The sequence below is a fragment of the Biomphalaria glabrata genome, chromosome 4 (assembly GCF_947242115.1).
Source record: "Biomphalaria glabrata chromosome 4, xgBioGlab47.1, whole genome shotgun sequence".
Classification (NCBI taxonomy): Eukaryota; Metazoa; Mollusca; class Gastropoda; family Planorbidae; genus Biomphalaria; species Biomphalaria glabrata.
In genome coordinates, this window is record NC_074714.1 from 6,866,471 (window position 1) to 6,938,559 (window position 72,089).

Sequence of the window (72,089 nt, forward strand, 5' to 3'; positions counted from 1 at the left end):
ATAGCTACACCACTGCCTAATATCTTTTATCCTCAGGATAGACAAGATTGGCACTGGACCTACACACTTATTTAGTCGTCTGCTACTAAGACTGAGGTTACCTAACAGTAAGATCGTTAGGAAGAGATTGGCAGAGATAGAAGTCGTATGCCTCATTCTTACTTTAAAAATGAAATTATTAAATAGAAACAACTTTTTCACACATCACATTTTGAAATCTTTAATATGATTGTTGAATATTTAAGCGCTGTTTCTCATTTTTCTTCAGATTTGAAGATTATTACATCCTAGCCCAACAGGACGACGGGGGACAGCAGCTGACAGGACTCGAACCAGAGACCATATAGGGCGACAGTCCAGAGCGCATATCAAACAAATATATTTTTATGTTCTTTTTTTTTGTTTAGCATTGTGGAATTGACATAAAACGCACCAAAAGGAAACAAAGTCCTATCGGATAATATAATATATTATTGAAGATTACTGGATCTTTTTTTTTTTGTCAACAATTTTAAGTCATTCATTGTTTTCGAGTCACACACTCACACACACAGCTCTAGTTATCGAATGACCTAGATTCTAGATCTAGGTCTAATCTGTTTCTTTATACAATGCGCAGACATAGAAAAGAAAATCTGTACATACAATCAAATATATCTATAATCTGGAAATTGATATAGGCCTTCAACTCTTAAATTTGTATATTTCATTTTTTTTTTATTTTGCGAGCCTTCTTCTGAACTCTTTGGGTCGTTTGCATTATACGAAGTGCGTTTCTTTTTTCGATTATACTTTTTACTTTTCAAAGCAAATTATAATAAAATCACAGACCTAGATATGTGGAAAAATAATGAAGACAATGATTTTCTCCAAATAAAAATAAAAATTAGAAATATATTATCTAGATCTATATTATTGTTGTAAACTAAAAATCATACAAAGAATCTTTTTTAAAGTTATCTATAGACATATAATGTGTATAAATGTATTAACTGATTATTTAAGAAATTTATAAACCCTGTAAGAGCCTCAAAATAAAATTCTATAAATAGATGCATCCATTGTTTTTAACTCGATCGTAACCATCTGTAGAATTAAATATCACAAATATTTATTTATGACTGTTAAAATTCAAATGAATTTTGTTTCAAATGAAAAGAAATTAAAAAAACAAGCATTTTAAGACCAAATAAGCCATGTGTTTGATAAAGTCAGGATATAAGCTTATATTTCACGTTTGTAGTCGCCGGGAATGGTGGCGCATTCCTGTAATCCAGCTACTTGGAGGCTTGGGTTGTTGGACGGTTTGAGGACGGGAGCTCTGCTCTCGGATGTACTGTGTCGATCGGGTGTCCGCACTAAGCCTGGCATCAATATGGCGTTCTCGTGGGAGCATGAGACCTCCAGGTTGACTAAGGAGGGAAGCACCGGCTCAGGGGGGAAACCCAGCAGGCAAAATTCCCCGTGTCACGCAGTAGTGGGATCGCACCTGTGAATGGACGTTCGTTGGTAGCCCGTCCGATACAACTGAACATAGCCCTTATTTTTTTTTTAAATTTTAATTTTTTACTTTATATTAAATTTCCAGAACCAAAAAATTGACCGTTTGTTGTAAATAGCATTCATTATTTAAAATAATATAATCTATAGCATACATATGTGGAATTTTGTTTCTATAAGATCAGCTGAATCAGTTTATCAACAATATTTTTCTATTGTGTCAATATTTTGATTCAGTTTAATTCAAGAAACAGATATAGACCTCTATTTGGCTCTTACGATTAAAAAAAAAAACAATAAAAAAACACGAATATTTGAGTTTTACCGAATATTTCGACTAAGATGAACTAGCAATGTATAACTTCGCCTATCCCTTAGTCTTTCTCCATTCCTCTTTTTTGCCTTGATCAGAATGTCTATCAATGCCATCTACTTCTTTTCTCTTGTCTGTTTACCCTGTGTAATTACCGTACATAAACAAAGGTAGAATGGTCTACACCACCCTTTCACTTACATAGCTAATTCTTCAAAAGGGAGGTCCGGTGGCTTCCAAACCAGGGTCTGTGGTTCAAATCCTGAGATTTTTAATATTGGGATCTTCGGATGCCTCTGAGTCCACCCAACTCTAATGGGTACCTGACATTAGTTGGGGAAAAGTAAAGGCTGTTGGCCACATGATACCCTCGTTAACTGTAGGCAACAGAAACAGATGACCTTAACATTAACTGCCCTATAGACCACAAGGTCTGAAAGCGGTACCTTATTTTATTTCTTCCAAGTCTAAGCTCTTAGATGTCTATCTCATTTTAATAAGCTTATATTAATTCACTCTGGTGCACATTTTGTACACCTTATTTCTCCCATAACCAATCTCTAGAGGTAAAAAGTAAAGTTCCCTTTTCAGACCTTGCAATCTATAGGGCAAATGATCTTAAGGTCATCTTTTTCTATTAGGGTGTCATGTGGCCAGCACAACGACCAACCACTTTTACTTTCCCCAACTAATGTCAGATACCCATTAGAGATGGGTGGACAGAAAGGCACCCAAAGATCCCGAAATTAAAAGTCCCAGTCTTCACCAGGATTCGAACCCGTGACCCCAATTTGGCAGCCAAGCACTTTAATGCCCAGCCACTGAGCCTCCACCCAAACTCTGATCAAGCTGAAATTCTTCACAATAGTTCCCTATACCTGACAAACGAGAATCAACAAAAAAAAAAAATCAAGTAGTTAATCAATTAATTTTTTTTTGGTATCGAAAAAGCGAAAGAAATTGTACTCGACAGATGTGGTGGTATAAGTTGAATTAGTCTTCTTTAGCCCTGACCGAACAAGTTTCTTTTTATGCATTTAAAAAGCAATCATGGTAACATTCACACAGATACCCCTTTATTTCCCAAATGGTCCAGACAAGTTATAGGATCATAGTGCATTCAGAAATCGAGAAATTAGGCTTAAAAAAAAAAAGTAAAAATTATTTCTAATTGCACAGATTTACTAATGTTAGTCTAGATCTATTACAAATTTAAACACCTGACTGATCCAAACAAAAATTGATAGAATTACACGTAATATAAGCTTTTTTTTAAAAATAATAAAAAAATTGTTTTCTTGTTATAATCAATCTTCAACGACTTAACTTTCAGTGAGCTGTTCTATACCATTAAGCCCACATCTAATTAGTGAACGTAATGGTTGTTTGGGCACATTAGCCCATTTTACGCCCTGCCCTGCCCAATACTTCTTCAAAGATTATCTTCCTGTACTTGGCAAACTACTATTCAAGTGTTCAAACCCAGCCTTATTTGTTTTTCAAATATTAAAAATTCCTCTAACACATCACTTTCAAATGCTTGGTCAATATATCACCTCTAAATATATAGTTAAGCATTTTATTTTTCTTGAATGTTATTTTGTAGATTTGTGAAATGTGTGATTCTTAAGAAATTAATTTCTGGATAAAAAAGCTTTTTGCAGCATAGATCATAACTTAGTGTAAATTGTAAATAGAAATATATTTTCATTAAAAACAAACTTTTGTGGGGGTTTTTGGGGAGAGTGTTTAGATTATGAAGATATTTGGAATTAGATAATAAATAACAACTTTTTCCTATTTTTGTGTGTGTGCTACAGATCCTTATCTCACTGTAATATAACCAACTAAAGGAGAACACAAGAGAATTTCGTAATATTTTTATACAATCTATACTTTACAAGAAAATCATGTGTAACATTCATTATGATTAAAAAATCAATGATAAAATATAAATTAATACAAAAATAAAAACATATATTAAAAATAATCAACAGCCTTAAAAAAAAAGAATGAATGCATCACTAATATATTGCTTATTAGCAGAAAAAGCAAAGTGTTAATTTAAAAAAAATATTAAAAAAACAACAACATATTTCTAAAAATAAAGTATAATAAAAAATCTTTAAAAAAGTGGAATGTCTGTTTAACTAGTCTTACAAATATTACAACAATGGGATACATAATAGTAGTTAAAACACTTCGCCTTTACTGAATGCCAGTCAATGTTTTGTTTGAAAGTTTCCGTTATATAATTAATAATTTTATTAGTATGAAAGTCCCATTCAGATTTTAGATTTGTTTGGATACAACTATTTATTACAATGGAATTTAAGGTGCAGCTAAGCCACATTGTCTTCTTGTCGCTCTTGAAACACTGGTCTATTATTTGTTAACTACAACTGTTCTAGATGAGCTTTATGCCAAATAATAATTTTGTGACTTACCAAAAGTATTCACAATGAAAAGGTAAAATGTAATAGTAAAGCGGCGTATCTCAAACTGTGGGGCTCGGTGGGTGTAACAGTGGGATGTGGAGTTGAAATATTCACCAACTCAAATGATAAAAGTTAAAAAAAATAAATTAAATTAGAGATGTTTCATCTTTTAAATAGGACCCTTTAAAATATACATTATCTTCGTAAGAGGCTTCTGCAACAATAATGAAATACAAACTTTTTGAAGAAGACATTTCAAAATGTCTCTGCTAATGCCATTCTTTTCAACTTTCTTATATCAGAACTGTCAAATTTCTTCATCTTACATTGTTATGTTGAACATGCTTGCATTAAAAAAAAAGGATCCACAACAAAATTAAGACATGAAGATAATCTTACAATCATGCCAATTACAAACGTTTGCGTACTATATGTACATCTGAAATATCCTTAGCATAATAGTATTGACCAGTGCTGTCTCCTTCATTATTAGATTCCATTTGACATGTGTATTAACCCTTCTTACCTACCTACTATGAGAAAAACTGTTTTTCAGACACGAGGGGAATGAATTTTTGACTCTCTGAAGAAACAGTGCTCTCTCATAACCCATTTGCTAGATCGAGGGGGAATTTTTCTTATACAAGCAACTTGAAAACTTTTTCGAAAAAAAAACAAAAAACTTGTTTCAATGATTTAACATCACTTGAAAATTAAATTCCAAAAATATGTAAATAGATATGCAAAGAAAAAAAGAAGAAGAATATTGTGTTATATAATTAGAAGTCTTTAAATTTCTTTTTCATTTTTTTTCTTAATACCCTCTCAAGACTCCCCTGTGGGAGCTTATAGTCTTACCCTGGACACCAAGTGACCTGAGCTATTGTTTTTTCGGTAGGAGTAAACACTGTTGCCGAGTTAGTTTAAGTTTATTTTAGTTATAGGATATGTCACATAAAAATCCTGCTGTAAATGTTCATTTAGCAGAATTTAAAAAAAACAAAAATCAACATGTAGCTTCTATTCAACTAGTTTCACAACATACAGAGAACATTTTTGAAATATTGAGCTAATGAATTGTATCAGTGTTCCAAATGCATTAATGAAAAAACCTAACATCGCTTGCTAATGTAATCATAATGCTGTTTACAAAAGTCACATGGAGTGTTATCAGGGTTTGTAGTCGATTATTGATACTAGTAAGTACAATCATCTGTATTGTTGAGACCAAGACAAAGAAAGACAAAGTTCAATAAATGCATGACATATGTATACAGCATCATATACTATTTCAAATCAATGAGCAATCAATGATCAACAAACAAAATATGTAATATAATAATATATCTTTTTTTTTACTACGATCAACCGTTATGGTCATTATACACATTATTTCAAGGAAACAGCAGCAGCACTTTTTAGAATTGAACAATCTACTTGCTGCTATCATAAAACTGATTTTCTAATGACTTTCAACAACTAAAAAAAAAACATTATTAAAAAATGATTGTAAAGTTTTTTTTTTTTACTTTTCAGCAACTTCATGAATAAAGAAAAAGACTTTTGGCTTTATTATCAACATGCTATCAAGGATTGGTCACTTTAGTCACAAGTAAAGTTGGAAAGGAAAAAGATTGACTCTTCAGATGTAAAATGCCACAGACTGATATAGACAGATGGGCCATCACATGATCGCAACATTGCTGTCCTTTATTTTTATTTTAAAATGTATGAACCATTAGATGCAGCATTTAGTATAATGACATTCTGGCAACTAGACCAAAAAAAAAAAAAAGACAATCAAAACCCAACAAAAGAACTAGATGGGAAAATACAGCACACGAAATGTTTTCTGCCAGAAGTTGGCAAGCAAACAAAATCTACAGAAAGTCTGAAAAAATGTCAATAAATAGTATGCTTATGTTTGTTTGTTGTAAAATGTTTGACATGTTTCGGATGTTCCTTCAGTTGAAGATAGTTTACTTCCTAGTCCAAACCTCCCGCAGGACGACGGGGGATGGGAGCAGGCTGGGTTTGAACTCTCGACCATCGAGAAATACGAACGACAGTCCAGCGATAAAACCGCACGACCAGGCAGCCATTATGCAGTGAAAGTAATAATATGTTTATGTATTCCTGCAGTGAAAGTAATAATATGTTTATGTATGGCTGCTTTGAAAAGAAATGTTTTATAAACTAGTGTAATACTGCAAAGGATGACGTTGTAACAACAAAACAAAAATGGAAAGTCAAGCAGCTGGTAATTTATGGCAGAGCTCCATTTACAATTCTAATAGATAGCAGTTTTTGGAAAAAAAAAGTACTGTAGACAAACAAGAAATGACTAAAGAGGTCACTAGGCAGAGTGTGAATAAACTCATAGATTTTACCATTGAATTGAACATTCCACTTTCAGTTCTTATATTATCTTGTTAGAGACGTATTAGACAACATGGAAGGATTCTCACACTAATTAAGTACAATACAAACTCTATATGATAAAATGAAATAAATAATCATGGTGAGTTGATTTGTTGAATTGAATTATAAGTGCAGTTTTATCTTAGATGATGTGACTTCTTCAGGCCACTGTTTCAAGGTTACTTAAATTAGTTGATTCTCCATCAATCATTTTATAATGATTATATTTCTTTACATTTTTAATTGACAAAATATTCTTTTTATTCAAACAATAAAATAAAAATAAATTAATTAATTAAGGTAGGCACTTTTTGCCCAAACACTAAAATTAAAAATAGTTTGAAAAGGTAGGCACTTTTTGCCCCTGTCCAATACAGACAACATAATCACTGAGAGAAAAGCAAACCTTTTTGTTTTCTCCCATACAAAACAAATAGTGTGATCTGACGGCTTAAACAACTAATAACAAACATATATTAAAAGCATTTGATACATAAAACACAATGTATTGCAAATATGTCCGTAGCTATAAAATATCTTTCAATATGCTGAGTGGGTCCTAATAATAAACAATAATAAATGTGCATAATATTGTGAAATTTACTGACCTGGCATTAAAAGCATGATTAATGACAATGAGGAGGGGCTTGAAGTTTGTCACTAAATACACACAGGCTATACAAATACCTAGGCTGTAAAAATACACATACACACAGGCTGAACAAATACACTGAAAATAATGTGCATATATATATATATACATATATATATATACATATATATATATATATATATATATAAATACATAATTTAAAAAAATCTCTTTGAATCTCAAAACACCATGTACAACGAATTGTTCATTAAACTCATTAGACTTTTATAAATAAAAATTTCAATGCCATGCATCAAAAGATGCTAGCAAAATGTCGAAAAAATACATTGAAGGTATGTATAACCTATGATGTTAGCATGCACTTTTTCCCCGTTATCTATAGGTCGTGGTGACCTTCATGAGTAGATACTAAATCAGCACGGTCAGCATTTCTCATCAAGTGGTAGAAAAAGTTGATTGCCTGTTCGTAGTTTTTAATGGACAAACGCTCATTGATGCCATGGAACCGAGCGGCGTCTCCAGGATACATGTAGGTTGGTGAGAAGCGATACACATTTTTGGTAAAGTTGAGATAGAAGCGAGTGTCAGTGTTGCCTAGCATTATAGCTGTTAAGAGAAAGTCATGTCAGTTTAGAAAGTGAAAAATAATGAGCAATAATTATATGAATTTTTTTTTCTGACACTAACTAGCATTTGACATAAAAAATAGATGTTAAAACATTTTACAATAACCTATTGAGAGATAAAAAAAAAAAGAATAAAAAGTTAGACAACAATGAATATATATAATTACATCATGGCAGCACACAAAAAGTGTAGATATCAAATGAAAAAAACAAATTTGTTAAAATTTCAAATGTAATTAAGTCACAAGGATTATTACCCTTTCATTAGATTAGGTAACTGATGTTAAATATAGATGAAAAAAAATAATGTAGGTTTATTATTCAAAGCTGGGTGAGAGTACTTAGCTTTGAGGCCTGGGGAGCTAAACTGATTCAGAATTTCTGAGTGTGGGGGGAAGGCGATTATGAAAAGCTAACCCATACCAAAAATAGATTTGCATTGGCTCACTTTTGATTTAATTAAAACAATTCCAAACAACAGTGAATGGCTAAATGAGAAGTTGTTACTAAAATTGACAGGTGGAAGGAGGGGGGGGGGAATGCCTCCTTTAAATTAAAAAAAAAAAGGTTTCTTAAATGTAATAATTTGTGAATCTTCAGTAATATGACTAAGGATATTGATTAGTTGAATTAGTGTGCTTGATACTTCATTTTGATTAGACCATAGAAGTTGTGCAAAGCTGTTTCTTATTTAAAGTACATAAGGAAAGCTCTTTCAGACTCCGCAATCTACAGGCCAGATGATATAAAGGTCATTTGTTTCTATGGCATGTTAGTGATCATAAGGCTAGCACAATGACCAACCACCTTTGCTTCCCTAATTAATGTGAGGCACCCATCAGAGTTGGGTGGACTGAAGGGTGTTCTACAAATCCTGAAATTCAAAATCCCAGCATACCAAGACTCAAACCTTAGACACCTTGGTTCGGAGGCCATGGGCCTAACCACTCAGCCACCATTCTTCCCATTTTAAAGTACATTGGACAGTAGAATAGCTGAGGAGTCCATGGAGCAATTTTAACTGAAATATCAAACTTACTATTTTCAAAACTGATTTAGCAGCTAATTATTGTAATAAAAATATAAGACACAGAAGCATCAAGCATTGGTAAGAAAAATGTAACTTCAATTTTCCTTTTTGATTGTAAATTATTAAATTATAGCTTTTATACAGCACTGCTTTCATGCTTATAGCATGCTGAGAGCGTTAGGTCCAATCCAGTGTGTGGGCCGGTAGGGGGAGGGGGTATCAGGAAGAAGGCTTTTCGGTGCTGCCTTTAGACACTCAATAAACACAACTCTGCTTGAGTCGGATGTTGAACATCGAGCCTCCCTCATAGGTAGCCATGTTCAAGCGAACTTAGCCTCTTGACCAAGTATTTCTTTAGGTTAAATATGACTAATAGATGTCAAAATAAAAAAAAAGCAAAAACAAATTTATAATCTGCCAAATTACGCAAACACAAACAAAAATGTTGTCATTTTCTATAACAGCCCTTTTTTATAGGCATTCTCCTGGGGTCTCTATATTTTTTCATAAACTGGCGTAAAGATGTAGCAACAGAGCAATACTGAAAGATGAGAGATATTTGAGGCACAAGTCAGTCTGGTATGCGTTTGATCATTGTAAAAATCACTTTGTGTTTAACAAGATGGGATGTGAGGCTGAGAGGCAATAACTACTTGGATACCTAACAGGGGGGCTCAAGTTTGAAACCTTACCCAAGCTTAGTTGGAATTCTCATTCAGCTAAAAATAGCTCATGCTTCCCTAGTGCTAATAGAGTTTGGAATGGGTTGCCTGAACTAGCCAGGCCAACGACCTAGCATAGTCTAGACTCCAGCTAAGTTGGAATTATCATTTAGCTAAAAATAGCTAGTTCTTCTCTGCCATTAGATCCTGGAATGGGTGTCTGTAATTTATAAGTTAAGATAAGAGCTGCTATACAAAAGTAATTTTAATAAAATATTCAAGTTTCAATGAGTTCCAGTGTTTTATTTCTTACTGACTAGTATCAATCTCATGTGGGAATAGAGAAATCACAAGCTCTTAAAGTCACTGTAAAATGACAGTCTCCCAACCAACTTAACATTAAATGTTTCTTGTTAAAATTAACGTTGTTTTCTTTGTTAAAGATAATGCCTACCAGGAACAACAAGTGCTTTCGGCCAGATTTGATTTATGGTAGTTTTTAAAACCTGCAGGAGAAATTAAACAATAACTTAGAAAATATTTACAATTATTATATATAACAACACAATAATTCTATTTCCAAGGTATTGTAATTCATATAAACTGACAAAAATAACTCTTAGCTTTTCAGCTCATGGGAACTTAGAAAATTCATACAGTGTTAAAAATTTGGGTTTTAAACCAAGAAGACACTGTGATTTTTAGTTTGAGTTTTAAAGAGACTTGTATTGGTAAGAATAAAGGTGGACTTTTGTTCAGTCAGCCCTTTAACATCTAGTTACTTATTGGTAAAAAAAAAGCAGAAAGAATGAGAACTAAACATTTCTGCGTGTCAGTTCAGTTCCCCTTTCAGACCAGGCATTCTATAAGGCAGATGATTTGTTTCTATGGCTCAAGGTTAATGACGGTGTGATGTGGCCAGCACAATGATCTAACACCTTTTATTTTTCCACAACTAATGTCAGGTACCCATTAGAGCTGGGTGGACTCAGGGGCGCCCAAAGATTTTGAAATGAAATTTCCCAGTCTTCATGAGGATTCGTATCCGGGACCTCTGGCTTGAAAGCAAAGCGCTTTAGTGCTCAGCCACTGCCCCTACGAGTTGGCATGAGCTTTGTAAAAAATAACTTTGGCTTTAAGCTCATGGGAACGTACAAGATTCATACAGTGTTAAAAATATTGGTTTTAAACCTAGAACTGTGACACTGACTTTTGTTTCGAGTTTTAAAGAGACTTGTATTGGTAAGAATAAAGGCGGACATTTGATGAGCTAGTTCTTCAACATCTAGTTAATTTTTGGTCATAAAAGCAGAAAGAATGAGAACTTAAGATCTCTAGGTGACAACAGGAACTTTTTTAAAAATTCAAGATGTAATAAAAAAAAAATCCTCTTTTGAAATTCACGAAAAGTTCTTTGCTTCGAATAAAGAAAATGGTGGCACCTGCATTAAAGCAATTATGTCTTACATCATCAAATTTAGTCAATCTCACTGTGAAGTTATAGCATTTCATTATGTGTATATGATTGGAGTTTAATCTGAAAAGTAATGGCATTTCTCTATGTGTACATGATATGTGTTTGACAAGATCTGTTAAGTAAGGGCATTTCTCTACGTGTACACAATCTGTGTTTGATTACATCTGTTAAGTTAGGGCATTTCACTATGTGTATATGATCTGTAAAGTAATATTTTACTATGCATGCATGGTCTGTAAAATATATTTTTTCCAATTAGCTTGTAAATTATAGGTCAACATCATATCACACAGAATCCTTAACTTATCACCTACAGAACAATACATTATTTTATAACTATAATTCATATAAGTTCCTTGATATCATTTATAAACTGATTTCAAATCACCTGAAAGCCAAAATCTTTCTTTCCATAGCCTGCAACTGGGTGGGGCTCCATCTTATTTAACACCTCTATGTTGACTCGATCATCAGCAATAACTGATTTGTCAAATTTGATAACCTGTGGACAGTTGAAATTACAAAGACTATAGCTACACAAAATGATTACTTTATAGCTTACTGTTAATCAAAGTGTTTTGATAGAAGAAAAGGGGAAAGAAGTAGAGTGATAACCTACATATATATAAAAAGAATACATGGGAAGCCTACTTTTGAGAAAAGAATACAAAATGTGAATACATTTGAAAACATTCAAAATTGAAAATTCTTAATTCAACATAATTAGTAGCTGTTCATCAATAAATAAATTGACAGGTGGAGCAGTTAAAGGAACTAAACATGTCTGGAACAAAGGATGGCTGCCTGGTCGGAAGACATAGGCTGTGGACTGTCATCTTGATGGTAATAATCTTTAATTCTGAAGGAACATTCAAAACATGTCAAGTGTGATATACTTTGCATGGTTCAGATCACCGAATATAAGTATCAATAACAACAAGTCTCTGAAACTAGGTCACTTTATACACATAACCAAAAAGTTCCACATCAACATTTTCCCCCCCACAAAATCCACATATCTCTTAGCTCTACCTCCAAGTATCTACTCCCTCATCCACACACACTAACACATTAACCTAATTAATCACTGGACATGTACACAAGGGTATAACTTAAGGGCGAACATAAACCCATGGTGAAGGGTGGGTTGATATTTAGAAACAAATATTTGTATTTATACTTGACTGGCCTTCCTCTATTTCATGAACCAGAGATGGTACAATGACACTATAAGGTGTTTCTATGGCCCAAATGGCAATTCAAAAATCAGCATCTGACACAAGCATTTTCAGACACAATATAGATCTATGTATTTCTAATACAAGGGAAGCTGCTAGGCCACTTTGTGGTTTGTGCTTCAGAGTGTCACTATAATAGTTGAGAGTGGAAACTGCAATCCAGCAGAATGTTTGGGCTAGGTTATAATAATCTTCATTTCTTAAGGCACATCTGAAACTTACTAACAACAACACTTGCATGTTCTGACAACACTTTCATGACCTGACAACACTTTCATGTTCCCACACAACACCTGCATGTCCTGTTACATGTACATAGATTATGCCTAGAAATGTTATGATTAAAAGCTGATATTGAGAACTGACCTCATCAACTGTCTGAGATGGATGTATTCTATGATTCACTATAGCTTCAGCGTGCGGAGGAATGATGTTATTCTAAAAAAATGTGCAGGGGAAAAATTAGTTATAATAAAACCAACTTAAAATATCAGACAGAATAGCCCTCCAGTAACAATAACATAATACTTCATAGTATGCTTTTTTAAAATGACAATTTTCAAGTATATATATACTTATATATACCTTTATAAAAAAAATAATACCAGTACTTGTAAAAAAAAAAAGGTCTATTTATTAAATGATCAACTAACTGAATCTGGTTACATGTATAAAGGAGAAGAAAAAAAAAACAGGAAAGAAATAGCAGCATATTTTACACTGATGACTAAAACAAAGCATGGATGAATGAGATTTTAGTGTGTCAAAGAAGTAGCCATGTAGGAAGTCAGTAAAGCTAGTATTTATGTAGGAGGCCAGTTAATCAATCAAGCTAGTAGCCATGTAGGAAGTCAATCAATATAGTAGCCATGTAGAAGGTCAGTCAATCAGTAAAGCTAGTAGCCATGTAGGAAGTCAATCAATCTTGTAGCCATGTAGAAGGTCAGTCAATCAGTAAAGCTAGTAGCCATGTAGGTCAGTCAATCAAGCTAGCAGGCATGTAAGAGGTCAGTCTAGCAGCCATGTAAGAGGTCAGTCAATCAGTCAAGCTAATAGCCAAGTAGGAAGTCAATCAAGCTAGCAGCCATGTAAGAGGTCAGTCAATCAGTCAAGCTAGTAGCCAAGTAGAAAGTCAATCAAGCTAGCAGCCATGTAAGAGGTCAGTCAATCAGTCAAGCTAGTAGCGAAGTAGGAAGTCAATCAAGCTAACAGCCATGTAAGAGGTCAGTCAATCAGTCAAGCTAGCAGCCATGTAGAAGGTCAGTCAATCAGTCAAGCTAGCAGCCATGTAAGAGGTCAGTCAAGCTAGTGACCATGTAGTGAAACAGTCAGCTTAAGAATGTAGTTACGATGCCACTTAAAAATGTGTTAACATTATCCAAAGAAAATTGTATACATGAATCAGTTAACATGTTCAATTCAATTCTTTCCCTTAAAAAATGTATGCAGTGTGACAAAATGATTTGTGTCATAAAAATACATTAAGTTCTGCAGTCTATATACTCTTACAGATGCCTTGTCATCGTGATGAGAGTTCAAACCCTGCCATCCTGCAGGATGCAATAATCTTCCTTTTAAGAGGGAATGTTCAAAGATTATAAAACAAATCTTACCTTGATACCAGCCTGGAATTTTGTTACAGCGGTCACTGTTCTAATGGTTGCACTAGTCAAAGGTTTCATGGACATTACCCTGGAAATATTAAAACATAGAACAAATATCACACATATAATACGACTCCTATTTTGTTCTCGCTAAAAAAACTCTAATCCTTATTTTAAATCACGTCATTGTTACTAAGTAGAAACTTCCCCTATTTCTGAAACAAATAACTAATTCCTAATCATGCCATAACAACAGACATATCTTCAATAAACAAAGGGTAAGATAAAAAAACTCTCTCACTAGTTCCATCCTTCAGATTTTTTAATATTTACATGTTTTTAACTGTTACAACTAGCAAATGTTATTGAGCAGCTAAAACAAATGTTAAAAAAATCATTTAATATTAATAATCAATTCCAGTGTCAATGAATGACATATGATCATTATTTCGAAATAAAAAACTACTCAGTCAAGTCAATTTTACTACCAAAGTATGTGTGACATCTTTATGAAAATGACCGGCAATACTAAAGAAAGCAACAGAAAAACAATTTAGGAACTACTGTATGAGTAAGAGTTTGAAAGGAAAACAAATAGGTCAAACATTTAGACCTTAAGATCAATGGTCTCTGATGATGTAAAGCTCATCTGTTTCTATGACGGGGTTAACATGGGTGACATGTGGCCAGCATAACAACCAACTGCCATTCCTCAGGAGCATCCTAAAACCACCAACTTGTCCACCATGCCCCTAAGTCCAAGCAAACAGAGCACCAGTAGATTTGACAACATGAAAATGTAAAAAACAACTTACCAAGATAAAAGAGGCTTAAAGAACCAAATATTGGCCATCAAAACTCGTTGAAAGATATTCATCTGAAATAAACAAAAAATGCTCAACATGTATATATTTATATATATATATATATATTTTTTTTTGAGGTGTAATGTGACAGAAAAAAAACAACACAGTTTGTATCTGAAAGATTTATTCTTGCTTTTATTTTTAAAAAAATTACTGGTTAATAAATTAAAAAAAAAATTTATTTATGCCTAAGCTTGAATTTGTCTAAGTCAGAGTAAAAATAATTGACATCATGTCAAACTTTTCCCTCTAAACTCCTTACCTCTGGTACAAGTTGTTCTAGCATATCAGTCTCAACTCCTTGACCTAACATACTTGGGTGCAGGTTGGTCTCAAGACTGAAAAAGCACAATTTCAAATTGTAAATAAAACAACCAGGCTGAACTTGTAGAGGAAATAAGTATTTTTGTATAAACATGAATCTTAAATTAAAAAAAACACCTTATGATCTATTTTCTATCTATATTTAACTGTTAGTACGTAAGAATTTTGGGGTATCACAGAGACTTGTTGACTAGTTTCCCTAGTTCTTTTATCTATACTGTTCATATAATTGAAACCAATGTGAGGCCTGTCCATTCCTTGCTTTCTCATGTCATCATTTCTTTGCCTGACTTTATTTTCTTTGCGGGAAGGATTGCAAAGCAGCTTCTTAAAGTATCTTGTCTCTATGGCTTGTGATTTTTTTAACAACTATGTGCATTTGAAGTCTATGAAGTTGCAGTCATAAAGAAATGTTCTGACCAAGTTCTATAGTCATCTTTGTGTTATTGACTACATTTTAAGTTAACACTTTAAGTGCCTTTTTTTAAAACCTTTTGATCTATGAGGCAGATGATGTAAAGATCTGTTTCTGTGGCCCACAGTTAATGAGGTCAAGTGGCCAGCGCAACAACCAACTTATCCCCAGCTAATGTCAGGCACCCATTAACATTGGGTGGACTCAGGAATGCCCTCAAGGTCTTGAATGTGATCTGAACCCGAGACTCCTTGGATCGGAAGCCAAGCACTATATCATTCCATGGACTACATTTTAGTCATTCTACTTTCTGCTGTGGTTTGGATTACTCTAGCAAGCAGTTTAGAACTGGACAAGATTGCTTTCAGGTATGTAAATCTTTTGACATTCTCTAGGGTTTTATCTTTTTAGAAGTTGTAAGCCTGTTAGCAATATGGATCCTCTTATCTTATAAACTACAGATATTCCTTCAGAAAAGAAGCTTATTATGTCCTGAAGCGTTAAACTATTCATGCATATTAATTAAAGACTTAAACTCTTATAAGTCATTGGTTTTCTTGGCTGTTCAGGAAACCCATTTTATATATCACAGCTATCAATTGAATTTTCTTGGCATTTTTCTGCAAATATGCTAAATGAAAAAATCTAAATGTGAAAGAATTGTGTTTAGAGACAGTTTAATCTTCTTAACACAATTCCTTTTTATAACGAGATTACCAGCTTGTTATGGTCATGCTCTTCTACATTTCTTAAACATCCAGATTTCAATATCTTTAAAAATATTGTGTCCCTTTCATCTCTTTGGGTTAGCACAAAAACATATTTGGCCTCCTTCAGTCATGGAAGGACTACAGTTCTACTGAGAAAATGAGAAGAAAGCTTAGACATTAGTTAAGGTCAGAATGGTTTGTGTCAGCCCTGTGTGCTGCCTAAGAGTCAACAGCTCTGAATTTTTCTTCTTGGTTGACTCCCCAAGTTATGGTGTAGCCGCAAGGCAGCATTGGTTTGGATTCAGTTCATAGTTTTCATTCTAACTGGGTAGCCAGCCAGGGCTAATGAGCCTCGCTTTCTTGAGGCTTACTGATTTAGGCACCAGTTGCTAACCTTTGCTCCTTCTTCTCAGTGATGACAGTTCTGCTATACCCATTATCTGAGCCACATGTGAAGGCTAGGAGTTGGACTAGTTGTCAGAGGCTATTTGAGACGCCTGCCACTGGAATCATTTTAGTGGAGTGCTTTTGTCAATTACTACTTCCAACAATTACCTTAGAATAAAATCATACAAAACACAAATCTGTAACCTAATGTCATGTTAAAGGGGCACTAACTTGTTCACAGCATTGGCAAGAATTCCAATTGTTGACTCCCTCGGCGGCATGGAGGAGTGACCTGGCTCACCATGGACAGATAACTTCATCAACAAAGAACCTTTTTCACTTACACCAATACTGGAAACAACACGTGAAATTGAATGTATAGATTTGATAACATTTCTATGTAGCAGTATTATGCGTTCACTAATTAACATTCATGTAATGTAAAAGATTAAATATTTGTTACCAGTAAAGTTGATAAACTAAAAAAAAAAAAAGAAATAAATTTTTATTTATGTCAAGAGTTCACATGTAACAAATGAATGTTGAAAGTAAAAAAAAAAAAAAAGTAAAGTTTCTCTTTCAGACCTAGCGATCTATGGGGCAGATGATGTTAAGGTCATCTGTTTCTTTGGCCAATGGTTAACGAGCAGGATGTCATGTGGCCAGCACAATGACCAACCACCTTTAATTTCGCCAACCAAGGTCAGGGTTAGGGCGTAATCAGCGGTGCCCTAAAAATGCTGAAATACAAAATCCCAGTCTTCACAGACATTTGAACCCAGGTCTCCATGTTCGGAAGCCAAGCGCTGAACCACTCAGCCACAACACCTCCTAACGAATGAAAGTATGCTTTCCAAAAAGTTCAAGGTTGGAGAGTTTAAAGACTGCTAGAGAGAAAGTCAGTCAGTTGTTATCTAGTGAGTTAATAAGTTAGTTGATGAGAAGTCACTAAGTTTTTAATAAATCAGCTTGTGAGGAAAACACTTTGTAATATTTGTAATTAATAATTTTGGGATAAGTTAGAGAGAATTAAGTTAAATGTTATTGTAATTGTATACATATTTTATTTTACATCAGTATGGACTATACTTTCATTTAGAGCTTATTCTTATAAATTATGAACTGTGCTATTTTTATTACTATCTATCCTGTAAATACATCAATAAACTTTATGTGTATATAAATCGCTGTTCATTTATAGTTGCAAGAGTTAATTACTCACTATCGGCATTCAAACAAAAGTAGAGAGAGTGCATGATTTCACAAATGAAGGCATATTGCAAATTAAAAAATTTCTAAGCTTTCTTTTACATAAATAAAATCAACAAAATGTTCAGAGTTTGAATATTTTAAAAAATTATGTTACCTAGCAACAGGTACTGAAACGCCTGGCAAAAGACCTTCAGACAAAGGCATTCCTTCATCTGAAATAAATTCCAATTCTGTGACGCCTTGTTTCACTATCTCCTGGGCCAATTTATATGCTTCACTACCATCAAAAAGCTGGATAAAAAAAGCAACAACAAAGGATTGTATAGGAACTAAATAATAGAATAATAATGGCAATGTCTTCGATTTAAAGATTAAGGATGAGTGCAAAACTAAATAATACAAATATTGTTAAACTACAATGAAAAATGACAAGATAAATTTCCAACAAAAAATTATTGTATATTGATGAGTTTGAAAAATATTATAGTTCGATTCTTCAAAAAAATTTAAAACATATGATTGAAGGACGTATTCATTTTTCGTAGTAATGTCTGTATTTTTATAAGATTGATGGGAGATTTTTAAAAATTCATTTTTCCGGCATTCTTAGGATAGTAAATTTATAATGGTTAAAACACTTAACTCTTTCTCTCCTAACTGAGGATACCAGCGTTGATTCCACCAGAATGTGGTAAATTATTACGGAGAGAAAGAGTTAATTGGATGTCAAGTGTCTCGAATTTTTTTAAAGTTGTTTTGTTCAAACTATCAATTAGACTTTTTGTCTCTCAAACTAGCGAACCATTTGCAGGTTCAGAGGTGCCTCTTTAATAAGTAATAAATTCAAGAATCACAATTTTCCTTGAGTTTAATATCTTCAAACTCAATTCAATAAAATAATTACTCAAGCAATCAAGAAATTTCCCATAAAACATAAATCACTTGTGCAAATCATAGAAGTAGAACAAAATTTGTTCTATTCAACAATTGTTCTATATGAACTATGAATACTGTTTTTGCTGGTTTCCTTAAGTCATAGAATGTCTTTCATCTCGAAGAGCACTTTTTCATGTAACTGTAGAGTGCTACTCTGGAGAGACATTTCCGTGAGCGATGAATAATTACTTATCAAGAGACTAATGACCAATGACAACCCCGGTAGCTAGCCTTCTTTTTATTTTCTAAGTCTCCCAAAAGACGTTTCTAGATAGTTATAAATTTATTTTAAAAAATCTTTTCTTGAACCTTTATAACTTTAAACGTAATATTGTCAGGGTGGCTAAATAATTTTTATTTTTAAATATACAAATGGACCACACAGCATAATGACTGATTGGGGAAGTGCTGTACTTCTTCAACAACAATCTTAAGATCAGCGACAGTAGGGATTTGTTCCCTTCAATTTTGGTTTCTCCATGAGATCATAGGACCGTTGAACTTACTTAGGTGAGAGTTATGGCTACATGAAAGCTTAACAGCTGAAATTAGAAATCAATCTCCCCCATAAGACTACAAAAGGGAAACTTGACTTTTTAAATAATATCAGCATTGTAAAATGTTTGTAAAATGTTTTACATGTTTCGGATGTTCCTTCAGAGTTGAAGATAATTACTTCCTAGTCCAAACCTCCCGCAGGACGACAGGGGATGGGAGCGGGCAGGGTTTGAACCCGGGACCATCGATAAATCTGAACGACAGTCCAGCGTGCAAACCGCACGACCAGGCAGCCATTGCTTATATGGGACCAGTTAATTTGAAGCACATATCAAATCCTGTGCGAGTGTCTATGTAGTATGTAAACAATATAGCATTGACTATAATAATTTATTATTTAAAAAAAAATTAAGATAAAAGTTTGAACCTCACAACTCTTGGCATTTGTTTTCTGATTGTAGACACTTTTGTTTTGTAAGCTTCTGGTTTATCATCGTAACATTCAGGTTTAGCATGACGTGAGATTATTATTTAATCACCACCACATAGCCGTCACATTTAACTCGTTGCTATAAATCTGTTCATCTGTCTTTATTTAATTACCTCCTCATTATGACCAAAAGCGATGTAAAAGGAGCGCTTGGGCACTATTCCCTTTATTACAAGGTATTCAGCAGCTTCTAAAATAGCCTGATAAAAAAAAAGAAAATGTCAATTATTTCTCTTTAAATTTGAATTATTTCTATAATTAAAAATTAAAACAAATAAACAGTGTTTGGGAGTCAACCCTTAGCAAACATCTAAGGCTGGCAAACATAAGGCAGCTTTCAGCAAATAGTGTTACAATCTGGCAGAGTGTGCAATGTCGCTGATCCCAAACTATAATAACACTTGCCATTCCTTTGCATAAAGTAACATACAAAAAACTAAATTACACTAACAAAATCATTAGGTATACCAAACAGGCCTTAAACTAGCTTAAGGATAAATGAAAACACACCCCACTATCAAAACTGGGAAAAATTATTTAAAACCTAATAATCTAAGATCTAAAAAAATTCAAATTCTATTAAGCACTAAAAAATAAGGGAGTGTACAACTTCTATTTGAGTTTTTTTAAACTATTAGAATGCTATATTTTATGCAAACTTGGATTATATATAAAACTAAATTACACTAACAAAATCATTAGGTATACCAAACAGGCCTTAAACTAGCTTAAGGATAAATGAGAACACACCCCACTATCAAAACTGGGAAAAATTATTTAAAACCTAATAATCTAAGATCTAAAAAAATTCAAATTCTATTAAGCACTAAAAAATAAGGGAGTGTACAACTTCTATTAGAGTTTTTTTTTAACTATTAGAATGCTATATTTTATGCAAACTTGGATTATATATAGCTGCCAGTCTAAGACCCTAAGATTTTAATTCTTTGATAGATAAAGTAAAAAAAATGTTCCCATTTCAGACCTTGCGATCTATAGAGCAGATGATAAAAAGGTCATCTGTTTCTATGGCCCATGGTTGACAAGGGTGTCTTGTGGTCAACAGAATGACAAATCACCTTTACTTTCCCAACTAAAGACAGGTACCCATTAGAGTTGGGTGAACTTGGGGGCGCCCTACAAATCATGATAGTCAAAATCCCAGTCTTCACCTAGATTTGAACCCAGGACTCCAGATTCTGAAGCTAAGTGCTTAAGCATTAAGCCTCTGCGCCTCCCCCCCCCCCCAGCCAGCAGTATAGTGCTAGTTTAATTTTTTATCATAAGTCATTTTAATTGACTAATTTGGTTAACAAGGGTGTCATGTGGTCAACACAATGACCAACCACCTTTACTTTTTCCCAACTAATACCAGGCACCCTAAGTTCCTGAAATTAAAAATTCCAGTCTTCAATAAGATTGAAACCCAGGAACCCTGGTTCAGAAGCCAAGCACTTTATTACTCAGCCACAGCACCTCCTTTTATAGATTTTAGGGTTTCATAGTACACTCTTGGTATAGGATAGAGAGAGTAAATATGTGGTCCCAAAGTTAAGTGTGACACACAAACAGAAAGTTCCAATTGCTTGAAGCAACTCCTTTATTTGACTTTACTTGCTCTGCAACCAGATAAACTAATGTATGAGTAAAAAAAAACCCAACTAGATTCCTGTTAACTACTGTCATCAATGACATTTAAAAGCAAAAAAAAAAAAAAAAACCCAACTAGATTCCTATTAACTACTGTCATCAATGACATTTAAAAACAAATAAAAAATAAACCCACCATAACAGAATGTTTCATATCTATGGCACCCCTGCCATATATAAAGCCGTTCAGAATTTGACCCGAGAATGGTGGAGCATCCCATGCTTTGAGATTTGAGGCTGGCACTACATCAAGGTGGCCCATGAGGAGGTAAGGTTTTAGGCTCGAGTCACTTCCTTTCACAGTGAAAAGTAAACTGTAATTGTTCACTACCTCCCATTGAACAAAAGTACAATTCATAAGATGAGGAAAATCTGAAACAGACAGACCAAATTTTGGAATTCAGCAAAAAATGTACTGTTATAATAGATAAGATCTGATAAGATAATTTTATTGATCCAATCAAATGGAAATTCAGTTTGACTACAATCGACATATGTAAGATCTGCATATGCAATACAGAATAATATGCTAATTAATCACACCATATTAGATGCATTTTTGTGATAGATGGCTAGGCTGATAACATTAGCATCTCCTGTGTCACAAAGTGGTTTATTCTGCTGCAGGATTAGATACTGGCTAAAGTAAGACTCGGTTTGGATTACTTGTATTAGACCACCTTTTATGTTATACCAGTTAAGTGTACCACATAAAAAGCAAAGTTGTGATCCTAATAAGTGGCGGGGCAGATGACATCAACATCTCTTGTGTTACACTATACACTATGGCTTTTGTACTTATGATTCTGTTCAAATAACGCCTGATATGATTACATTGCTCTGACTGTATTATACATTATATATAAATGTTACACATTTTTTTTTTTTTTATGTAATGGTAGGGCTAAATTGATAGTTTCACTCTACTATGGCTTGCAGGAGATAGTGAGAGTGTGGTCAATAGGTCGAGATGATTGTGTGTAAAGGTAAATGAGATGTGTGCATTTTTAGTTATTTGTGTACTATCTATGAGAGAGCAAGTTGTGTACTGAACTCTGAGAGAGCAAGTTGTCTACTGGACTCTGAGAGAGAGAGAGAGTTGGTAACTGGAGACTATAGTTTGTGTTAGAAGAGAGTTGTTTAGTAGGAAAGTCTTTTCCTACGGTAGATAGTCCATGTTGGAAGATGTATTTTCTGTGAGTTTATTAGATGATCCACATAGTATTAATTGTGTAAATAAGTTTTTGTGTCAAGTCTCTTTGGAGAGGATTCTTCTTCTTCTTCTTCATCGTTCTCATTGTTATGTTGGAGTGTTCATATGACCAGACCAATACACGAGATGAACTGCGCAGTTGCCTCCAAACCAGGGAGCTCTCCATACAGCCCTCTTTCCACTGGGGTGATCTGGGGCCAATGTCTTACACGGGCCTCTTGGCAGAGAGAGCAGTTTTGGAGGACGTGGTCGGCATTTTCTGGTGACACTCCACATGGGCAGATTTCACTGGTTCCAACTTTGAGCTTCCGGAACATGTGCCGTCGCATTCTGTTGTGTCCGGTCCTGAGTCGAAAGATTAGACGTTGGTCTTGTCGGGATAGCTTATAGTAAGCGTCATCTTTCTTGTGATTTGGATGAGAGCTCGTCCATTTCTCATTTATTTTATGTACAATTAATTTCTTCATTTCTTCTGGATAGAGTGCAGAGTTTACTTGTGAGTTTGTTCTCCCACTCTTGGCGAGTGTGTCAGCCTTCTCATTTCCTGCTAGTTGAATGTGAGCTGGTATCCAGCTGTTGTTGTTGAGCTTTGTAAGTGCTGTTCTGAGGTTTTTAATATAAGGGGAATGAGAGTTTTGCAAGCTTTGGAGGGTTGTTTTCGCGTCTGTTAGAAAGACAATCTGACTGTGAGGGGAACTTGGATGATTTGCTAGCATGGTAGCAGCTAGTGCTAGTGCTTCCCTTTCTGCTCTGTGACTGTCAGAGAGCTCTCCAGTTGCAATGGATTTTTCTAGTTTTCCTCCATCTGGCCATTCGATAAGTATTCCAGCTCCTCCTTTTGTGGTGGCTTTATGGGATGAGCCATCCGTGTAAACCCTGATCCACTGATTGCTAGGGTAATTGGTATGTAGAAAACAGTTCACTATTTCCTTGAGCTCTGTTGGTCTGTAATCAGATTTTCTTTTTATGTTTTCAATATGGTCCCTTATAGTAGGAAGAGGGCTTTCGTCCCAGGGTGGAGATTCATTATAGTGTATCGAGGATTCCAGAGTAATTTTTTCAAGTTGGTGTTTCTTTTTTTGGAGAGGATGATAGTGCTCCATTGATAAGGTTAAGGCTTACAAAAGATGAACTGGGGCTTGGAGTTGCTTCCCAGTGATCCAACCCCGTAGACAATGACCATCTCTACCAGCCTGGGCAACCCCTATATATATGCAGTTTGTGACAGTAAGGCGGAGTGGCTTCAACAGTTCGGCTACATATCAAGGGGGCTCAGGTTCAAATTCTGGCTCAAGCTGAGTAGTGTTTGTTGATTGCTTAAAGGCAGAACAGAAGCCTTTTTACGGATATCCCCTTCCCCCACTAGTCCACAAAAGACATTGGATCATAGCGCACAGAGCATGATAGAAAAGTAATAATAATATATATATATATATATATATATATATATATATATATATATATATATATATATAAATAATAAGGCGGGTCTTCGAGTCCAAAGATTAATGAGGATTAATGAGGAATGCAGTATTTCCTGTGGCCACGCAGCCCCAGGATATGTGCCCTGCCCATTTTTGTATAAGTTTAATTTATTGTTTTAAACACATACACACAAATACATACATATTTTTGCATCTTGCACTATAATAAATATTACAATATGTTTTGCCCTTTAATGTAGCAATATAAATGTTAGTTGTACATATGTTATATTATAAATTGTTCAAAATAATATTATAAAAGAGAGATATAATGTTATCTAATATAATGCTTTTTCTTCAAGTGATTTTTTAATGCTATGAACTAATATATTTTAAAATCTTCAAGAAAACATTATCATTGTTAATACATAACTTTTTAATTATTATAAAGAAGGCTTTGTTTTAAACTTACTTTGAATAATGAATTTCACATATTTCCCTAATTCCTCTTTGTTGTAATCAATGTCATCGTAGCTTACTGTCTTAAAACGCAGGGCTTCTTGAAATTTATTTAATTTTGAATCTGTCAGCTCTATGAAATCAGAATCACTTGATTTACATTCCGCAACTTGGGGACCTCTTTTAGAAAGGTAAACAGTTCTACACAGCAGCACTGCAATAAGCAGTGACAATGCCGACAGGATAACTAGCTTCAACATATCTGTTGCTGATTAATATGAATCTGAAAAAAAAAAAAGCATTTTGACTTATAATTAGGCACAACTGTATCTGGAAGTAGATCTAGTTCTTCCTTCAACTACATCGAGATTTGAAGCAAGAAGAGTGGCCAGGGTGAAAGAGCGCTGAACAAAGAAAAAGCTGAGAGAAGAAGCAGGCCTATCTGCAACTGACCTAGCCTACCCATGCCACGTATCTGGCCAACTTTTTAAAGCTAGTCCATAGGAAATGAGAAATGTGCTCATCTTCGACCACAAATGACGAGCTATATATATACACACACACCTAGATCATTAGTATATCATTAATTTTGACCTCTGAAAGGGCTTTAGACTTTTATTTCATTTGACAATCAATAACAAAAAATATGAAAAACTACAAATTGTAAGCCATATTATAGGCATCCAATCATACCTGTTCTTAATATCATTATGTTAAGTTTGATATTGTAACGAAAAATTAATGCATGCAGGCAAGGGTATACAGAACATATTTCTACAAGCAGGTAGCGTGCATGGTTATCTATAGGTATAATTTATTGCATATTTTGAAGCTATATGATATTAATAAATGAGTTAAGTAAAACACTTGAAATGGGACTTTTCTTAACATAAAAAAAATCATGCTACCAAATAGGTCTACATTAACATAAACATGTACAGAATATTCACATTCAAAGCTAGTGAAGATCCCCTACAATAACTACTTGCTACCACATCCTTTCATCCTTTACTCATTCATAGTCAGTGGAACTACAGCCCATGCAGAGCCCTAGCCTACTCTAGCACATCTTTCCATTCTGATCTCATTTACTCATCCATCGTCAGTGGAACTACAGCCCATGCAGGGCCCTAGCCTACTCTAGCACATCTTTCCATTCTGATCTCATTTACTCATCCATTGTCAGTGGAACTACAGCCCATGCAGGGCTCGAGCCTACTCTAGGACATCTTTCCATTCTGATCTCATTTACTCACAGAACGTCTTTATCAACAGCCATCAACGTGAAATCTTCGAAACATCATGATGTTCTCATCTTATTAGTTAAAAATGCAGTGACTTCTTTCACAAGCTGCATGCGGATAATACAACATAATAACAAGATACACTCCCGTCAATAAATTTTACATTTTTGAAATTAGGTAATTATAATATTATTGTATCAATTGCATGTTCTCCTCAGATTTGGTTTCACTCCTCACAATTTTCTAAGGTATATGAGTTTCAATTAAAAAATTCAACTCTCCATCCTCAATTGCTGTAACTGTCCACCCAACAAGGTCATCTGCTGTTTTGTTAATTACTAGGAAATCTAACTTGGTGGTCATTATCATAAAGCTGACTACTAGGGGTGCACCGGATAGTACTTTTTGATATCCGGCCGGGGCCGGATATGACCGGATAGTAAAATTTGATATTCGGCCGGGGCCGTAGCCGGATACCTAAGTGTCTTGTTAATAGCTTGTGTTGCTGAACATTTTACGAAACTGTTAAATAACATACCTATATTGGTTGGTTTTATTTTTTTTTCCCTTTTATATACGTTATTGTTTTAAACTGTTACTGATTGATTTATTCAAGCTTAACAGTATTTCTAAAAATCTATATAGCATGAGTGTGTCTGTGTGTATGTACGATGCCACCAACTGTAAAGGATGTGTGTAGGAAGGGCAATGTAAATAATGTTAGTATATATTTAACTAGTTACTAATGTATATCTCATAAGTAAAGTGCAATCTGCCTTGTATAGTGGTCGGATGTATGTGTTCATGAATTTCAGACCAACAACCTGGTCAGACATACCTAGTGAGCCTACACATGTTGTCCTAGTGTAGTGTGTATAGTTGTTTGTGTTAACCATCAAGCATTGTTTTTTCCTTGAGCATACGCACGCAATAGAGTTGGGTGTCAGTCAAAAAAGCTAACACATTGGCATGGTCAGTCAAGCATGTAGATAAATTATACCCGTCCACTAGTTAGAGGTCAAGGGTTGTAGTTTTTTTTTTACACTCCAGCATATTGTTTCTTTGTTTGCTAGATCTAACTGCGGTACCATTATTCAATTTATTTTATGCGATTTTAAAATTTACTGTAAGGTTTTCCGTTATTTATTAAGTCAAAAGAATTAAACAATGAAATTAGCTTTCTAAAGGTTTTAATACAAGGCAAAAAAAACACACACACGCAAACATGCACATCTTTGTTTTATTTTATTGTGCAAAGAACGTACGTAAGATATATTAAATGCAAAAAACTTATGTTAGAAACATCTTTCTTAATTATTACTTATTAATTATTTTATTCGTGGTTTCATTAACTGTTACAAAACGGAACGATAATAAGCCTATGGATGTCAGGTGTGTAAAAGTCGTCCTAGCCTGATACACAGTGGCTAAGTACGCATCTTAAGTAAACAAAAATAGTAATAACAAGGAGTTAATTGACTGTCACAAATTATTAAGAATATTGTTATCAAATCAAGACACTTAACTACAGGAGTAATATTCAAGTTAACGCGTTAGAAAAATTATTTCACCGTAATATTTATTGACAGTGTAATACCCTTTGTTAGCACGTTGTGTTTTTTTCATTCTGGCTTAAAAATGTCTATCAATAAATTGGGTGTCAAGGACCAAAGAAATAAAATAAAGAGTAGGGGGTGTTTAGCTCTCCATTTAAAGATAGCCCTGGTCGTGTCTTCTACAAAATAATTAGTTACTGGCTTACTGGGCTATATAATCTCCCGGTTTGTGTTCTGTGTAGCTAAAGGTCACTCGTTTAGGTGCATGTGATCTTTAGTCCAGCTTACTAATTGAAATTTATGTTCAAGTAACTCGGCACACTTGAAAAGGTGTGGCCTCTAGCCCAACCACACGATTAAGATCTTTCTCCAAATAAGCAAACTCTTTGTCCGGATACCCATGTAGATGTTTGGCTTGAAGTCTAGTCCACCCCCCCACCCACCCACCCCACCCAATTAGGATTAACTACTAAGTAAACAAACATAGTTCCCTCGTGTGACCTCTAGAGAGTGCTTACGTCCATCGTATCTGACTTGTGGTCACCTGTCAATCAATAAACTTAATGTGATGTACAAAACAAATAAAAGGGGGAGGGAGTTGTTCATCTGGAAATATACCTGGTTACCTTAGAGGTGTGGCTATGGTAGTCCAGCCCCCGTAATAAAGATTAACTACTAAATAAACAAACTCAGTTCCCTCGAAAGGTTTGACCTCTATACGCTGACATGAAACCTACGTCCATCGTATTTAACTTGTGGTCACCTGCCTATAAAAAAAACAACTCAATGTGATGGACTAAACATATAAAAGGGGTGGGAGTTGTTCATCTCTACCTCTGGAGATATACCCGCACAGCTAGACAGACGTCTGGTCAGCATGACGTAGTCAAGGAATGTAGCATTTTAACATGTTAACTAACCTCCTCAAAGGTCAAGACAAATTGAAAAAAGTGTCAGCCATTGCTGCTCTGTATGTAAAGCGCATTTATGATGTAAAGTTTCATTTCTATTTATATTAAGTTATTAACACGCCTTGTCTTTATAATAAACGATGTTTGGTGCATATTCATATATAATTGCTCTATTTTTAAGCACATTATTTTGTTTTAATATAAACATTAATACATTCTACAACAGACATTAATGGAACGAGGTCCACTTTATGCATATTAAATAGGTGTATTTTTTACTATCCGGTAGTGATATCCGACCGGCGCCGAATAGCACCGGATAGTAAAAAATGCCGGATATTCGGCAGAAGCCGGAGCCGGAGCGACTATCCGGTGCACCCCTACTGACTACACACAATATTAAATGCTCTCAGACCATCGTCCACTTGTTTGAAGGTAATTTGAAATCCTTGAGGTTATTTTCCAAAACTTTCAGGAAAACAATGCTGTGATGATTTTTTCATATTTTAAGTAAAGCCTCATTGTTTTTGTTTTTCACTACATCTTTGTTGCCTTTGTTGCCTTGGCAAAAGTATTTCTTCGTTGGCTCAAGTAGCTTGATCTCCAGGAATAAAACGCTGTCATCAAGGGGCTCAACAACAGTTGTATCTCTTGTGATTGCAAGCAAACATAAATAATTTTACTGCATTTTTCTTTTTGGGAAAGGATTCCAGCACTATTCGCCTTGGCCCTTTGCTCTTCACTTTTTATTCTGTTGCTTATTGACTCCCATCAATTTTTGGTCACATTGTTCAAGATAATAATAATGATTTGTAAAGGACCTCGTATCTGGGCCATCCCAAAATCATTCAACAACTCAACCAGACCAATAACAACGTGACTAGACATGCCATCTCTAAGACTGGTTGCTTTGTTATTGTTCTCTCTCTTTTTCATTCATTAAAAAATATTTATACTAATGTAGACTTGATATAGTTTCTAGACTGATTTATAAAATATAAAGTCATTATGTTGCTTATTAATATCTTAGTGGTAATGGATGAAGCCTACTAGAAGCACCGTGGGCCTAAACTATGTAGGCTATTACATTTACATTATTTCAGAAATAAATGTGTTAGATCCCTATTACAAGCATTAGAATGTAGAGTCTGTAAAAGATTTTTTTTTTTAACAAGACCATCAGAGGGCCTCTTTTAAAAGCGGATACATGGATATCATTGAATATGATAAAATTTTAAGTAAATAAATTCAAGCCAAGCAATATCATAGTCACGAGTCACGGTGGCATTCTTACACTGATACACTCATACACCATGACGCACAGCCCTTAGGCTTCAGTTTCGGGGTTAGTAATTAGAATCTAGACTAATTTATAATTAAAATTTACAAAGACCCAGTTATTGAGTTAACAGTTTTTATCGCACGGTGACCAGACACCTCATCATACGAGACATTTCATCATTGCAACATTATAGTTATAGATCTAGATTCTAGCAATTCATCATTGCACATTTCAACATTATATCTCTACCTAGACTGTCCTAGACTCTACTCTAGTAACTCTAGTCTAGTTGGTTAGATCTAGATTCAATCTAGATCTAGAACTATACAATAATTATTGAATAATACTATTAATACATCAACATGTCTTAGAGAGTACTTAGATCTAATATACCATAGACTCAGAGTGATCTATTACCCATAGTCATAGATCTAGATAATAATTATTCTAGTCTAGATCTAATTTTTTTTTATACTCAATCTAGACTAGAATAGATCTAGATTCTAGAATCTAGTATAGATCTACTACCTAGATCAGTAGTAGATTCTATAACTCTCAAGAGTAATGACCCCATGAGGGACCCTTACAGAAATAATAAAAAACGAAACGAAAAAAATAAGGCAAAGATGCATTTCTAGGCCAGTGCTCAAAAGGGGAGAGAGCGAAGAAAGTTATTTGTCCAATAAAAAAAAAGTTAAATCTAGAATTCTAGCCGGTTATTAGCGGAGACGTTTTGAAATGTTTTTCTCCAAAAAGTTTTGACCCACTTTTTGCATACGTCTCTTGCGAAAAACGGTATACATTAAACAAGATCTTATTAGTAGATGAAACGACCTCTATGACTTAAGATATTTAAATTAAAACATTGGTAATATTGTTTTTTTTTCTTTTACTAATATTCAGATATGGATTAATTAATATAATGAAAAAATACATTTTTTTCGCCCCCCCCCCCAATACTGTTGGTAGGTCGAAGGCTTAATGTAGCTCTAGAGCAGCGATTCTCAACCTTTTATGCTCGGCGACCCCTTTTTACAACTCGTCTATCTGCCGCGACTCCCCCCCCCCCACACACACACATACGGCAGTAGAAGAATAGACAATATATCTATATTTTCGATGGTCTTAGGCGACCCCTGGCAAATCGTCAATCGACCCCCAAAGGCGTCGCTACCCACAGGTTGAGAACCCCTGCTCTGGAGTCCAGACAACTAGCACAACTGAAGCGATGTAGGCGTTTTATATTTTCAATCAATAAACTTTAAATAACTTTAACAAACTTCTTTTTTGTAAACAAAAAATCAATGTAACTGTTATTATTGACAAATTTAACTTGAAAAGAGATAGGCCTATAGATCTAATAGTAATGAAATAAACTGATTAAAAAACGTCTTTACTCTTTCATTTCTCAAGATTTATCTGCCGTTTCACATTTGCACTTGGTACGCTAACTTAATTATCGTTACTGTAGCCTATAACCACAAATCAATCGTTTGCCTCTTCTTACCGCCACCTAGTAAACACACTCCATATCGCCCCTTTTTGTCAGGACGTTGCGCCCCATCCCAACCTGGTTGGCAACCATAAGAGGAACTCGCCCCCCCCCCCCACCCCCAGAGAAACACTGCAGCAAAATGCAGATGATCAATACTCCAAAACAGAATAACAGTACTAATAATCCAATATGTAATACTTCCTCCATTAAAAATAAACAACAAAACAAAACGCTAAAACGAGATCTAAATACCGTCATATATAATTAAATATTAACTTGATCTAATATTAATGAAAAAAAAAAAAAAAAAAACAAATGTTTTTTAACTGACTGTATTACTACTAAAAGAACTTAATTAAAATGTATTTCAAACTAGGACTCAAAAGAATATTAAACGCTAAACAGCCATTTAAAATAAAAGTGAAAATGTTTTTGAAATTGTATTTTTAATTACTGGTGCAGGATCTACTTACAAGGAAGAATATTCGACTCAAAACAGATATAAACAAACCGTGAAAATTCAAGGCCAGAAATGAGTAGGCGCCTATGGAAAAACCCTTGGGAATCCTTCGCGTGCTGCTCTATCTTATTTGTTTTAAAGTTTCCAAAAAAATTTCATTTGTATGAATATCGTTTTTTTTGTGTGTTAAAGTTTTCAAAGGATAATGGAATAATTAGAATTTATATATAATATATATATTTTTTTATTTAACTAAATAAAAAAAAAGGAACATTGGAATAGTGATTTTGGTCGCTCCTTAAATTCGGCCACCTGCGTACAATTCACACATTGCACAATTGAAATTCTGCTTGACTGTATTGTTCATGAAGTTGTTTAATGTTTGACATTTTGTATTCTATCATCGCCCAATGTTCATTTTGTAAGCTGTATAATGTAAACACGTCTATTTATTTATTAATAATAACCTTTTAAACTGCCTGGTCACAAGGTTTGCACTCTGGACTGTTGTCTCGATGGTCCTGGGTTTGAACCCGGCCTACCTTCATCTCCAAACCCTCCTGTGGGAGGTTCTCATGAGAATGAAATAATCTTCAATTATAAAAAAAGACAAGTAAAGTTCCCCTTTCAGACCTTGCAGGGCAGATGATGTAAATGTTATCTGTTTATGTTGATCATGGTTAATGAGAATGTCAATGACCAACTGCCTTTACTTTTCCCAAACTTATAGCTGGGTGGACTCAGAGGCGCCCAAAGATCCCAAAATTAAAAATCCCAGTCTTCACTAGGATTTGAACATGGAACCCCCGGTTAGGAAGCCAAGCACTTTACCGCTCAGCCCCCGCGCTCCTTTCTTATCTAATCTTATCTTATATAATACAGACGTTACTTCAAAAAAGAAGATGATTACGTCCTACGCGTCATGCATTTAGTCATGCATATTAATCAATGACTTAAACTCTGCCAAGTCACTGGTTTTCCTGGTTAGCTCAGGCAACCCATTCCATGCTCTAATAGCACTAGGGAAGAAGGAGTATTTGTACACATTTTTCCTAGCATATTCTATTCTGAGGCCCATTCAAAACATGTTAAACAGAAACAAACAAACAAAACTAGAAAGGACTACCTAAATACAACAGACTAAATAAATAGCTAATTAATTATTTAATGGTTAACTTGTGTGTAAACTTGAATGTTCCAAATCAACCATTTAGTGACAAATATTTAAACAAGAAATAGAACTCATTATATCTTTTCTTATTTTTCTTTGTCTTTTAGTTGTCCTCTTTAATTACATTATGTTACATTATGTTTGTATTAATTAATAAACAATTTTTAATACAAAAAATAGTTGAGTTTTCATGGTTTTTGTTAATCATAGCTCTAGAAGTTGTCTTAAAGACAGTCTTTATGTTTCTTTTTTCATTCGATATTAATTATTGAAGTTGGTAAAAAAAAAAAGTCATTTTCGAAAATGCTTTTTTGAAAATTTGCTGAAATTCAACCATTCTATTCTATTTTTATTTTACGTGTTTGAAAAAAAAAAAAAGTGAAAGAAATTATTTCAAAATTTGCTTTAATTTCTTAAGCTAATTCAGTCAGTCAGACCCAATCTCAGGTCAGTATTTATTCAATGCTATGAAGAACTGTATTGAGTGTTGGTAGGCTTGGAACATGATGACTAGTTTAACAACCGATGGAGCTTGATCTTTGACTGAGAGAAACAGTGCATCTGTTTGCTGTTGTTGTTTTAAAGAATATCTCAACCAAAAACTCTAAACAGGAAAGTTTGCACAATTCTGCATAAAATAACATATTATTGACCAATATATGATTGCAATTCAGTTATCAGAGCTAGAAATCCAAACCACAGGCAGTTCCATATAAATATCTGAAGATTTAGAAACAAAATATTCCGATGTATCCACTGGCTTAGCATGGCAAGGTAATGAGAAAAATATAAAATCTCAAGGAAGAAATTTTTATGTTCCTTTAAGACGTTAGACTGTGACTTTGTTACTAATATTTCAAATGAGGAGTAGAAGACAGATTTCATGTTTTTCATGGCAACTATTGCAACTATTGACCTCTTTGCGCATAGTTACGTTCGGCCAGTTAACATGGAATTAAGCCCTACTAAAATAAACAATAAATCCCATCTTTTTCTATTTGAAGTTTTGTCCTCAATGAAATAAGATTCATTGAAAGAAAATTAAACCTGTCATTGGTTTTGTTTAAAGGGATTAAAATGTGTGTTTTTATCTAATAATAGCTTCCTTTTTACTAACAAAGACATAGACTTTAAACATCGTGTACATTGGTTGGCAAGCTGTCGCCATAGAAATCGGTCTCTAGCAATATCCACAGCCCTCAATAAAGTTGCGACACCATGTTCCAGTATATGTTCCTCGCCTATTTTTTTTTGTAAAAGTAAAGTTCCCTTTTCAGACCTTTCGATCAATATGGAAGATGGTGTAAAGATCCTCTGTATCTGTGGTCCACGGTTAACTATGGTGTCATGTGGCCATCTTAACCCTTTAGATGCGTATGGTAGTTTAGCCTCTAAACACTAGGATTGTAATTCCATTTTGTGTGCACTCATTGTAAAAAGCTCAGCAGTTCAAGGGTTAACAGCCTTACTTTCCCCCAACTCATGACAGGTAGATATAAGTGTCGCCATAAAGATCCCGAAATTAAATATCCCAGTCTTTACCAGGATTCGAACCAGGGACCTTCGGTTCGGAAGCCAAGCGCTTCATTACTCAACCACTGCACCACCTGTCTTTTTTTTACCAGAATTTTGTCCGTTTTATATATCAATGAAGTTCCTGTGGAGTCTTACAGTGTTGATAATGCCCTTTTTTTTAAGCTATGCGGGCTTACTCAGACTACAAGAGAAATGTTATTCTAAATACAGCTGCAATAGTATTGCTCAATACCACAAGTAATTTCTAAATAGTGTAAGTTCACTCTGACCTAACAGTGATAATAATACGGCGGGAGATTAACGATGTGTCACGTGCAGTATTCCGCGTGTCTACCCAGTCCATATTTGAACACATCCAGCGCAGACGTAACCGTCGTCTGCCAGTGATCACTTTAGGTTCTTTTTTCGCCATCTTCGTATGTCCGTGGATGAAGATTTTCTTTCGGCCTCAAATGTGTATCCCGAGGCCTTTGTAATAAACCTCCAGCTGCCTCGTTTGGAAGCCGCCTGCTGCTCACTTTTATGTCCTTTAAAGCACTTTGGCGCCTCAGCTGGTTTTTATAAAGGGTTTTGAAGGGGCACCTCAGCTACGCCAATCACTTTTCAGCTCAACAAAAAAAATGACGGTATTGGACATACGTTTTATTATTATTTTATCACCATTAAAGAAAGAGAAAAGTACACTCCCCAAATTCCATAGGGTGGGGGGGGGGAGGGTTCACCGCCCCCCCCCCCCTCCAATATAAAACCAAATGATTTTATGCATAGAAACTTTCCTTTAAAAAAAAAATTAGTAACGAGCAGGCCAAGGTCTGGCACTCAATGAATGTATTTAATATGTTTTACATTAAAAATGTAGATGTACAAATGTAGCACACCTTTTTTCCTGTTGTTGACTAATGCAAATTCGCTAGTTGAAATACTAATAACTGATCTGTTAAGCTTCGTTTAATTAAAACATTTTATAATGAGACAGTTTCAATATAGATTTTAGAATTATTTTTTATTATGGTTGCATTTTTATATGTATATACTGTGGGCACACATTATTCTGTAGTTGTCCGCGGGCCGCATTTGGCCCGCGGGCACTACTTTGCCCACCCATGATTTAGAACCAAGTCGAACGAACACATCACGTCTGCTGGGTTTAGGAGAAGAGAAGGGGTTTTATTCATGCAACAAAGCGGCCTAGTAACTTGTGTCTACCCACTAGCGGATCCAGAACCTTGGAGTGGGGGGGGGGGCGATTTTTTTCAAACCCTAACTCTATCACCCAGTAAACCCTAACCCTATGCATAAACGTGCGTACAGCATATATATATATATATATATATATATATATATATATATATATATATATATATATATATAAATTAAAAAAAAAAGCAGTGTTTCTCAACCTTCGGGGAAAAAAACCCAGTCATATTGAGGCCTTTCTCTTGCAAGCTTGGCGGTCTGGGAGAACGCTGCATGCTTCTTCAGTGAGGTTCGGGGCGGAGCACCGCCAAAATCGTTTTTTTGCATTCTTCATTGAAGAAAAGTATTTTCCTGACATCTACAGCACATTATTAAGCAATGGAGTTTTCTTCCAATCTTCACTGCAGAAACGCATTCTCCTGACATCTACAGCTCATTATTCATCAGTGGAGTTCGGGGCAAAGCCCCGACGCCAAAAGTGTTTTCTTGCATTTTTCACTGAAGAAAAGTATTCTCCTGACATCTACAGCTCATTATTCATCAGTGGAGTTCGGGGCGAAGCCCCGACGCCCTAGTGTTTTCCTGCATTCTTAACTGCAGAAACGTATTCTCCTGAAATCTACAGCTCATTATTAATCAATCGAGTTCGGGGCGAAGCCCCGACGCCAAAAGCGTTTTCTTACAATCTTCACTGCAGAAACCCATTCTCCTGACCTCTACAGCTCAATATTCATCAGTGGAGTTCGAGGCGACGCCATTCTTCACTGCAGAAACGTATTCTCCTGACATCTACAGCTCATTATTAATCAATGGAGTTCGGGGCGAAGCCCCGACGACATAAGTGTTTTCTTGCATTCTTCACTGAAGAAACACATTCTCCTGACCTAAAGCTCCGTATTAAAAAAGACCTTTTGAATAGTGTTGTAAACTATTCTAATATGAATTTATAGGCCCTTAATACATTGCAAGTAAAACCGATTTGTTCCTTGAAAAGATAAGATACCCTACATATTTAGATTAAAGCTTTGAGGATCGCCGCCGAAGAAAAAATTATTCGATAAATAATATTCAATATAATTCAAGCGTAAATTGTGAGTTATAGTCCCATATTTATGTAACTAGAAGATATCAGATTGAGTAAAGGTTGGAAAAGGCGACTAGGAAACGATTATTTTGGTTTAGAACTCATCTCAATCGTGACTCTTATGCTGAAAAATTTCGTTTGAATTTTAACTTTTCCAAAGCAAAGTCTTTCTTAAAATAATTATGATAAATTTATGTGAAATTACATAAACTTTGTCTCGAAATGGGAGGAGCGGTAGAGTGAAAACGATTAATCCTTGCTCCTTTTATAATTTCTGCTAATGATTGCATTTGGCATTAAAGAATAGGGGTGGGGCGACTAGATATAAGAATTTAATTTATAGCGTATATAAATTATATCAGTGACAGATTTTTTTATTTTGTAATTTCTTAACTATAATACAAAAAGAAAAAGTATTTGTTTTTCGATGGCGAGGGGGGGGGGGGAAGGCGATTGCATGTATCGCCCCTCCCACCTGATACAACCCTTTTTCATTTTATATTTAATAATTATAAAATTTGTTGAGATTAGAGTTTGGTGCGACATAATATACAATGGATTCACATATCAATACATAATTTATATTATATAGATATTCAAATAATTGTGTTCACAAACTATGACTTCTCCATAAAATAGGACCGCCCCCCCACTAAGAGGGCTAGAGTGGGGAGGGCAGTACAGGCAATCGCATACCCCCTACCCCTCCGAATCGGCCAAAATACCAGAAGGGGAGCGACATAATATAATATTTAATTTATATATTAATTCAACTAATTTTGTTCACAAACTATGATTTGTCCATAAAAATAGGACCGCCCCCCCACTCAAAGGGTTTAGGTGGGAAGGGCAGTAGAGGTAATGGCCCCCCCCCCAATCGGTCAACAGGGGCACGACATAATATAATCGGTTAAAATATCAATAACAAGTTTTAATCATATAGATATTTAATTGATTCTGTTAGCAAGCTGTGATTTCTACAAATAAATTGGACCGCCCCCCCACTCAAAAGTTTATTGGGGGGGGGGGCGGATTGACGTCATCGCTCCCTCCCGACCCCACCAAATCGGCCAACATACTAGAGGGGGGGGGGCGAAATAATCTAAAAATATATTTAAAATATAAATAATTAGAATATATTATTAACATAAGTAATAAATTCGTATACAAATTGTGTGAATTCTAATTTAAAATTCGTCTCCCCCCCCGGGGGTCGGCCGAGTGGGTGGGGCGGTTGCCCCTACCCCCCCCTGGATCCGCCAGTGTGTCTACCTGCAACGTGTAAATCTATATCATCCATACCATTGGCCAAATCGTGCGCAAGCTATCAACTCTCTGTCTCTCTCTGTATCCCATTATGTAGTAGTTCTTCTTCTTCATCGTTCTCATTGTTATGTTGGAGTGTTCATATGACTAGACCAATACATGAGATGAACTGCGCAGTGGTTTCCGAATCAGGGAGTTCTCCATATAGTTTTCTTTCTATTGGGGTGATTTGGGGCCAATGTCTTATACGGGCCTCTTGGTAGAGAGAGCAGTTTTGGAGGACGTGGTCGGCATTTTCTGGTGATACTCCACATGGGCAGATTTCACTGGTTCCAATTTTGAGCTTCCGGAACATGTGTTGTCGCATTCTGTTGTGTCCGGTCCTGAGTCGAAAGATTATACGTTGGTCTTGTCGGGATAGCTTATAGTAAGCGTCATCTTTCTTGTGATTTGGATGAGAGCTCGTCCATTTCTCATTTATTTTATCTACAATTAATTTCTTCATTTCTTCTGGATAGAGTGCAGAGTTTACTTGTGAGTTTGTTCTCCCACTGTTGGCGAGTGTGTCAGCCTTCTCATTTCCTGCTAGTTGTATGTGCGCTGGTATCCATTGAATAACAGTTTTTTTTGCTGTTGTTGTTGAGCTTTGTAAGTGCTTTTCTGAGGTTTTTTATATAAGGGGAATCAGAGTTTTGCAAGCTTTGGAGGGTTGTTTTCGCGTCTGTTAGAAAGACAATCTGACTGTGAGGGGAACTTGGATGATTTGCTAGCATGGTAGCAGCTAGTGCTTCCCTTTCTGCTCTGTGACTGTCAGAGAGCTCTCCAGTTGCAATGGATTTTTCTAGTTTTCCTCCATCTGGCCATTCGATAAGTATCCCAGCTCCTCCATTTGTGGTGGCTTTATGGGATGAGCCATCCGTGTAAACTCTGATCCACTGATTGCTAGGGTAATTGGTATGTAGAAAACAGTTCACAATTTCCTTGAGCTCTGTTGGTCTGTAATCAGATTTTCTTTGTATGTAGTAGTTAAATAGAAAGGAAACAACAAAGAAATGAATACAATTAGATCAAGTTTGCAGAAAAGGCGCAGTAAGAATGTAACAAAGGGAGACGATTTCGCATGCAAATGTAATAATTGAAATTGTGGTAGGTAGCATTTGTTACAAGTCGTTGCTGAATTTAGTGTAATGATAATGGCTGAGTAGTAAAGCGCTTAGCTTCCTAACCAATATATCTCGAGTTTGAATCCCAGTGAAGACTTAGACTTTAAATTTCGGGATTTTTAGGGCACCCATGGGTCCACCCAATCCTAGTTGGCAGGGGCGGACTGGAAGTCAATACCCGCCTGGGCATTTTTATACAATCCAGCCCACAAATTGTATGCCGCATGATGAGCGTCCAATCCTACCAGACCTCAAAATCAAAGTGTACATTTTAATAATGTATCGAAAGTAGTTGGTATAGGAATAATTTATTAGATGGTTTTGAAACTATTTGTTAACTAAATGAATAAAGTATAACACTTGGAATGGGGAGTCTCTTATTGTGAAAAGTTCTTGCACCATATACATTAGCATTCACATTCAAGACATCTGAAGATACCCCATTAACCAACATATTGTTTATGATTCACTTTCACTCCTCGTCATTTTCTTAGACATATGAACCTCAATGTACAACTACAACTCTTCATGCTCCATTGTTTTGACTGTCCATCCTACAATGTCATGGGTCCACCCAACTTTAACAGGTACCTGACTTAAGTTGAGAAAGTAAAGGCTGTTGGTCATTGTGCTGGCCACATGACACCCTGCTCGTTAGCTATTGGCAAAGAAACAGATGATCTTAACATCTGATCTATAGATCGCAAGGTCCGAAAGAGAACTTTACTCTCATATACTGCTTTCTTAGTAACGTGGAAACCTAGTTTGATTGCATCTTGAAGCTGGCTACACACATACACAACAGAACATGTCCACCTGTTTTTAATATCCTTACGTTCAGTAAAACAAATGCTGTCAAGATAATCTCATGTTCTAGCAAAGCCTCTTTGTATTTCGACTTATGTCAATAACTTTGTCGTCTTGACATTAGTGTTTCTTATGGCGTTAAGCCTGTTCATTCGTAAATGCTGTCATCATAAAGTTGGTGAATGACAACAATCCAAATTAGACTAAACCAGCGGTTCTCAATCTTTTATGCTCGGCGACCCCTTTTTACACCCCCCCCCCCCACTCTGCCGCGACCCTCCCCCCACACACACATACAGCAATAGAAGAATAGACAACAACAATCCATATCGATGGTCCTAAGCGACCCCTACCAAATCGGCAATCGACCCCCAAGGGGGTCGCAACCCACAGGTTGAGAACCCCTGGACTAAACAGAGGCAAGACGTAGATCTAGATTTAAATGTTTTAAACAATTTGAACAAAATTCACATCTATAACTTATAAAGATATAGCTTATCTTCTTACTGCGTAGGGGGTGCAGATTTATTTATTATGTAAACATTAGGAATTAATCTGATGCGAAAAGCATACTACAGAATTACCCAGTAGTAAAGTAAGAAAAGTTCCCCTTTTAAAGGCTAAATTCTGTACAGTTAAAAACAAGGTCTATTCACAGTTAAAATAGTAAAGGTAGTAAAAATTTAACAATTTGGTAAAAATCTTATGTATTATATGTTCACAATTCATAAATCAGATCTTCGTAGACAACCCCACCTCCTAGACAAAGCCCAGTACCTTCCCAGGGTCGACATTGTCGAATAGTGTTTTTAAGTTGTGTGCTCTAAAAAATTTCTCCCTGACATCCTGGTATCTGGGGCAATCAATGAGGATATGTTCCACGGTGAGGCGAGAGTCACAGTACTCACAAAGTGGGGGATCCTCTCTCTTCAGCACAAAAGAGTGCGTGATGTAGGTGTGGCCAATCCTAAGTCTGGACATGGTCATGATTAGTGCAGCAATTGGACCATCCGATGACCAGCTAACTACTGTAAAAAAAAAAACAACAAAAAAAAAAAAAACGCAGACTCTATGGTCATATCATAGGTTCCTCAAAGACTTTCCTTCAGGTAACAGTACCAGGAAAAAGAGGAACAGACAGGCAGAGAACACGACGGAAAGACAACATAAAGAATGGACGGACCTATCATTGAAGGATATTCTATCTAAAGCAAAAGTCAGAGGGGGAATTTTTAAAAAGACAGTCAACAGATCGTGTGTGGTGCCCCAATGGTCCAACAGAATAGGGGATAGGTGAAGGTGTAGGTGAGGTGAATGTAGGTGAGTTATCCAAAAGGTTATTAAAAACATGAGATTTAGATAAAAACGACAGACAAACTGACGGACAGAAAGTGAAGTATTGGGTCTGCATACAAACACACAAATAGTTTCTAGTCTAGTTGTCTTTTGAAATAAAAATCGTGAAAAAGTGAAGTGAGCATGAGAGAGAAAGGGGAAGCAAACTATGTCAGAAAAGGGAGACCACCTGATGAGATAACAAAGACCAGGGTAAATGTGTAAACCGATGAAAAGGAAAGGAGAAGACAACCGGAAACATTAACAGCAGAAAAAGCAGGGTTAAGCCCATGGAACAACGTCTAGATAGAAACAATTATGGATAGCAACAAATGGCGTATTGAAATAGAAACTGTGTCTAATTAGCAATACAATTAGAACCTGGCCAACCGGTCTGTGCAAGATTTAAAAAAAAACAAAGCTTATATGAACTCTGTCTATCATGTACAATAGGTGTACACGTTATTTCTCTCTCTTCCCATTCTCGAGTCGATGAAGTTGAAACTTTACACAGTTATTCACTAGGTCTAACAAAAATGAATCAATCAAAAAATTAGTCAACGAATAAAGTAATTAATAGGAAATTAAATATTTTGTTTGATATCGAAAAAGGAAATACATTCAACAGAATTGAGATGTATAGCAATAAATGTAGATTACTTCCACTTAGATAAGCTTTATTTAAAAAAAAGGATTCTTAAACAATTTTACATGATTAATTAAAAAAACTAGAGTGTTCTTACCAGAGTAATTACAAACACACAATCAACGCATTCGTTTAACACAAATTTAACGGCCGCTCCTGGGGTCTTATGTCAGGCCGGCATTAGGTATGGGCAAACTAGGCATCCGCTTAGGGGGTAGGGACTTATCACAGGACTAAAAAAAATGAAAATAAAATTGCTCAACTTGAGTCACTTCTCAAAATGAGCACTATGCTCTATGTTTACAAGTAAAACTGTCACTACTACGGAAACTGATATACTGGTATATAAATTTCAGCTATTTGTCGATTTAAACAGTTTAAAAAAATGAATTTGGTAATTCTATTTTTCGCTGTTTCGTTTTTTTTTAAAATTTAATTTAGGGCCACCAAATTCACTTCATCTAGGGCCTCCAATATACCAAGGCCGGCCTTGCTGATATGAATGTCTGAATTATTTAAAAATATGAGAAGAAACATGAAGTTCGTTAAATTTTTGGATTAAATGTTATTGTTATATACATATCTTATCTTATATAATACAGACGTTACTTCAAAAAAAAAAAAGCTGATTACGTCCTTCGCGTCAAGCATTCAGTCATGCATATTAACCAATGACTTCAATTCTGCCAAGTCACTGGTTTTCCTGGCTAGCTCAGGCAACCCATTCCATGCTCTAATAGCACTAGGGAAGATGTGTTGATATGGTGCGCAAGGGTGCACTCGTTTAAAACAATAAAGGGTTGTTTCCGCCATGACGCTAATGATAGTTGTTTGTTTATTGCTGACTGTGAACCTAGATCTTAATTAACATGGTGGCAGCGGTGTATTAATGATCAGAGGTAATCATTAATCGGTAGATAAAGTTTTATTGTTCACAATAATAAATAGACAATAATAATAGGGCTACGCCAGACAATGGCGGCTAGAAATTTTCTTCCTGTACCCGAGCCACCCAAGGTAGAAGCTAACATGGCCGCTAATTGGCAAAAGTTTCACCGGAGCTGGCGAAACTATGAGTAAGCCACTAAATTAGCGGAACAATCAGAGGAGGTGAGAGTAGCCACCTTTCTAACAATTATAGGGACAAAAGCGATGGACAATTTGAAGGTCTTGAAATTGAGAAGGGAAAAGAAAGAGAGATGGAAGAAATAGTGAACAAATTTCAAAGTTTTTGCATTGGAAAAACGAATGAAACTTATGAGCGCTTCGTTTTCAATACTCGTTATCAGCAAGAAGACGAGGACATTGAAAAATACATTACACATCTGAGAATACTAGCAAGAACGTGTAGGTTTGAATGCCTGGAAGATAGCTTGATTAGAGACAGAGTAGTTCTTGGTGTTAGACATGAATGCCTCAAAAATGAAATTATTACAAGATAGTAGTTTAGCATTGGAAAGATGCGAAGACATTTGCAGAGCCTACAAGACAGCCAACAAACAAATGAGATAGACACAAGCCGACCTTCCAATGATTGAGAAAGTAGCAACACCCTCAAGAACAAACATTCAGAAAGGTAAATGCAGGTATTGTGGAAGAATTCACGAATACACTAAGGAAAATTGCCTGCATGGCATAAAATGTGCATAGCATACAAGGGGAGACATCATTTTGCCGTTATGTGCAAAAAGAAAATTCAGCAAATATCAGAGGATATGTCTGACGATGAAAGACAGCTGCAAGCAGACACAACAGATGAAGTCATGATTGTTGATGGAATGTTACGCCCCTTTCAGTAACTCACATAATATTGTATATTACCCTGCCCCCCTCCTTTTTAGGGATACTGTATATAGTAGAAAGAGTTGTGCCCATGTATAGGGGATACTACTCTGGTAGCCAAGATGGCTGATTAAAGTTGTTATGATCTTAAATGTTCTTATTTCAAGTTTGTGTACAACGATAATGGTAGAAAATAAATGGTTGTTGTACTTAGAGAACCGCAAAACAAAAAGGATGACAGCAGTTATGACAGTGAATGGTCACCGTGTAAGGTTTCAAATGGATAGTGGAGCTGATGTAAATACCACACAGGAAAGATACGTCAATAAGAATCAAATAGAAAAGACATCGCGAAGACTACTAATGTGGAAAAAGACTGAAATAAACCCCACAGGGAAAGCCACTTTAACGACAAGAAATGAGAAAACTGACGAAACATTTAAGACAGAATTTATAGTTGTACCAAACAATCTAGCATGTCTTCTTCAATAACAATAAAGATAGATTCACAGCATCAGTAGGAGGTTTCGAGTTTTGAGTTTAGGCACATCGGCACAATTTAGGCCATGTCGTGCACGTAATCCTTTAAGGATCACTCTCCCTTTACATAACAAGGGCTAACTTCTGTACAGTTAAATAATTAAAAAAACAAGGTCTATTCACGGTTAAATAGTAAAGGTAGTCAAAATTTAATAATTCAGTAATAATCTTATGTAAATATTATATGTTCACAATTCATAAATCAGATCTTCGTAGACAACCCCACCTCCTGGACAAAGCCCAGAAAGATTGTTGCGGATGTCAGGTGGCGGCCCACATCTAAGGGTCTGATAAGGCGTGGTAGCACGACCATGTCCAGACTTAGGATTGGCCACACCTACCTCACGCACTCTTTTGTGCTGAAGAGAGAGGAGCCTCCACTTTGTGAGTACTGTGACTCTCGCCTCACCGTGGAACACATCCTCATTGATTGCCCCAGATACCAGGATGTCAGGGAGAAATTTTTTAGAGCACACAACTTAAAAACACTATTCGACAATGTCGACCCTGGGAAGGTACTGGGCTCTATACTGTCCATACCGGCGTTCGCAAGAACATCGCTGTTTGTAGTGCGGTCTTGCCACCGTATGTCCATGATGGAGCGCAAGCATCTTTGGTGGAAGCGCTTGTATAGTGTCCATGTCTCAGAGCCATACAGAAGGGTTGAGAGAACCACTGCCTGGTAGACACTGGTTTTTGTAGGCAGGCAGAGCGATCTGTTCCGCCAAACTCTTGCCTAAAGGCGTCCAAATGCGCTACTGGCCCTGGCCAGACGGTTATCAGCTTCCCTTGATAGTGAGGCTTCATTTGACACTATACTACGTAGATATGTGAAGTGGTCTACCACATTAAGTGGCTGTCCGTTTAGGGTGATTCTTGGGGGGCTGAGTATGTTTTATTGGGCGACTTTTGGAACATGACTTCTGTTTTCCAGAGGTTTATAGATAGAAACATGAAACTGCTTGAGAATAGATAGGAACGTAGATGGGCATCCCAGCCTGGCCAAAATCCTTCACTAACCGTGTCGAAAGCCTTGGTGAGTTCCACAAAGGCAGCGTATAGGTTTAAGATCTACTCTTTGCATTTTTTTAAAATTGTCGCAGAACAAATATCATGTCAGATGTACCTCTACCGGCTCAGAAACCACACTGGCTTTCAGATAAGACCTCGTCCACAAAAGAGTGGGTTAGTCGGTCGAGTAACACTCTAGCAAAGATCTTTCCTGCTACTGACAGAAGTGCAATTACTCGCTAGCTGGAGCAATTAGACTTGTCACCCTTTTTGTTACAATAATAGCTTTTTAAATGTATGTTAGGGAATACTGATTGTTCCAGAAGTATGCTTTACAGATAAAGTACTAAAGTACAGATGCAAGAAAAAGTTGTCTAGACAAATGAAGCCGAGCCTCAGTGGCTTCATTAAATTATTCACCCACAGAATCTACGTTGCCAGGTGTTCATTTTGAACGATGTGATGATGATCGTGGTGTGTCAAATGCTCAGAAATAGCTGCAACTAGAACTGGTTAAATTACAAAGTTAGACATCCCTGCTGCAAAAAACAAAAAAACAAAAAAAAAAAAACAAGATTACAAAGAGAGTTTGTGTTACGCAAACTCAGAGGCGGCCCCCGTCGAAGTCGGATCCCTGTCGGATCTGCATATTCGCAAATAATATTCAAGAGGTGATTTAATTTTGATGTAAAATGTTTTACATGTTTCGGATGTTCCTTCAGAGTTGAAGATAATTACTTCCTAGTCCAAACCTCCCGCAGGACGACGGGGGATGGGAGCGGGCAGGGTTTGAACCCTGGACCATCCATAAATCTGAACGACAGTCCAGCGCGAAAACCGCACGACCAGGCAGCCATCCGATGGTCAAAAGTAATAATGTTTCAATAATTCATTTGCCGTAAATTTAAATTTAAATTAAATAAAAAATAGTAGATTAGTTTTAGTATATTAAAACTTTACAATCTTGATCAAAACGTTTGGAAATGAAAATCTACATTTTTTTTACACTTTAAGTTTAGAAATTGAAATTCTACATCTTAATCTAGTCTATTTTAGTCTAAACTAGATCTAGAAATTCTAGATATAGACTCTAAAATAATTTTAATTAGAATATAAATCCAGATCTAGATATACTGTAATAAAAATCTAGATCTAGTTTAAAAAATCTAGATTAGATCTAAATCAAGATATCATTCCTTTTTTAAACGCGAGTCACATAACGAGGCTTAATAAACATTACTATACCGAGTTTTTTTTTCATTTCATTTTAAGAATTAATTCCATATGACGTCAAAGGAAAAAAAAAACACTACATCACACGGCCTAGCTAGAATAAAAATCGCCTTCATCATTACGAGCCATTTATCGAGTGTTCATAGACATTGGTGCACCGAGTGCGTTCTTTAAGCATTTCATTTAAAGAATTCATTCCATATGACGTCAAAGGAAAAAAAAACACATTACGTCACACGGCCTAGCTAGAATAAAAATCGCCTTCATCATTACGAGCCATTTATCGAGTGTTCATAGACATTGGTGCACCGAGTGCGTTCTTTTAGCATTTCTTTTAAAGAATTCATTCCATATGACGTCAAAGGAAAAAAACAACACTACGTCACACGGCTTAGTTAGACTAAAATATGTTTTAATTAATACAAGCAATTTTTCGAGGGTTAATAGACATTGGTGCACCGAGTGCGTTCTTTTAACATTACATTTAAAGAGTCCATTCATATGATGTCAAAGAAAAAAAATTCCATTACCTCACAATAGGCTAGTACCGGTACCATAAAAAAATGTCTTTATTTACACGAGATATTTAACGAGGGTTCATAGAAATTGGTGCACTGAGTTCTAATAGAATTTATTTAAAAAGGATCAAAGCCGCATTGTTTTTACGTTTTGTCTGTCAGTCGGACTGTCCGTCATCTTGATATAAAAAAAACAACAACTAAAAGTTATTAAAAATTGATTAACCTTTATTCTACGTTTCAAAACATCGCAATAATTTTTAGGTATAAACACAATTGAAAAGTTTATATAATAGATTGTTCCGTATGTTTGTATAAATAGTAAAAAAAAAAGAGAATTTCAGATAAATGAAATACCGTTAAGTAAATTTTTTGGATGGTCTCGTAAAAAAATTAGATGTACAACAGCCATGTGGAGAGATTTTCATACCTTACTTTTGGTGTTTGGATTCTGTTTTCCTTAAAAATCGGAACATAATATTAAGGATAATTAGACTTTTTAATGTTTTAGGTAGAAAGTTAAATGTACTGTAAAAGAGTAGTGAGTTAAAATATTTTTCATAAAAATCCGTAAAAACATTATTTCGTAAATGAGAAGATTATTTGTTTATTAATTAGAAGAGGGAGTTCAAACAATTATTTGGCGTTAGTAGATTTTTAAATAAATTCGGAAATTTCTGGCGACGATTTGTAAGAAACAAAATCCGGAACTTTCTTTATCGATTGCAAAACTTCTATGTTATGTTTTAGCAAAAAAATGAAATGTCTAAAAAGTAATTTTCAGTAATCAATTCTAGTAAATTACTTTTTTTTAAAGCCCTGAACAACCTATTGTCGATATTTTTAAAATTTGTTTAAAGATGAAAATACGAAACAATTTGATATCGATAATCAAATTATAGTGACGCATTGTCAAATAATATAAGTGTAATATTAGTAAATTATGCGATTTCAAACAATCATTAGGCATAATTCATGTTTTGTAAAACAATATCTGGAACATTTTTACACTTAATGAAATATAAGTCAGTATAGAGATTTTGATTTAGCATTAATATGCTATTTACATAAAAAACGGAACAACATATTATTGATAATGTGTTTTTGCAACGTTTAAGCATGGAAATTGAATGTAATATAAATTAGAAGAGCAAACAAACATTTGTTGGGGTTGATTATTTTTGCACAAAAAAATCCGGAACAATCAATTTTTAGATACTTAAAACTATTGAGATGTTACGGGAGGAACATTAAAGTGTAAATCAGATTTTCAATAGCTTTTAGAGTTCTAGTTTTTTTAATCTAATCGTGACTAGAGATGGGAATCGAACCCAACTTTTAAAGTTCGGGTTCGGTTCGGTTCGGTCAGAATTAAGTTCGAGTTCGGTTCGGTTCGATGACGAGTATAGTTCGGGTTCGGTTCGGTTCGGTCAGGTCTAAAGTTCGGGTTCGGCTCGGTTCGATGCTATGAAATTATGTAATAGCAAAATTAAGTTATAAGGTTTAATGCAATTTATTAGTTAAAACTTTTTTATTTGAATTTTTACATAAAACAAATACTTTGCAATATATAATAGGCCTATGGGCAATACTTTTTCCAAAATAATGTTGCCTAAATACATTTAAAGCGTTGTAAAAATTTCTTAATGGAGATAGAAATGCAGATGCGGCAGGTTTTCGCTCAAGTCGGCAAGTGGTTTAATTCAGGGCGTTACTCGGCGCTAAGCGAATTTTTTAAAAAGGCTAATATCGTTGTGCTTCTTTCAGAAAACACTATTCATCATAATAAAAAAAAAGTCGAGGGCCATATTAAATCTAATAATTAAGAGGCAGACCTGGCCAATAGAATTATGCAAGGGACATTCTAGGTAGGCCTACATATTGCGCACGTACTTCTATAATGGGCGTGATCTTTTTAAAGAAATATTCTTCGTGTAAAGACGTCTCTATCGAGGATTTTTTTTCACACATAAGTCGTCACTATTATAAATTGCAATATATGGAAGAAAATCGACTATTCTGAGACAAAAAAAATGCAGAAGAATCACACTAGCGGAAAAGTTTTAAAATGTTTTCTTCAAAACGCAGTCTTCAGTTGACAAGGTCTTATTAGAAGATAAAATGACATCTCCACTTAATATATTTTAATTTTTAAACATGTAATTATACTAATATTCAGATAAGTTACACTAAAAATAAAACTTTTTTTTTCGATACCCCCTCTCTTTTTTTTTAGTTGGTCGTTGGTTTGTCGCTTACAAACAGCTAGTACAATTGAACCAATATAGGCGTTTTATATTTTTACCGGTAAGGATAGTATAGGTGGACTTCTTATGGTCCGACAGTTATGCTGGGCAGGGCACGTATCCCGTATGGGAGACGAACGTATGCCAAAGGCAGTCTTTTTGTTTTGGTGAGCTAAAAGGTGGTCGACGTTACAGAGGCGCCCCACGAAAACGCTTCAAAGACCAACTTAGGCGTCAACTTTGCTTAGCTGACATAGAAGAGAGAACCTGGTTGCATGCGGCCTTAGAACGAGTCAGTTGGAGTTCACTCCCGAAGGCCGCGGGATATACATTTGAGACCAAAAGAAAATCCGCTGCCGAGGACAAACGCAGACGCGAAAAGAAAAACTAAATCGACCACCTGCGAACAGTGGTTATGCTTGCCCTGGATGTGGCAAAATATGTAGGTCACAGCTGGGCAAGCGCAGCCATGGGAAAAACTGCATTCCTCACTAATCTTCGGACTCGAAGACAAGCCTTATAATAATATATAAACTTAATAAACTTTAAAATAAAGTTCTTATGTGAACAACTCAATATAGCCTAACTCACTAACTAATTTGAGATAGAGATGTAATATTAATGAAATCACACAAGTGAAGTGACCAGTGAAAGAAATAAAGGCAAACAGTATATTTCAAACAAAGATACTGTACATATAGAGTGTCAAACGGAGAACACATCAAAAATAAAAAATGACAAGAAAGACAAATCTTTTATGGCCATAATTCCAAACATGAATGTCAACAAAGATGAATTAATTGAGATGCAGCAAAATGATCCAACAATTTCGAACATATGCAAGAATTTATGCAACAGAATTGAAGGACCATACAGCAAAATAAATGGAGTAGCTATAAAGCATAAGAAAATAAGAAATGGAAATGAAGTGCTACAAATAGTAATACCTCAGCAATTGAGAAAAAGCATCATTGAAACATGTCATGACAGTCCCTTGGCTGGACATATGGCTTACACAAGAACACTAGAAAAAATAAGACACAACTGTTTCTGGCCTAAGATGGAGCAAGAAGTGAAGGCATATACTAAGAGTTGTGTACAGTGCATAAGAAGAAATCCAATCACAGGGAAACACAAAGCACCTCTACAAGAAACAGATACAGTAGAGACACCATTCGAAAAACTAGCCATGGATATAGCTGAACTTCCAACTGTAACAGCTAAAGGAAATAGATACATATTATCATTCATGGATTTTGCCACACGCTGGCCTGAAGCTTTCCCATTAAAACACATTGATGCAAGTACGATATGTCAGACGTTATTACTATTATTTACCATGATAGGCTTTCCTAGAACCATTGTCAGTGATAACGGAACTCAGTTTAAAGCGGCCCTAACAGCCGCATTCGCAAAGTTAACAGAAGTCAATCAAGTCTTTAGTACAGTTTACCATGCACAAGCGAACAGTATTGTAGAACGTTGGAATAAATCTATGAAGATTATGTTGGACAAAGTATGTATGGAAAACCCAAACAACTGGGATGAGATGCTACCATATATATTGTTTGCGTACCGTGAAGCCAAGAACGAATCAACAGGTTTCTCTCCATATGAATTAGTACATAACAGAAAAATGAGAGGACCATTACATTTATGGAAACAAAACATGCTTGAGATTAAAGAAGAAGATTTCCCACTTATAGTGAAGAACAAAAATCAGTTAACATATGCGGTCAAAACGGCACAAGAGAATATTAAAAGAAGCACAAAGAAACACAGAGACATTAAAAACAAAAATAGAGTGTTAAGAGAATTTGAAGAAGGAGATACAGTTTACGTAAAAATGCGAGATGAGGAAGAATTTTATGATGGTCCATATACTATTGAAAAGAAAGTAGGAAACGTAACATATGAAGTTGAGATGAATGGAATAGTGAGGAAATTACATGTCAACAAACTGAAAGGTAGCCCCAGAAGAGAACATGCTATGGTAGTACAAGGCAATGATGCGGAAGAATGTGAGATATTTGAAGATGAGACAGATAGCGAACTAAATTTTTTTCTTCATGCCTGTGCTGTATCACAACATATTGAAACACCAGCAGCAAATGAAGAGCAAGTAGAAAATGTATTGAGAGAGTACAAGGATGTGATTACAAATCAACTAGGGAGGACAAGCATAATTCAGCATAAAATCAGATTGAAAGACTATTCTGCAATAAAGAAAAAAAACTATACAATACCAACAGCATACTGTGACAAAGTTAAAGAAGAATTAAATAAGTTACTGAAGGATGGAACAATCAGAAGGGTAGATGAACAAAGTGAATATGTGTCCCCAATAGTAATAGTCAAAAAGAAAGATAACACTCTACGTGTGTGCTGTGATTTTAGAGAATTGAATAGCAAAACAGTGATTGATGCAGAACCACTACCTCTACCAGAACAGTTGATAGAAAAAATAGGAAGCTCAGAAATATTTACCACTTGTGATTTGAACCGTGGGTTCTGGCAAATAGAGATGGAGGAGAGATCCAAAAAGTTTGCCGCGTTCAGCTGCAATTTGCCAGGTCTAGTAGGAGTGTACCAATGGAATGTGATGCCATTTGGCTTGGTGAACAGTACGGCAACATTCCAAAAATGTATGGCCAAGTTGCTGGAGGGAATAGAAGATGTAGTTTTCTACGTGGATGATATCTGCATATTTTCAAAAACTTGGGAAAATCACATTAAAACTCTCAAACAAGTATTAAATAGGCTGAGGGAGAACAAGTTGACTATAGCCCCTGATAAACTACATATAGGGAAAACTAAAATAGAATTTTTAGGCTATGAAATAGGAAACAAACAAATAAGGCCTACTAGAAGCAACCTAAATAAAATAATGCAAGTTAAACCACCAGAAACTAAAAAAGACATTCAAGCCATTATAGGATTATTTAATTTTTACAAGAAATTTATTAGTAACTATACACAATTAATATCTCCTCTTTATGACTTATTAAAAGTAAAGAACAGCAACAAGGACACATATAAGAAAATAATTGCAGCTTCTAAAGAATGTAGAGAAGCAGTAGATAAACTCAAAGAAATATTTAATGATGATAAGAGATTACATATACCCAGTAAAGATAAAGTATTTGAATTATACACAGATGCATCTGACACTGCCATAGGAGCATGTCTTATGCAGAGAGATGATAAGAATAATCTGGTCCCCATAGAATATCTTAGCAGAAGATTATCCAGGGCAGAAACAAGATACAGCACCATAGAAAAAGAATGTTTAGCCATAGTGTGGTGTACACTGCGACTAAAAAGACATCTGTTAGGCAGATTTTTCCTAATATTTACAGATCATAAACCATTAACCACTCTAAATGTTAAAGCAAATACCAATAGTAGAATTACAAGATGGACCATGATCCTAGCTGATTTCCATTTTGAAATAAAACAAATAAAAGGGAAAGATAATGTTATTGCTGATTTTATGTCCAGATATATTCAAGATAATCAGAATGACTTAGATAATGATCTATGTCATGTTAGTCAAAACTTGTATTGCTAAATGTCAAAGATTTAAGATTCACACCTTAAAGTAAAAAATTATTTTTACAACCAGCTATGATGTCATGTTGTAAACATTGAGCATTATTTTGTAAACATTGAGTACTATTTGTAAACATTGAACTAGAACTAAGACTTCATTTTTTTAAAAACTCTATTTGTAAACAAACTTTGGAATTTGATTACTTCATTGTAACCAACAATTTTTTCACATTCTTTTGTCAACAAGAATAACATTTTTGTACTCAACAATGTAAACAAACATTGAATTTTTTTCCAAACTTATTCAGTACCTAGCTTAATTTTTTTTTCCATACAATGTAAACATTATTTTTTCTCATTGTATTGAGAACAACTGTGACAAATTTTTTTTCTACAGCTATTGTAAACAAGATTGCAATTTTTTACTATGTCATTTATCACAATTATATAACTTAGTCACATTTTTCAATACTATTGAAAAAGGAGATTGATTCATAATGTAACTTATTTATTAAATGTTAATTAGTGTAATGAAATATTGACATACACTTGTATTTTTTTGAAAACATTTTTGTCAAACTATTCTTATGGACTATATTTTTTTGTAACAATCATTGATGTAAACAAGAAGATTGTTGTACAAACTTTTTGATATTTCAAGTGCTGAAAGAGACACTTGATATTATTCTTTTAAATTGGACTTGCATTTTTTTTCACAACAGATTAAAATAAATACAACTAAACCATTATGATGTTATGCTTGTATGTATATGCTTGAACAAATTAATGTAACCTCAAAGATTGTATCACAACTGACACATTTTCTCAGTTGAAGTTTTTCGACAAAGATTTTTTTGAACTTTGTACTCAATAATTATTTGATAAACAATGTAACATTAAACTTTTGCCATTACTAGCTACAAATTATTTGAACTGGCATCTAGAGAAATACTTAATGGAAACATAAGGTGCATGTAAAAGCACTATGAAGGATACTTATTATTTTGATTTCATGTTGATACTTTTGATCCAATATTTTGATACTTGAATTATACATATTTACTTGTGTAATATTAATGCACAACAATTTTTTATGGAGATGTCAAACCTCATATTGAAGTAAACAGATACATTGAATTTGTAACAATGATCATTAATCAATTTAATCTTGAATTTTGACACATATTTTGAATTTTTCTATACTTATCACTTACATATTGAGACTTACTTGTAACATTTTCTACATGATTTGTACATATTGTACTATTGGTGTTAAAAAAAAACCCAGACTTCTAACATTTCTATAGTGTCAAAGATTTTTTTTATAAATAGATATTGTGAATAAAAAAAACTTGTATTAATTTTTCACATTATGACATAGGAGATTGTCATTGAAATTTTTGTCACACTTTGCACATATTATTATGAAGAAGACTTGTAAATATTGAACACATTTGAATATTGATGTATATATTAGAACTACATGTAAAGAATTATTTGAGAGGTTAAGTATTTGACTCAGACAATTATTTGAATTGCCTTACAAGAATATGATGAATTAGAGAATTTTGCCCTTGTATGAATTTTTTTTGATTCAGCAAATATTTTGTGTAACACTGTCATATTATATATTTTATTTGAAGTTTGTAGTTCTATTTGAACTCTGCAATTGTACATTTGATAGACCCCAAGAATTCCAATTGATCCTACTTATGATAATTATGTCGTCAAGCTGAAAAAAATTTCTTCAAAATTTTTTTCAAAAGGGGGGTGATAGGTAATGTCACCACCTCAAAGTTGGTGCCATAGAGTAGAAACCCTAATTCTGTATTGTGTATGTTAATTCCATATTGTGAATCTTATTCACAACCCATGTTGCACTAAGGTGAACACTTTTGACCTTAGGTGAACCAGAGAGTTAAAGGCAGTCAGTCCACATAGAGATCTTGTAGCAAGCACTTGTATTGAGTCACTTAAGATATAAGCAGTAGAGTTAGATGTTTAAAGTAGTTGGTTATAGAATAAGTACTAAGTTGTGATATTCGTATATTACTGTTGGATTAATACTGACCATTCCTGGGTCGAATTGTATGGTGTATTCACTATGTGGTGTTATATTAAACTACTTATTGTGTCTGCTACACCCAGCGTCATTTCATTATTCAGTGATTTGTAACAAGAACCCAATGTCACTACCACGCCTACATTGATAACTACAGCAACATTAATAACATAAAATCACACAGTGACATTTATAAAATAATACAGTGGCAGAAATATACTGATATTTAAACAAAATCTAGGTCACCAGAAAACAACGTCTTTACTCTTTCATGTCTCAAGATTGTCTGCAGTTTCACATTTGCATTACGCTAATTTCAACATCTTTAATACATAAACACCAATCAATCGCTTAACCTCTTCTTACCGCCACCAGAAAACACACACACACACTCTATGACACCCCTTTTTGTCAAGAAGTTGCGTCTCCCCATCCCCCAATTCAAGGTACTAACCATCCCCACCCACGGGAGAGGACCCAAAGTTTGAGAAACTCTGCATTAAAAATACTGATGATCAATAATGCAAAACAGAATAATAGTAAAAATATTCAGGGGCGTAGGATAGGAATTTTTCATCATTTGGGGGCCCGGGAGGGGCTGGACCTCTTTGGTGGCCCCTGCATTTTGCGTAATATTGAATATTTATTGTAAAAAAACACTAATTTGGGGCCCCCCTCAAGTGGGGGCTCGGGGGGATTTTACATTTCTCCCCCTCCTCCCCCATCCTTTCTACGCCACTGATAATATTCCAATATGGAATACTTCACAATTTTGTAAAAATAAATCACTTAATAAAAGATAATTAAAATTTATTTTAAACTAGAACACAAATGAACTTATTGTAGATATCTACACTCTCTAATCGGCAAAAAATATTTTACTCTCAACTAACAGTCATCTCAAATAAAAGTGACAATATTTTAATGTTGACTTTCTACTTACTAGGATCTTGAATCTAGATCTAGATCTAATTAGAGGGCGCCTATTCGACTTAAAACCAAAATTGCAAACAGCCCGCGAAAATTCAAGGTTAGGGGGAGAGTCGGCACGTACGGAAAAACCCATGGGAATCACAGCGCGCCGCTTTTTTTTTTTTTCAAAATACCACCACCCCCCTCCCAAGTTTTCAAAGTATAATGGAATCATTAGAATTTAAATAAAATATTTAAGTAATTATTTTTTTAAAACACAAAATATAAAAAAGGGATGCAAAAATTGCAAAATTAGTTCGGTTAAGAAAAGGAGGGTTCGTTCGGTTCGGTTCGTACCAAGCAGTTTCAAAGTTCGGGTTCGGTTCGGTTCGGTCATAAGTGAGGTTCGAGTTCGGTTCGTTCGGTTCGGGTTCGGTTCGTTTCCCATCTCTAATCGTGACGGACAGACCGACAAACAGACAAAACGCACAAAAATAATCTTCTTTTATTCGGATGGGGGCACTAAACAAAAAATAAATAAAATCTGATTTTTTAAAAAAGTTTAAGGAATTGGTTTAGCACCTAGTCATGTAGCGACTCTACGCTACTGCACGAAAATCGCTGCATAAAAAGTCCATTAAAAAAATGTGCGTGATATTTACATACAAAATGCATTATTAGCCTTTATAAACAAACAGAAATGTTTTCTTTTAATTTTAGCAGCTAGTTGACCAGAAAAAACATCTTTAACTATTATTTATATTTGTTGTAAACATTTTCTGTACATTTTAAAAATATATTTGACTTAGTGATACTGAAAATACACAATAATGGTCCATCTTTGTTAGCATATTGAAACATTGCCTCCCTTACAATTACGTAATTGTTTTAGAATTGGTGTATTTTTATGAAAAAATCGCTTGCATAATTAATTTTATAAATTAAACGGTTTGCTTTTAGAAAACCAAAAGTAGCCGTTGCACCTAAACTTTTCAAGCCGCATTTAATGATGAAATAATATTTTTCATATCTCTTCTAGTTTTCGAGATCTGAGTGTGACAGACGGACAGACAAATTGTTCCGTATTTTCATCTTTAAACAAATTTTAAAAATATCGACAATAGGTTGTTCAGGGCTTTAAAAAAAAGTAATTTACTAGAATTGATTACTGAAAATTACTTTTTAGACATTTATTTTTTTTGCTAAAACATAACATAGAAGTTTTGTAATTGATAAAGAAAGTTCCGGATTTTGTTTCTTACAAATCGTCGCCAGAAATTTCCGAATTTATTTAAAAATCTACTAACGCCAAATAATTGTTTGAACGCCCTCTTCTAATTAATAAACAAATAATCTTCTCATTACGAAATAATGTTTTTACGGATTTTTATGAAAAATATTTTAACTCACTACTCTCTTAAAGTACATTTAACTTTCTACCTAAAACATTAAAAAATCTAGTTATCGTTAATATTATGTTCCGATTTTTAAGGAAAACAGAATCTCTCCACATGGCTGTAGTACATCAAATTTTTTTACGAGACCATCCAAAAAATTTACTTAACGGTATTTCATTTATCTGAAATTCTCTTTTTTTTTTTTACTATTTATACAAACATACGGAACAATCTATTATATAAACTTTTCAATTGTGTTCATACCTAAAAATTATTGCGATGTTTTGAAACGTAGAATAAAGGTTAATCAATTTTTAATAACTTTTATTAGTTGTTTTTTTTTTATATCAAGATGACGGACAGACCGACTGACAGACAAAACGCAAAAAACAATGCGGCTTTGATCCTTTTTAAATAAATTCTATTAGAACTCAGTGCACCAATGTCTATGAACCCTCGTTAAATATCTCGTGTAAATAAAGACTTTTTTTTTTGGAACCGGTACTAGCCTATTGTGAGGTAATGGAATTTTTTTTCTTTGACATCATATGAATGGACTCTTTAAATGTAATGTTAAAAGAACGCACTCGGTGCACCAATGTCTATTAACCCTCGAAAAATTGCTTGTAATAATGAAAACATATTTTAGTCTAACTAAGCCGTGTGACGTAGTGTTGTTTTTTTCCTTTGACGTCACATGGAATGAATTCTTTAAAAGAAATGCTAAAAGAACGCACTCGGTGCACCAATGTCTATGAACACTCGATAAATGGTTCGTAATGATGAAGGCGATTTTTATTTTAGCTAGGCCGTGTGACGTAGTGTTTTTTTTCCTTTGACGTCATATAGAATGAATTCTTTAAATGAAATGCTTAAAGAACGCACTCGGTGCACCAAATTCAATGAACACTCGATAAATAGCTCGTATCAATGAAGGCGATTTTTAGTCTAGCTAGGCCGTGTGACGTAGTGTTTTTTTTTTCTCTGACGTTATATGGAATTAATTCTTAAAATGAAATGAAAAAAGAACTCGGTATAGTAATGTTTATTAAGCCTCGTTATGTGACTCGCGTTTAAAAAAGGAATGATATCTTGATTTAGATCTAATCTAGATTTTTTAAACTAGATCTAGATTTTTATTACAGTATATCTAGATCTGGATTTATATTCTAATTAAAATTATTTTAGAGTCTATATCCAGAATTTCTAGATCTAGTTTAGACTAAAATAGACTAGATTAAGATGTAGAATTTCAATTTCTAAACTTAAAGTGTAAAAAAAAATGTAGATTTTCATTTCCAAACGTTTTGATCAAGATTGTAAAGTTTTAATATACTAAAACTAATCTACTATTTTTTATTTAATTTAAATTTAAATTTACGGCAAATGAATCTTTGAAACATTATTACTTTTGACCATCGGATGGCTGCCTGGTCGTGCGGTTTTCGCGCTGGACTGTCGTTCAGATTTATGGATGGTCCAGGGTTCAAACCCTGCCCGCTCTCATCCCCCGTCGTCCTGCGGGAGGTTTGGACTAGGAAGTAATTATCTTCAAATCTGAAGGAACATCCGAAACATGTAAAACATTCTACATCAAAACTAAATCACCTCTTGAATATTATTTGCGAATATGCAGATCCGACAGGGATCCGACTTCGACGGAGCCGCCTCTGAGTTTGTGTAACACAAACTCTCTTTGTAATCTTTTTTTTTTACCTTTTCGTTGATATGGCCAGCAACATGAGTGTTGAAAATTAAAATAGACCGCCACCATAGAAAAATTGGGCACTACTGTCTTATTTTTTTTAATGTTAACCACAAAACAAGAATATTTTAACTCTGATTAGATTTATCTTTTTCGGAGTAGTTCAAGCGGGGAAAAAAATTTACGTTTTGCTCTACTTAATTAATTACTGATTAATGTCTGACAGCCTATCTATTGCTCAAATGAAATTATATAATCTTTATAAAATAAAGAGGTATTTCTTTTTAGCGGCCCCCGAAAGAGGAAAAGAAGCTATTTTTTTGTGTGGCCTGTCTGTCCGTATGTTCCCGTTTATATCTCAGAAACTAGAAGAGAAAATGAAAATCGGACATCGTGATATTTTAGATCATTCAAAAATCTAAAGTGAACCATCTAATTTTTAAAGTTAAATATGCAACCAGATTTTTAAAAAGTTACACCACTTTTCAATGAAAAACTTCAGGGGAGATAACTTTTTTTTAAAAAAGGTCATGGACTTCTTCATTAATAACTCAAGCTTCATTCATAGATTCGCGCATTGGTACAAAAAATTAGCATCTAAGGTCCCAATGGTAAAAGTGTCAATGGTTCATTATAAAATATATTTTTCATTTATTAACTAACTCATTGAATAGAATACTGATTCAAATATTGTTAAAAAAAACAATTTCGATACGAATTTCGTTTTAGTTATAAGTTTCAAAAATAACTAACTACTCTAGCACTACAACCTAGTTATTGGGGCCTACACTTGACAGTCTAAATAAGACTAATTAGAGCCTATATTTAGATATATTTATAATATATATATTACTAATTTTAACAAAATTTTAATTATTAAGGCAATAACTTATCTTCATACAACTTAGGGGTGCAGATTTATTTATTATGTAAACAATAGTATCACATTAAGAAATGAATCGGATATGAACAACATAGTACACCATTAGTAATGGCATTACCCGGTAACAAAAGGTCTACTATTCATGATTCAAATCTCTATACTGCATTCGACTAAAGCTTTTGATAATGTCAGTCGTGAAGGCCTTTGACCAATCATGTCAAAATTCGGCTGCCCTGATCAATTCATAACAATGGTGCGCCAATTCCATGATAACATGCAAGCAAGAGACCAAGACAACGGAGACTACTCCAAGCCTTTTCCTGTCTCAAATGGCGTGAAGCAGGGCTGTGTGCTGGCTCCAACGCTCTTCAGCATAATATTCACCGTCATGCTGAAAGATGCCTTTCGCACAGAAAGCATTGGAGTTGGCATACGATATCGCACTGACGCAAGCTTATTCAACGCTCAAAGACTCAAGGCAAGAACCAAAGTAAACTACGACTGCATCAGAGACCTGCTATTCGCTGATGACTGTGCCCTTAGTGCTGCAAACGAAGAAGACCTTCAACAAAGCCTGTCTCTCTTCACTAATGGCTGCAAAAATTTTGGCCTCACCATTAATGTAAAAAAGACAGAAGTGCTGCACCAACCTCCTCCAAATAGAGCTGTCACAGAAACAGACATTCTCATAGATCGCTAGGAATTAGCAAATGTCAAAAAGTTTGTCTATCTGGAAAACACCATATCAGCAAACGCCAACCTAAAAGATGAGGTTGACTTCCGTATTGCTCGTGCCAGTGCTGCTTTTGGCAGACTTCAAGAACAAGTGTAGCAACGAAGAAGACTCAGCATATCCACAAAACTGAAAGTTTACAGTGCTGTAGTCCTCCCGTCACTTCTATATGCATCAGAGTCCTGGACCCTATACTCCCATCACACGAAAATGTAACTCCTTCCATCTACGCAGTCTAAGGAGTATCCATAAGGTGCATTGGTCCGACCACATACCTGACACAGAAATTTTAAAGCTGTCCAACATGCACAGTATCAATGCGACAGTAAAAAGGTCCAAACTTCGATGGGCGGGACATGTAGTCCGCATGCCAAACAATCGCATTCCCAAGCGATTTCTGTACGGGGAGTTGTTTTTAAGGAAAGCGCTCCCAAGGAGGCAAATACAAGCGCTACAAAGACACTCTCAAGAGCTCCTTCAAGGAATGCGATATCAACATTCACGGCTGGGAAGCACTAGCTCACGATCGGTCCTCATGGCGAGAAGCTGTGAGTCTCGGAGTCTCAGGATTTGAAGCAAGAAGAGTGGTCAGGGCAAAAGAACGCCAAATAAACAACAAGCTGAGAGAAGAAGCAGGCCTATCTGCAACTGACACAACCCATTGGACTTTACAGCCATCTTCGAGTCCATAGGAAATGAGAAATGTGCTCATCTTTGACCACGAAGGAGGAGCTATATCTATATATATACTATTCATTATCATAACAGTGGCCTAGGTCTAGTAATTTTAAGATTAAACGTGTAAATTCTAGTCTCTATATATATAGATCAATATCTACGCTTAGATCAAGATCTACACTTAGATCAAGATCTAGACTTAGATCTAGATCTAGACTTAGATCTAATTCTAGATTAGACTTAGATCTATTTCTAGATCTACACTTAGATCTAGTTCTAAGTTACAAAGATAAAGGCACATTCCTCGTTTCATATGCTAGGACAAATGCTTTTTCTTCCCTTATCTTCTTAAACGATACAGACGTTACTTCAAAAATAAATAAATAAATTATCTAATTAATATATATATATATATATATATATATATATATATATATATATATATATGAGAGAATGAGAACGAGACAGAGAGAAAAGCTAACGACAGTTAGCGAATACGTAACAGAACTTAGGAGACTTGAGAAGTCTCATGCAATTGCACGGAGTAGGATAAAAGACAGTAGCGACCTCATGAAGACCAGATATGATTGAAGAGCAAATTCTACTGAGTTTGTAGAGCATGATTTCGTTTGGCTGTTCAACCCAAAGAGAAGGAAGGGAAGATCGCCTAAATTACAAAAGGATTGGGAAGGTCCGTATCGGATTGTGAAGAGAATCAGCGACGTGGTATACCGTATCCAGAGGGGTCCTCGAACTAAATGCATGGTGATACACGTTGATCGGTTGTACTATTATTAAGAAGAGGAGAGAGAGACAGAGTAAATTCGGGACGAACAGACATAAGAAGGAGGCAGTGTAATGACCATGTTCAGTAGTGATTCTATGGCTGCGCACCCTGGAATGAACTGCCTGAGCTAGCCAGGAAAAATTTGTGACTTGGCAGAATTTAGGTCATTGGTTAATATCCATGACTATATGCATGACGCGTAGGACGTAATCATCTTATTTTTTGAAGTAACGTCTGTATCATATAAGATAAGATAAGATAGACAGTAGATTTAAATCTAAAACTAGGTATAGCTAGATCTATGTCTAGTTTTTTTTTTTGACAAATGACATTGGAGATATACATTTTTATGTTGCGAGGAGAATGTCTGGTCCAAGTAGACTCGGGTATGCTATTCTGCCTCAACGTGGCACTCGGATGGAAACGATCGCTAGAGGGAGTGATTAGGCTAAATGAATAGCAAAACAAAACTCCTGTGGGAGTGTCCAAGGGAATGCGAGAGCTTTCCCATTGCACGGTGCAGATTTGAAAGAGAGCTCTGACGTCCCTGTCGATAATCCATGAGCCGTTCCTCAAGGGACCGTTACACCAATGACGAGTCCTGCACGGTTAGCTTGGTACAACATAGGAAAATGGCGAATGTTCCCGGTGTACTCGGCTTTCGGCCATGCATTCTAGTCCATGCGCCCGGAGTGCCAGATATATCGGAAATAGCAATGCTTTGCATAGGCATTGACTTGGATCTCTTCCAGACAGAAAGGTTGTTCAACCAGGCTTACAAGCCTAGAGCTCGAAGAGCCTTCGGTTCAGCTCTTTTGACAATCAAACGGTCCAAGTAGACTTAATCGAAGTCTTTCAAGTCATTTCTTGCTAGCTCACTACCTAACTAAAATAGGTCAAGAATTATTTTTTTTTGTGTTGCCAATTTATCTAATTTTGTAAAAAGAATAAATATTTTTTAGTTTTTTTTTATTACATGTTACATTCTATTCATTTTGAATGTATGGATAAGGTTAATTATTATTATTTTAAAAAATATAAGTGTACACTAAATGATTTATGAAAATGCTGTGGTTGAGTGGTTAAGCACTTGGAACCAGACGTCCCGTGTTCGAATTCTGGTGAAAACTCTAGGTGACCACTTCGAAGGCCGATTTTTAGTTTGTGTTTCCACACAAACTGTTTTTGTAACCTAATTAGTTTTTATTTTTACTTTTTTTTGTTTAAGAAAATTCGTCGACATAATGATTTGGTAATACTAGGAGAAATTCGACAAGAATCACGATTAGAAAGGTCTTGTTTAAAAAAGTTTTGAGTGGATATAGTTGCTGACTCCTTGATTAAAAATAGAACACATTTTCAAAGGTCTTCCTTAGAAGATGAAACAACGCCTTTAACTTCAATTTATTTGAATGGTTTATTTAAACGTTGAGATTCTACTACGTTCAAACTGAAATCCTAGATTTAAATCTAAAATTAAAATAAAACATTTTTTCGTCACATGAAAAGTAAATTACCCCCTTCACCAGTTGTCAGCCCGATGCGCCACCTTGCAGGACATACCGCTCACCTAGGTGGGGTGGGGAAGGCTTATCCTCCTACTCCATTTTTCGAAACTCAGTTTTATATCTTATTTTTTAACATGGATTTCTTAACTTTTTAAAAAAATTGAACTAGGGCAGCTTTGCCACGTGGCGCTGCAAACGAAAATTTTAGGATAAAAGGGGCTCCCGTAGAATTGCAAAGCTTATCAAACTTTTGGACTCAGACATTGTGTGTATATCAGCTGTAGTTTCAGGGCTACTGCATCTACATTACATAAAATGAAGTTCGTATATTACTTTAAATTTATTTAATATACTAAATTGTTCTAAAATGTTTAAAAAAATGTTTTATATGTTTCGGATGTTCCTTCAGAGTTGAAGATAGTTTACTTCCTAGTCCAAACCTCCCGCAGGACGACGGGGGATGGGAGCGGGCTGGGTTTGAACCCTCGACCGTCGATAAATCCGAACGACAGTCCAGCGCGCAAACCGCACGACCAGGCAGCCATCCATTCTATATACTCTTACTGTCAAATTGATATATATATATATTCTCTCTGTCTCGCTCTCATTCTCTCTTTCATATATATATTTCATGGGCGTAGACAGGGTGGTTCTTGAGGTTCAAACCCCCTGATTTCGTTGCTTTCCCAAGCGTAGGACAAATACAAATCAATGAAAGTAGAAATAAAGATGTAAACTCAGAAATACAAGATAAAATTAAAGAAAACAATCCAGCTTACTCCTTGGGAAAGACCACTAATCTTAAAATGAAGGAACTAGATGAATCCCTAAAAGTCCTCAAACCAAAACAAGCCCCAGGCCCAGACAAAATTTCTAATGACATGCTTCTTCACTTGGGTCCTGAAGCCAAAAGAAAACTGCTACAAATATTCAATGCTAGCTGGAAATCTGGCAGAATTCCAAACATCTGGAAGAAAGCCATTATGATCCCTATACTAAAGCACGGCAAGCCAAGAAATAAACTGGATAGCTACCGTCCCATCAGCCTCACTAGCTGTACTTGCAACTGATGGAAAGAGTGATAAATAGCAGGCTCACATGGATCATTGAGTCAAATAACCTACTCACTGAAGCCCAGGCTGGCTTTAGAAAAGGCAGATCAACAGAAGATCAAATCGCCTTCATCACACAAGAAATAGAAGACGGCTTTCAAGAAAAGAAACCAACAACAATTGTGTGGGTTGACTTAGAAAAAGCATTTGACAAAGTCTGGGAACAAGGTCTCTTACTCAAGCTAATCCAGCATCACATATCCCACAGAATGTACACCTGAATAAAGGAATATCTAAATAATAGAAAAGCCTTAGTTTGCATCATAGACTATATATAAACAGGACTGCCAACTGCGCGCACCACGCCTATATTATTCAATTAAATAAGTCCCGTACACCGAGGCGTCCTTGGTTGCAGGGTAGTGTTAGTAGAATGACTTCCGGTGAATTAATTTACTATATGAAGAAACCATCACTTTTACACCAAATGATGAATGGAAAATCAGGTGTTTGCTTACCTTAGAGATCTAATCATAATTGTGTTAACAACATAAGCCAGATTTTACAACATATGATAATGATGATGAAATTTTAATACTACTTATTATAGCGTTATGTTCTAACATTATTAATATTATGAAGTAGGCCCTAATTTGAATATCCTTTTATAAGCAACCTATACCATATTTAAATTAAATATCTACATGCATACATAATTCTAAAAATTAGATGGTTCACTTTGAAAAAATAAAAAAGTAGCCGTTGCATTAGAACTTTGAATGATCTAAAATATCATGATGTCCATTTTTCATTTTCTCTTCTAGTTTATGAGATATAAATGGGACGGACGGACGGAGAGACAGGCCCCACAAAACTAATAAGCGTCTTTTTCTCTTTTGGTGGCGCTAAAACAATATGAAATTAGTGTATGTCAATGAAAGGTTTGATGGTGTAATACTGAGTTCTTGCTTCCTGAAGTACTCTAGACACGGGACAAGACAAATAGTACAAACCGACCTAAGTCCGTTTCAGCAGACAAACATGAAGTTTATTTTACTACAATAATAATACACTGCACTCCTTGTTAGTGCTACAAGTCAAGAAATAATAAACAATCCTATTCGCATAACAGCGGCATCAAAAGTATCCAATACGTTAACAACAAATCACGTCCGCATCACAGCGGGTAACACTGTGCAGAAATATAGATTAACTAATACATGTCTCAAAAGACCACTGGCAACAACTGCCCATAAGTTACTTTCTAACTGAAATTACTACAGACTTTTCTAAGTCGCCACTGTCCGTTGCGGACTAAAATATTACTTGACCACACGGTCCAAAGAATAACACTTGACTTCTAACTTGACTTCACTTGTCTGCTTGACTTGATTGACTGACCTCTAAGTCTAACATTATTCATTCTACTTCCTGTTTTCTACATCAGGAATTCCACGTGTCTTTTAAACTATTAACATGACGTGAACTTTAGATCATGCAATGTCAACTAAGACTGTGACAGTGTAAAACATTTAAAAATGGCTCTCTTTTATATTTTTTTCAGGTACCTCATGATGCGTTCAACGCTGAAGCTTTTATGCATTTTGTATTTTAGCATTCAGATTATTCCATTGATGGGTATTTTAAAAAAAGAAGCACCTAACACTGATCACGATTTTGATCGTCCTGGATGCAGTGAATTATTTGCTATCTATGATGATTGTCTAATAAATGGCAAAGATTGCTTTTATCCATATTTGAAAATGAACTTAGCATGTATTCCACAATCAGAACGCTGTTTGGCAGCAGCTCAAAAAATGATGGAGGTAGGTTGCGTGAAGTATGACGATGATACTTTCAACCCCCAAAGTTGCAAAAGTGGAGAACTTTTTAAAAATTTTGATACATTTTGTATTCATCATAATGGATAAACAGAAAAATAAATAAATCATATGATGTCTGTAAAATTGTGTTTTTTAAATTAAATATATTTTGTTATTCTATACATATATATATATATATATAGAGCAGCTTCAGAACGAGACAGTTGGAGTTCACTTACAAAGGCAGCGGATAAACATTAGAGTCTAAAAGAAGGTATCTGGTAATTTAGGCACCGGATATTTAGGCACCGGATATATAGGCACGCGGATATTTAGGCACCCGGAAATTTAGGCACAGGATAATTAGGCACTTTTTGACAAGGCGGAAAATTAGGCACAGGATGATTAGGCACTCTTTTATTAGCGACCTTAATTTTGAAAAAAATTAGAAAATGTTAACGTATATGTTATCCTTAGGCTATGGGCTTTCGGTGACGTTATAATAAATAGCAACTATAACGATTCTAGCTAAAGAAAAGCTGACAAAATGGGGAAAAAAATGACAATCATGACTCCTGAGTCATTATATAATATAGACATCACAGGATTCTGGGGAGGGGAGGTAGAGATGATTCTCCGCTCATTGCTTCCCTCCATCACCAACCCCTTTAAGGTTGACTGGTAGATTTTTTAAATTGATGATTATGCCATCTTTGAGCTCCACTTGATTGCAGAAAGAACTCTAACAACTTAATGAACAGGAAAAACACTATAGTAGTCTTTATAAAAATTGAGACTTAGTAGTCACAGAAGCAGCTTTTATACAGTGGCCTGCTGAAAGAGGCCACGAACACTGGACCACAAATCGACTTTGATGTAGCTGGATAAAAAACGTTTATAGCATCGGCATGATATTTCGCATGTCGCGGAAACGACTCGATACATTTCGAACCCAGGAGTCTCACAGGATCAACAGGTGGACCCAATTCGTTTGAGATACCCGCCCGTGTAAAGGAGCCTGATTCATTGTTTTATCATAAACTGTCAACATACTCATCTTATTAAGAACTCTAAAGATTTCCATCTGTTATAAGCAGAATGAGTATTCTGTTTATAAAAGATGAAAAGAGACCAATATTCCAAAAAATAATATAGGAATTTTCAAATCATCTGTCTTTTAAATAAACTCTTTATTTTTTTAAATTTCAAATTTATATTTTATCGCGATTTCTAGCCATTTTGCGGCAAGGTTTTCCAGCTTGTTAATTATTAAGTCCAAATTCAGAGGCAGACTTGTTACAGATATTGACATTCGTTGTTTCGAATGAATTCCTGACCTGGTGGAAGAGAAACAACCTCAACCTTCATACTATCATTGGCTGGAACGTGTATAGTTTGAATACGCAATAGAAAAGAAAATAAATGCGAGTCTGAATAATAACACTTTTCAAAAATTTTATTATGATCACAATTTTATTGATTTGTAAACGAAAAAAAATACGGTTTGGGGTCGCCGCCTAGTGGGAAATTATATTAGGGGGTCGCGGAACTAAAAAGGTTGAGAACCACTGCTCTACCAGGACCGACGTGTCATGGCCGACTAACCTGAGATGAACTCCTATTGAAAAATCAGAGCAGGAAGGACTAGTCCTCCCGTAGTGCTCTGGCAAGAAACTTAGCCGTCCGGCGTAGTGCCTCATAGCTACCATACAAGTCGAGTGACTGCACAGGCAAGTCCCCCCTTAGCTCGCGGAGCTGGGGACACTCGTACAAGACATGCGACACTGTTTCGACGCTCTCTCCACAGTGACGGCATCGGGAGTCAAAGTTAGTGCGGAACCGGGCAAAGTATGCCCCAATAGGACAGTGTTCCGTCCTGCACTGCGCAACTATTGACTGCTCTGACCTCCTCAGTCGCCACCATGGATCGTCGCGATCTGGGTGACGCATGCGCTGCCAGACACCACGTGCTCTGTTGGATTCCTCCCAGGACTTTAACCACTTCTCATGAATGAGTGCTCGGATTTGTGCCGTTGCTTGTAAGTACGTGCTTGGTGCTTCGAGGTGTGTGGCTGCCATTGCACCCTCCCTTGCGAGGGCGTCTGCCGTTTCATTGCCCCTCACGCCGCAATGTGAAGGCGCCCACTGCATATAAACGACAGCTCCAATAGCTCGGCGGATGTTATCTGCGGCGCCGATTGCCTCTTCTATTACGGGCGACCCTCCCCCGCCGCCACCCATAACTAGGAGACTGGAGCGAGAGTCAGTGACCAACACCACCGTAGTGGCGCTAGTCTCGCGTTGGAGCATTCGGGCCCTAATGGCCTCGAACGCCCTAGTTATCCCTGTAAGTTCGGCATCCATGGAGCATGCAGCGTAGCCGCATGGACCAGAGAGCCTATCTGGTTCAGTCCGGTCGGGGTAGACAATAAGGGCCCCATACCCCGATCTATCGGGGTCCCTCATTACCGACCCATCGGTATAACAGAATATGGCATCTGATGGGTAGGATTTTATGGTTATGGATGCCAAATTTTGGAGAATGGCAGGTGTTAAGCGCCTCTTGGTGGCTCCCTCTTGCCCTAACAGGGACAGGTTTATTTGTGGGGCCGGCAATCTCCTCCACGGAGGGCACGTACTGATTCTTCTAATAGGAATTCTATCAGTGGAGAGTCCAGCTGTATTTGACAAATTGGCCGCTATATGTAGGAACGATCGCATTTTAATGCGGTTCCTCTCTCTCCACTGTCGCACTAAAATTGAGGTGGGTAGCCTAGAGTCGCCCCTTTTATAGCGCTCGTAGGCCGTAAGTACTGCCCTCTCCCTCCTAAGATATAAGGGTGCCACGTTTGTAAAAATTTCAGCAGCGTTTGTTGGGCTTGTCCTAAAGGTGCCACAAATGAATCGTAGGGCCTGTGCTTGTACCCGGTCGAGTGATTCGAGAGCAGTTTTACTAGCGTATACTTGAACTGTATAGCTGTATTCAATTTGTGATCTGACTGCCCCTAGATACAATGTGCGTAGCATGTCAGCTTTGGCACCCCACTTTGTGCTGGCCAGCTTTCTTAATAACGCTAACTTCTCCGAGGCTTTTCGTTCAACTTCCTGGACGTGCTGGAGCATTGACAGTTTTCTATCCAGGGTCACCCCTAGATATTTTGGCGTATTTTCACGCTGGAGTCGCAGCCCACCGAGTTGAAGCTCGAATGGAGCCTTAAGGATGTCGATTCCTAGGCTGAACAGGGACCAGGTCGTTTTGGCAACGTTTATCTGAATCTGCCATTTGTCGCAATACGAGGAGATGGTATGGAGGTCTGCTTGAAGTGCCGCCTGTATTTGGTCGGCTTTCTTCCCGGTTGACCAGAGGACAATATCGTCAGCATATAGCAGTTTTTTGGACCGTAGTGAGCTGGGCAAATCATTAAGAAAGGCTATGAAAAGTGTACAGGACAGGGCAGAGCCCTGAGGCAGGCCATTAAGTTGTTGTTTTGGATGGCCGACTAACAGTCCCGGTCTCCATTCTATACGGTCTTGAACTGCCGTTTTCTTACACACTGTGTCTGGTCCACGCAGGCCTATAATCAGATGACTATAACACTCGTCATATTTGCGTGCAAAGTTCATACCAGTACTGTCCTTTGTCTATCGACAGCCCTTGACCTGTGTGATTGGCCTGAATTGTGTGTGTCAGTAGGCCGCACACACATTAACCCTTTTGCGCCGCCAATAGGGTTACAACAATATGTTTACCTGCGACATTAAGCCTTGTTTAATTAGTTTAATTGTATACCTGGAGGTTATACCTAATAACCTAGGAAATGCAAATAGGGGCCAGCACATATTTAACACTGATCTGTTGATCTAAAATACCTAAATCTAGCTATAATTCTAATTGCACACACTTAGCTATACCCGCTAATAAGTAATGTTAACTGATCATGCATGTTTGACTCTTGAGTCATATTTGTATGTTAAATAGGTAATGTTTTAAGTTTTAATATGACTGCCTGGTATGGCAATCTGAGGTTAGAAATAAAACTAAACTCCATAGAATCCTAAATGCTGCTGGTAAAGTCATTGATAAAAAACAAACCCCATTTGGGCAGCAGTTTGAAAGAAACATCCATAAAAAAGCAAATAAGATTCTAGAAATAAAAAATCACCCTTTGTGTCAGGCTTTGTGATTTTGCCATCACAAAAGAGATACAAGACACCGATAGCAAAGACAAACAGACACAGACACCCTTTTTTACCCCTTGCAATCAAATCCTTAAATAGAAACAATTGATATAAACTTTTTTTGGTATGTAAATTATGAGTGAATCAGGTATGAATGTACATATTTTTTCATAGTTAGGGGCCTACTATGTTTTGTTTGTAAGACAAATTTCCTCACGGACAATAAAGATTATTATTATTATGTAAGAAATGAACGAGTAGTCATTCTCTGGCGCTGTCGAGTTTCGCTAAAGAGAAACAAAATCCATCGTAGTCACTATAACAGTTTCCACTGAGGAATTTTCTGGTGATGTGTCAGGTCTGCATCAGTACCGCCCTCTGACAGGCAACGAGGATGTTCCTAGGAATGTTAAGGGCTTGAAGGTGTCTGTGAGGTCAGTTGTTATTATCCCCTCGGTTGATATATCCTGTGGCATTTTACGTCTCGAGAGACGATCTTTTCCCTTTGCAACTTCTTGTGTGACTAAAGAGGCCAATCCTTGATACACAGCTGCGATCGCAGGTTGGGCATATATAATCACCAGGCGCCGTTGCATTTTCACCCTTCTTTCTGCTTCTGTTGTGAATGACATCTGCAATCTGTGACCCTTCCTTTATGCTCTCTCTCCATGTGGATCTGTCCAGTGCCACCTCTTCCGAGTTGCCAGTGTCGATTTTGAAGAGCTTCATGTCGCGTTTGCATACATCCGTATAACGTAAAAGTGGGCGACCAGCGGCTCTCCTGCCTTCTATTAGATCGCCATACAGGATGTCCTGTGGAAGTCGACCTACTGGCATTCTACGAACGTGGCCAAGCCAGCCAAGGCGTCTGCTGCTGATAACAGAGCGGATGTCCTGGCATCCTGCTCTATGTAGCACTTCCTCATTGGTTATCTTATCTTGCCACCTTATTTTAAAGATCCGCCTTAGGCATCGGAGGTGGAAGACATTCAGCTTTTTTTCCTGCCATGAGTAGGTTGACCATGTTTCACTTCCGTACAGCAAGGTGCTCAACACACAGGTCCGGTAGACTAGGGCTTTAGTACTGCTAGTCAGCAATATGTTGTCCCAGACTCTTTTCTGCAACCGTGACATGATGGCCATTGCCTTGGCTATCCTGTTGTTTATGTCTTTTTATCCAGTAGAGTGTTGTTGGATATGATGGAGCCAAGGTAACTAAAGTGGGGTTGCTTCGGAGTCATATTTGCGTAGAAAGGAAACTAATTGATTGCTGGAGGCAAGCAGTTTTGATCGTATTGTTAAAACTTGCATCTTACACAATTTGAAGATGTTCTGCAATCCACGCCCCTCATCCTTCCTGGGCAGGTATAACCTTATGGTGGAGGACTTGGGGTGTAGTCATCGAAATTTGGTTAGTAATTTTCTAGTGAGTCTGTCAAAGTCATGTAGGTCGGTGTCAGTCCATTTGATCACACCGAACGTATAAAGGAGCACTGGGACGGCCCAGCTGTTTATGAGTTTACTGACAGTTTGGTGTTGAGGATTTTTTAAAACTCTTTGCTTATATTTACCAAGAAAGTTCTCTTTTAATTTCTTATGGTTTATCTTGGCATTCTGGTTTATTCCAAGATATTTATAAAGAGAGTAAGAGTTCAATTCCTCGATGCCTTGAAATGCTTTCACGTGCTGAAGTATTGCTTTTAGCTGGCTCCAGTTACTCACTGGATCATCGTCCTGATGCTTTCGAAGATAGATCAGCCTCGAGTAGAACACTGAAGCGTTCTCATACGTCAGCCAGCTTTTTGAAATTTAGCTTTTTTGCCCTAAGC

General features: G+C 35.8%; 2 protein-coding genes and 2 long non-coding RNA genes across 8 annotated transcripts; 3 read left to right on the forward strand and 1 right to left on the reverse strand.

Annotated features, from left to right (window-relative positions):
* Positions 1 to 1,066: 1,066 nt before the first annotated feature.
* LOC129925859 (uncharacterized) lies at positions 1,067 to 6,051 on the forward strand. Its single transcript, XR_008777596.1, has 2 exons — positions 1,067 to 1,235; positions 5,788 to 6,051. It is a non-coding gene; the product is annotated as an uncharacterized LOC129925859 (long non-coding RNA).
* LOC106056597 (N-fatty-acyl-amino acid synthase/hydrolase PM20D1.2-like) lies at positions 3,678 to 30,113 on the reverse strand. Of its 5 annotated transcripts, none has more exons than XM_056027049.1 (13): positions 30,028 to 30,113; positions 24,520 to 24,789; positions 21,547 to 21,782; positions 19,874 to 19,960; positions 17,991 to 18,127; positions 16,856 to 16,975; positions 15,051 to 15,126; positions 14,738 to 14,799; positions 13,932 to 14,010; positions 12,685 to 12,756; positions 11,469 to 11,582; positions 10,058 to 10,109; positions 3,678 to 7,891 (listed from the first exon to the last, which is right to left on the reverse strand). In XM_056027049.1, exons 2-13 carry the CDS (start codon positions 24,764 to 24,766, stop codon positions 7,662 to 7,664), a joined length of 1,512 nt encoding a protein of 503 aa, XP_055883024.1. In that variant the 5' UTR covers positions 24,767 to 24,789; positions 30,028 to 30,113; the 3' UTR covers positions 3,678 to 7,661. The 5 variants fall into 5 exon arrangements, with proteins under 5 accessions (XP_055883024.1, XP_055883026.1, XP_055883025.1 ...); XM_056027051.1 differs by having other exon boundaries at positions 29,917 to 30,047; XM_056027050.1 differs by having other exon boundaries at positions 29,893 to 30,029.
* Positions 30,114 to 49,764: 19,651 nt separating this feature from the next.
* On the forward strand, positions 49,765 to 52,560 carry LOC129925763 (uncharacterized). The gene has a single exon (XM_056026244.1). It carries the CDS (start codon positions 49,765 to 49,767, stop codon positions 52,558 to 52,560), a length of 2,796 nt encoding a protein of 931 aa, XP_055882219.1.
* Positions 52,561 to 63,278: 10,718 nt separating this feature from the next.
* LOC129925623 (uncharacterized) lies at positions 63,279 to 66,225 on the forward strand. Its single transcript, XR_008777312.1, has 2 exons — positions 63,279 to 63,526; positions 65,823 to 66,225. It is a non-coding gene; the product is annotated as an uncharacterized LOC129925623 (long non-coding RNA).
* The last annotated feature ends 5,864 nt before the right edge of the window (positions 66,226 to 72,089 follow it).

What these genes read in the sequence shown, in the direction of transcription:
- LOC106056597 (XM_056027049.1), bottom strand. Translation starts at nt 24,766, where the DNA reads ATGTTGAAGCTAGTTATCCTGTCGGCATTGTCACTGCTTATTGCAGTG. An exon ending in GTTTCAGTACCTGTTGCTAG is followed by an intron (nt 16,976 to 17,990) that starts GTAACATAATTT and finishes TGTTGTTTCCAG; the next exon opens with TATTGGTGTAAGTGAAAAAG. An exon ending in CATCTCAGACAGTTGATGAG is followed by an intron (nt 11,583 to 12,684) that starts GTCAGTTCTCAA and finishes AACTGTCCACAG; the next exon opens with GTTATCAAATTTGACAAATC.
- LOC129925763 (XM_056026244.1), top strand. Translation starts at nt 49,765, where the DNA reads ATGAATGTCAACAAAGATGAATTAATTGAGATGCAGCAAAATGATCCA.